This window comes from Delphinus delphis, chromosome 3 (genome assembly GCF_949987515.2).
Source record: "Delphinus delphis chromosome 3, mDelDel1.2, whole genome shotgun sequence".
NCBI classification, from domain to species: Eukaryota; Metazoa; Chordata; class Mammalia; order Artiodactyla; family Delphinidae; genus Delphinus; species Delphinus delphis.
The window spans coordinates 9,796,157-9,857,104 of NC_082685.1; the positions used below are offsets into that span (position 1 = coordinate 9,796,157).

The 60,948-nt window shown below is 43.4% G+C and overlaps 2 protein-coding genes across 6 annotated transcripts; one reads left to right on the top strand and one right to left on the bottom strand.

Annotated features, from left to right (window-relative positions):
- The first annotated feature begins 1,745 nt into the window (after window positions 1-1,745).
- LOC132421666 (adhesion G protein-coupled receptor E2-like) lies at window positions 1,746-30,170 on the top strand. Its single transcript, XM_069540504.1, is given in 11 exon segments — window positions 1,746-1,875; window positions 14,717-14,824; window positions 15,014-15,111; window positions 15,113-15,254; window positions 15,432-15,607; window positions 18,286-18,483; window positions 18,758-18,999; window positions 28,107-28,173; window positions 28,537-28,613; window positions 29,595-29,763; window positions 29,847-30,170. Coding segments are annotated over 11 exon segments (1,554 nt in total). The 3' UTR covers window positions 29,994-30,170.
- A 6,009-nt stretch (window positions 30,171-36,179) lies between these two features.
- On the bottom strand, window positions 36,180-59,737 carry ZNF333 (zinc finger protein 333). 5 transcript variants are annotated; one of them, XM_060007789.1, is made up of 12 exons: window positions 59,414-59,737; window positions 56,572-56,615; window positions 55,399-55,522; window positions 54,879-54,977; window positions 51,453-51,535; window positions 48,291-48,407; window positions 47,002-47,089; window positions 39,949-40,034; window positions 39,223-39,349; window positions 38,711-38,806; window positions 38,134-38,210; window positions 36,182-37,631 (listed from the first exon to the last, which is right to left on the bottom strand). In XM_060007789.1, exons 1-12 carry the CDS (start codon window positions 59,475-59,477, stop codon window positions 36,534-36,536), a joined length of 2,103 nt encoding a protein of 700 aa, XP_059863772.1. In that variant the 5' UTR covers window positions 59,478-59,737; the 3' UTR covers window positions 36,182-36,533. The 5 variants fall into 5 exon arrangements, with proteins under 5 accessions (XP_059863775.1, XP_059863772.1, XP_059863774.1 ...); XM_060007791.1 differs by having other exon boundaries at window positions 36,183-37,550; XM_060007790.2 differs by having other exon boundaries at window positions 36,187-37,631; window positions 54,879-54,974.
- Between the last annotated feature and the right edge of the window lie 1,211 nt (window positions 59,738-60,948).

The window sequence follows — 60,948 nt, forward strand, 5'->3', positions numbered from 1 at the left end:
CACATTCAGAAAGTTAAACACATTCCCAAGCTTGGGGTCTAGATACCAGGTTGAGATACAGCCCCTAAGGTGGGTCAGTCCCTGGTGAAGGAGGGTAGGGACACCTGAGCAGTCACTGGAGAGAGCTCTCCTCACATTCTCACGTGAGGAAACTCTCAGGCAGATTCAGTTTAATATCCGACTCAAACTCCCAAATTCATAAACTTTTTGTCCAGGAGACAGAACTCCTGACCACAGGCTTTTTTTTAATACACAAAATACACTCCGGGTGCACCTATATCATGGATGCAGAACTCAAACATAAAACATCTAGGCCAAAGAAACCGCCCCCCCCCTCACTGCCAGCTCCAGATGGGAACTTTAGTTTGGAGTCACTGGCCTCAGGCTTCTGCTCCAGTCACAATACTTTGGATCACCACTGATAATTTAAATGACATAAACCCAGTGTTTCAATAATCCAGAAAAATCACTCAACCCAGTGTTTATGTGTCAAGGAAGAGAGAAGACTGTAAGGCAATTTTATTTTTTAAACAGGAAAATCCCAAAACATCTATTCCTGTCGGAAAATGAAGATGTCAATGACTTATTTCCAAAAAGAGAAACTGATTTGTAAACAATCATATTGGAACACTTCTAGATTTTGCAAGTCTAAGTCCTGATATGCTATTGGAAATCACCCAAAGGACCTCAGAATATTACTACATCCGCTCAGGGTGGGGAAAAAAAGGGGGAAACAAAAATTTTCATACACAGAATGTAATAATGAAATATTTTTCCAAAATTCACCTTTCTTGCCTCTTTGGAAAAAATTTATACTGTCTCCCCAGGTCTACTGAATAAATAAAATTTACATTTATTGAAAAACTGAGTCTCAAATAAGTGAATAAATCTTTTCAAAGAGAGAAACTCAGGAACGGAGGCAGTGCTGAAAAAAGATCACCCAGGAAAGTTTCTCAAGAGGACCCTCCACCCAAAGGTCTTCCCATAGGATGTCCGTGACCAAGGAAGATTTTGAGAGGAGAGGCACAAGCATTCCATATAACATATTCCAGGTGGTGGTTCTCTGCTTTCCTCTCAAGTAAAATAGGCATAAAAATAAATCTTTAAATTAAAGAGCCATCCATGGCTCTGTTGATAAATGATTAAACAATTAAAATACTGCATCGGTTTGAAACGCACCACGGAGAAAAACAGTTACTAGTGATACTATGAACTGCCGAGGGGAAGATGGCATTTGGGAATGCGGGGAAACATCTGTAAATTTAGGGATTTATTGCCAGCCCTAGGAAGAGCTAGGCTGGGGGGACAGGGTCGTGGATTTGAGATCCTGTTCCTCAAACATTTTAAGAAGTGAGAGTAAAATGATTCCCCTGGAGAGAAAGGGGGAACCGGACACCCCCAGACCACAGCTGCTCCCACACGTGTACCCCAGAGACCGAGTCACGATTGCCCCGAGTCCCTCCCTATGGCCACCGCGCCGTGTGGGGGAGACTCGGGTTCGCAGGGACAGGACAGGACACCCGGGGGTCCCGGCTGTCGACCCAGCCCCTAGGCTGTGTGGCGTGCCACCGCTGACTCGGGTCCACAGACTCTGGAGTTGGCCGCGCAGGAGGCCCGGTTCCATCAGTCCCACCGCCTCCCTCTCCCAACACCCGACCCCGCACACTCACCATTTTTCGGTTTCTGGAGTTTCCGGTTGTCCACCCCATGACCGCCGCGGCAAGTGCCGGTCACAGCGACACAGAATGCGGCATAACCACCTGGAGCCTTTAAGGGCAGCAGGAGCTGATACGGCCACTGTCAGAACAAGTGGCACTGAGCACGCAATCCACGCCTCCGCCGCCATCGGAACAGCACCGCCCCATAGAATAATTGGTAACTCCCCTGTTTGGACAGTTCACAGGGCCCCGCCCTCCCGTGCCTGAGTGACAGGAGGTCGGAGGTCGCGTCTTTGAGCCGACCTTGTCCTGCCAGTGGGTGGGAAATGTTCTCTCCAAGGACACATCGTCAAACCGTAAGGCCACTAAGGCCTGGCACAGAACTGTGACCCTTCACAAACATGGACACTTTTGTACCCTCACTATTCACTAATAATGAGGCTGTTCCAGGAATTCCCTGGCCGTCCAGTGGTTAGGGCTCCGTGCTTCCACTGCAGGGGGCACGGGTTGGATCCCTGGTCTGGAAACCAAGGTCCCACAAGCCCCGCAGAGCAGCTCTCCCACTCCCCCCTCCTCCAAAAAAAAAGACTGTTCCGTTCTACTTTCATCTTTCACCATTTCCTTTAGGAGAATTCTGTCCCTCCCTCCCCATCCCCACTCATTTGGTACTTTAAGTCCCCTGGCCTCAGGGGCACTTGGCTCCGGTGGGAGGATGAATCCCACAGTCCTAGACCAGCCCTGAAGCCTCAAACACTAGCATGTGTGAAACACAGGCAGAGAAACCACCGGAAAACCTTTTCAGTGGAATTCCATTAATACTCGATTGTCGAAAGGTCAAAGCAGGTAAAACTGAAAGAACACTGCTGAGTGAAAAATAATATTTAGATGGTAAGGGTATGTAGATAAACAAAAAATCAGGACAGTGGTCATGAATGGGGCAGGATGGAGATAAGTCAGGGATGGGAACATCAGGACACTCTCACCACTGCCCACAGGCCATTTAAGAATCTTCATGATGATTCCAAGGATGTGTATATTATTACTAAATCTTACCACAAAACATTTTGTACATTTTTCCCTGAATATATTTTATGATAAAAAATTTTAAGAAGAAATTCAGTTTGGAAAGTAACATAATTTGTATATGTTTGTTTGCCCTGTCAGGTGGCAATCTGAGTTTTCATTCATGGTTTTGGCATCAAAAATTAGTAATATCGACTGAAAAAATGCACAAGATAAAAGTTGAGAATTATGTTTTATTTGGCGGACTTTCTGAGGACTCAAGCTTGGGAGGCCGTCTCTCAGGTAGCTCTGAGGGACTGCTCCAAAGACATAAGGGAGAAGCCAGGATATACAGGAGTTTTGCCATAGGTAGTGGAACATCAAAAGATTACTGTTAATTAAAGAAAACCAGATATCTCAAGTTAGTGAATTAGCGCTTTTCTACCTGTGGGAAGATGTGAGAGTCTGGGCTCACTGAAAACATTCTTTTGATATGCACTTTCACTATCTAGGGCCAGTATCCTTTTTTCTACCCTGAATCCCCTCAGGGTGCACAGTTGGGGATGGCTTGATGGCTGATGACTTGATGGCTGCAACATCCTTTGTTTATCAATATGGCAGGCAGCATTTTTCATCCACAGTAACAAGCCATGTATCTATCGGGTTGGTCAAAAAGTTCGTTTGGGTTTTTCCGCATTATGGTCCACCTTACGGAAAAACCCAAACGAACATTTTGGCCAACCCAATATTTAGAAAAAATGGATTACATAAATTCATCATCATTTGTACCTTTTAAAAATAAAGGGTGGCGTGCACTGATACGTAAAAATCTGGAGTTTTTATCAATAGAACAATTAAGCAAAGTGTACTGATAAAGATACTGAGAAATAAAATATTGCCTGCCATATCAGTAAGCAAAGGATGTCACAGTCATCAGCGATTGCAGCGCTGAAAAGGTGAGCTGGTGAGCCAGGAGGAAGCTCAGGATGTGAAAACACAGGATACTGGCCCCAGATAGCTGAGGTGCATACCAAAAGAATGATTTCAGTGAGCCCAGACTCTTGCATCTTCCCAAACATAGAAAAGCGCTAAATTCCTTAACTTGAGATACAGTAAGTCCCTGCAAACGACCCTTCAAGTTGCGAACTTTCAAAGATGCAAATGAGCGTTCCATCAACGTTAGGCTTGAGTGAAACTGCAGCTTGCCCTCCGTCTCCTATGGCTGAAGATCCTTCAGCTCTACCATCTCCCACCTCCTCCCTCTCCTCCAGTCAGTCACTCTTCTTGCCTGTTCACTCGATGCCAGCCCCTGTATGCCAGCTGTTGTACTGTACTACTGTACTTTTCAAGGGACTGTACTGTAAGATTTAAAATGTTTTATTTATTCTTTGTTTTTTATGTATTATTTGTGTGAAAAGTATTATAAACCTATTACAGTACAGTACCATATAGCCGATGGTGTTAGCTGGGTACCTAGACTAACTTTGTTGGACTTACAAACAAATCGGACTGATGAGAGTGCTCTCAGAATCAGAACTCATTCTTATGTAGGGGACTTACTGCACCTAGTTTTCTTTTATTAACAGTAACCTTTTGTTCCTACTACCTGCCCTTTGTTGCAAAACTCCTATATATCCTAGTTCCCCCCTCGCCTCCTCAGAGTTGCTTAAGATGCTGCCTCCCAAACTTGAACTCCTCAGTATGTCCACTGAAGAAAACATAACTCTCAACTTTCAGGTTGTGAATATTTTTTTTCAGTTGACAATACCTTACCCCTTCTATAACTGTTATGGTAACCTACTGTGTTAGGGGGGTCCGTACCCTAGGTTTGATTGACAACACATTACTGCCAGGAACGTATGAAAGAGTTTATTACTTCCATAATGGAAGTGTCTGGGGAGGGCAGGGAAGGCCTCTTAAGCAGGTGGGAAGTGCCTTGACAGAACAAGGCGAGGAGCCTGGCCTGAGTTTTTTGTTTTTTTAATTTTTTTTGGAATATAGTTGATTTACAATGTTGTGTTAGTTTCTGCTGTACAGCAAAGTGAATCAATTATACATAAACATATATCCACTCTTTTTTAGCTTCTTTTCCCATAGAGGTCATTACAGAGTCCTGAGTAGGGCTCCCTGTGCTATACAGTAGGTCCCTATTAGTTATCTATTTTATTTATTTTAATTAAAAAAAAATTTTTGGCCACACCATGCAGCACATGGGTCTAGTTTCCAGACCAGGGATTGAACCTGTGCCTCCTGCATTGGAAGTGGAGAGTCTTAACCACTGGACCACCAGGGAAATCCCTCTATTGTATATATGTTAGTGTGTATATGTCAATCCCAATCTCCCAATTTAACCTTCCCCACCCCCTTTTCCCCCCAGTAACCATGTTTATTTTTCACATCTGTGACTCTATTTCTGTTTTGCAAATAAGTTCATTTGTGCCATTTTTTTTAGATTCCACATATAAGCAATATATTTGTCTTTCTCTGTCCAACTTACTTCACTCAGTATGAGAATCTCTAGGTCCATCCATGTTGCTGCAAATTTTGGCCTGAGGTTTTTGTTTGTTTGTTTGTTTGAATTGAGATTAGGAGGTGGACTAGTGTGAGATTTTGCACATAAAGGCAGAGGCTACCAAGGATTTCATCTCTTACCAGCACCAAAGAAGTAAGCACCCAGGGCTTCTTGTCATCTTGTACAGATGTGGGGCACCAGGAGAAGGAAGGATGAGACTTTAAAAGTTGTCAGCAGTCAAACACAAAAAAATGGAGTCAGACTTCTAGATTCTCATCTGGCATGTGAAGAGCATGGAAGGGGACAGTCCTATAATCCTCACCAGAAAAAAGCAAACAAACCTCAAATTAACGACTCGGATCTATCAAACCATTAATCACAGGGCCGACTGCTGTCTCCAAAATTGGAGAGACAGTAAAATAGAAAATTTGAAATACGCCCACAATATTCTGCTCTTAACAATGCCTGTCCTCAAAAGAGTCTGTTTAGCCAGTGCCTAACTGACGTGGTGGGAGGGTGAAGTAGGAGATGGATGGGCCCCTGGGCCAGACAGCTGGTGTTTGTCAAGTGGAGCAAAACTGAAGTTTTGTCCTCAGCCAGACAAGAATGATGCCCGTTTCCCTTCCTCCACTGATATGGAGGGAATGAACCAGCAGTGGGGAGTTTGTTGCAGCAAAAATAGAAATGAAGTTTTTCCTCTCCTGAGAACAAGGAAAGTTAAGGGAACAGTGATCAGGCTAGTGAAGAAACCAACAGGTCTGAAAGAGTTAATCACTTCTAGCTATATTTTAACTGGTACTAATCTGTAGTGTCTGTAACTAGATTAGTCCTTCACAAAGCTAACCTATCACTACCTGACACTATGTGAATTACATCCTGCACCTATCACTCCCTAACTCTGTGTGATGTAAATTACATCCTGCACCTGGTGTTTAAGCTCCCTGCACTCCCTTGTTACAAGTCACCCCTTGTCGCTTTTTGCATTTCAGAAAGAAGGTCACAGGCCAATAAACCAGAGACAAACAGGCCCAGTTACAGGGATGGGCTGCCTGACTCCAGCTGTGACTGTTTTGAAATAATGCAAGAAGAAGAAAAATGCAAGACCTTCATGATTTGATCCTTATCATACACCCCCGAACTTCGAGCCCCACCTATAAGATCTCCTCTGACTCCTCAGGAAGTGAGGGCACAGTTCTTGAGGTGCTAGCCTGCTGTGTTTTCCCCTTTGCCTGGCAAAGAATTAAAAGCTATCTTTCTTTTCCTCCAAAAACCCTGTCTCCATATTCCTGTTCAATATCAGTGCACAGAGAGCCAAGTTTTTCTGGCAACAGGGAAAATTGCTAACTTGAGTCTCCTTTAGCCTTTCTGCCTAACCTAAGTTGAGGGGACCTCAGAAAGACTTGTGAGGTTGAGAGTTTTGTTTTGTTTTGTTTAAACCCCAACAGCAAATACGTGGTGTGTTTTCCGAAACCACTTCACCAGCTCTCCAGTTCCAACTGGGTGTCTTACAACTCAATTCTAACACTAACCAAAGTTAACATCAGATTCCATAGTTGAAGGGCCAAGTCCTGTTGTTGGGGGAACCTCTGACCGTAACTGCCCACCCTGGCCAGACACGATAGTAACCGCTTGCAATGAGTTATCTTACAACAGGAGGTTCTGGTAAGGAATGAACTAACAGCTACCACCAACCGTAAGAATTCGGGAAAGGTCAAAAGGAGAGAAGAGATGCCAGTCCGTGTATCTTACCAACCTCCCAGAATCCTTCTCACTGGAATCCATCTTGGCTGAGCGATGGGCATGCCACCAGGAAGGACCCTGAGTCAGAATGATTGGCCAGAGACAACCCAGAAACGAACCCCATTACTATAAAACGTGAGACTTTGAGCCATGTGGCAGAGCAGTTCTTCTGGGTTCCCCTACCCTGCTGCTCTCCACCCGGGCGCCCCTTCCCAGTGAAATCTCTCGCTTTGTCAGCATGTGTGTCTCCTTGGACAATTCATTTCTGAGTGTTAGACAAGAGCCCATTCTCAGGCCCAGGAAGGGGTTCCCCTTCCTGCAACACCACAAGACGGCCCCCGTGTCAGATGCCAGCTGAAAATGCAAGGCCCAGGCCACACACGTTTCTGGATGGCTGACTACAAATTCGGAAGTTCCCTATAACCCCTCATGTCTGTTAATTTGATAGAATATTAGAACTAAGAAAAATGCTTTACTTATTATTATCAGTTTATTTGAAAAGATACAAGTCAGGAACAGCCGAATGGAAAGGGTGCACAGGGCAAAGTAGGGGAACAGGGGCAGGAAGGTTCCATGCCCTCCCCTGGCATGACAGCCTCCCAGCACAGTGATGTGTTCACCAACTCAGATTTCTCTGAATCCCGAAGTTTAGGGGTTTTGATGGAGTTTTCAACACTGGGGGCTTGAGGGTGGGCTGGGCTGAAAGTTCTAAGCCTCTAATCATAGCTTTGTTCTTCCTGGTAACCATCCCCTATCATGAAATTATCTATGGGTCTGGAAACAGTTGCCTCATTAGAACATAAGATGCTACTATCACCCTTATCACATGGGAAATTCCAAGGGCTTTAGGAGGTCTTTGCTAAGAACCATGGACAAAGACCAAATATCCTTCTTATACCACAGAAGGGTCACAGTCCATGGTCACATACTGAGACCCAATCATGCGACTATAAAGCATTTCCTTTCCACCCTCAACATACCACCACATCAAGAAGACACCTAGTAACAGTATAAAACACTGACAGAACCGTATGTTTCAGAACTCATTTACAAGTCTCTATAGTACTCCTAAAGATGACATGGGAGACAAAAGCAAGGACACCTGAAGATATTTTAGCCTCTGACAGCCACGGCAAATAATAAGTCCAAACCCTAGTCAGATAAACCTAAAATCTCATACTACAGGCCTAAAAACCTCAGTTCCTTTTCATGGTACGTCATGTCTGGTATTCAACAAAAGATTAAAAGGCACAATAAAAGACTTAAAAAACACATCTCCTAAAAAAATAACAAAAAGTGGGGAGAGAGAAAAAAAACCACCCCAACACATCTCTGGGATTAGGACAAGCAAAAGAACCTGATTCGGATATAGCAGATATGCTGGAATTATCAGACCAGTAATTTAAAGCAACCATGATTCATATGCTAAGTGCGCTAATGGAAATAATGGATGACCTGCAAGAACAGATAGGTAACATGTGCAGAGCTGGAAACTCTAAAAAAGAACCAAAGGGAAATCAAAGAAATTTTTTTTAAAAAAGCAAAAGAACAGAACAAAAGTAAAGAATTCCTTTTTGGGGGGACCTTATCATTACAGTGGAAATGTGTGAGAAAAAAGAATCGGCAACCTTGAGGAGCTGTCACTAGAACCTTCTGAACTGAAATGCAAAGATAAGAAAAGGGTAAAAAGACAGAACAGAAATCCAAGAGCTTTGGGACAATTAAAAAAGGTGTAACATATACAACATGGGAATACATGAAGGAGAAGAAATAAACAGGATACATAAAATAATGAGATTTTCCCCCAAATTAATAATGGATACCAAAATACAGATGTAGGCAGCTCAGAGGTCACCAAACAGGATAAAAACCCTAAAAATGCACACCTAGAAATATATATTCAAACTCAAGAAAAATCAAAAACAAAAAAAACCTTGAAAGAAGTCAGGGAAAAAAAAAACCTTAGCTACAGAGAAACAAGGATAAGAAGTAAATTGGACTTTTCAGAAACCATGCAAGCAGAAAGACAGTTTTGTGAAACACAGAGTTGAAAGAGAAACCACCCAACTAGAATTTTGTGTCAAGCAAATTATCTTTCAAGTGAGGGAGAAATAAAGACTTCCAAAAAAATGGAGGGAATTTGTCACCAATATCCCTGCTTTGCAAAAAAAAAAAAGTTAAAAGAAATTCATCAGGAAGAAGGTAAATGATAAAGGTTAAGTGTTAGAGAAGGAAAAAATGAAGGTAATAATAAAATCATTTGTTTTTGTTATTCTTAATTAATCTGACATTTTGTTGATAATAATAATAGCAGCAACATATTCAGTAATTATAGCTTTTGGATGAGTGAAATGAATGACAGAAATGTTACAAGGGGCAAGGGAGAGAATTTTCACATCCAGTGAAATGCTATGGTGTTACTTCAGAGAGGAGTTGGATTAGTTGTAAATGTATACTACAAACTCAAGGGCAATGACCAAAAATGTAAAAAAAAAAAAAAATTATAATGATATGTTAAGAGAAGAGAAAAAATGGAATCAAGTAAAATATCCCCTAAAAGGTAGAGAAGACAGAAGAGAAGTGGAAGACAAAAAAGAAACAAAGAACAAGGGCAACAAATAAAAAATGTTAAAATATGGTAGATATTAATCCAGCTATATCAATAATCACTTTAAACATCAGTGATCTAAATACAATAAGTGAAACCAAAAAAACCTGTCACAGTAGATTAAAAAACAAAACAAAACTGGGCTTCCCTGGTGGCGCAGTGGTTAAGAATCCGCCTGCCAATGCAGGGGACATGGGTTCGAGCCCTGGTCCGGGAAGATCCTACAAGTCATGGAGCAGCTAAGCCCATGCGCCAGAACTACTAAGCCTGCACTCTAGAGCCCGTGAGCCACAACTGCTGAAGTCCACGTGCCCTAGAGCCAGTGCTCCGCAGCAAGAGAAGCCACCGCAATGAGAAGCTCATGCACTGCAACTAAGAGTAGCCCTCACTCACCGCAACTAGAGAAAGCCCGCATGCAGCAAAGAAGACCCAACACAGTCAAAAATAAATAAATAAATAAATAAGAATACTAAGGGGGTCAGCATGGATGAGTGGCTGGAAGGCTGGTACCAGGAAGTCATGAGGACTCACACCAACCAGGGCTTGGAAGTCCAAAAAAGGGCTGCACACCCTACTAATTGCTCACTGAATCCATCAGGAGCCTTGCACACCAGCTGCTTGGGATACTCTGCCTGCAGACACTTCCAACTGGCCATGGGCACACCCAATGCTCCATATACGTCAACCCCCACCCTATGTCTGGCTCCTCACATGACCCCCAGGTGAGGAGCGCAAGACTGCACAGTAAGCACACACATGTAGCTCATAAGCACACACATGACTAGGTGGGATTGGGAAGACATACAGACTTGAGCATTTCAGGGGAAGCAAACACAGCATCCAGCCTGGATGTGAGGGATCAAGGAAAGGCATAGAATCTTAAGAATTCTGTCCAAAAGAGGGAACAAGAGGCATGAAGTGGGCATCCACAGAAAAAGCCTGAGAGAAGCTCAGAATATCCATCTGGGTTGAATGGTGAGGGTGTTTCTCTCCCAAAGCCAGTCAGTAAAAACTGGAGGAGGTGACTGTTTCTTCAAATGCAAAGACAGCAACACAACACTTCATGAAAAATGAAGAAGGAAAAAAAAAATGAAGATTGTAAGGCATTCTGCCAGCTCAACAAGAAAAGCCACGAGTATCTATTGACTCCAGAAAATAATGATGCTGGTTATTATTTCCATGACAAGAAACTTTTGTAAACAATCATACTTGAGCACTTCTGCTCTGCAAGCCTAAGCCCTGGAATTACTGATACATTCGAAAGCACCCAAAAGTAAGCAAAAGACTTCAGAAACACCCGCTAAGGGCAGGAAGAAAGGGAAACAAATTTTAACACAGGCAATGTACTAATGTTATGTTATACTTTTCTGCAATTCACCTCTTTCTTTAGTTTACAATTACTGTAAAACGGTGACTAAAAAGTGAATAAAACTTTTTAGGGTGACAAACCCATGGAGGAGCAGGAACATTTCTCAGGGGGTAGCTACACCCTCGGGCTTCCCATAGGATACAGGATGTCTGCGCCCAGGAAAGACTCTGGGGGGAGACACCCAAGGGTTTCACACAGCCTAGATACAGGTGATTATTCTCTGCTTTCCTCTCATGGTAAAGAGAGGAAAACCAAAAACTACACCTTTAAACATGAGCCACTCATTGGCTGTGGGAAAATGACAAAATTCTGCATCCCCCTCTGCCAAAGAGGGGCTGTGGGACCCTGTGTAAGGATTTAACTTCTTGGATCCTTCAATGTTTGCTTCTAAAAAGTGAGCTTAATATTTATTGCATGTTAGGATTAAATGAGATCTGTGTAAGGTGTTTGCACAGTCCCTGATATATGGTGAGCATTAAATAATTTTTATTTCCATTAATAATACTATTGATTTTATTATTTTGTTTTGTTTGTTTGTTTTGCGGTACGCGGGCCTCTCACTGTTGTGGCCTCTCCCGTTGCGGAGCAACAGGCTCCAGACGCGCAGGTTCAGCGGCCATGGCTCACGGGCGCAGCCGCTCCGCGGCATGGGGGATCTTCCCAGACCGGGGCACGAACCCGCGTCCCCTGCATCGGCAGGCGGACTCCCAACCACTGCGCCACCAGGGAAGCCCTGATTTTATTATTAAATAAATGAACACATAAATTTTCTGCCCTGGAAAGAAAAATACGGCGTCTGTTTGACATGCACCACGGAGGACAAATAGTTGATAATGATACTGTGAATTAGAGACGCAGTTGGCTTTGGGAAGGCGGGGAGGGACCTGGAATTTATGGATTTAATGCCAGCCCTAGGAAGAGCTAGGCTGGGGCGACAGGTTCGTGGATTTGAGACTCTGCTTCCCCAAACATTTGGAAAACTCAGGAGAAAACGGGTCCTCTTGGGGAGAAAACTGGAACGGGGGTCCCCACAGACAAAAGCTCCACCCACACTTAAAGACCAGACACAGAGTCTGAAGACTCTACCCGAGGTCAATGTACAATCTGAGGAGAGACGGGTTGCGGGTGCAGAGCTGCCCAGAGAGGCTCCGGGGCCAAAGTCACCACGCACAGTGATAGGACAGGACGCCCGAAGTCTCGGCTGCTGGCCCAGCCCCCGCGCTGAGAGCTGGAGGGGGCTTAGGTCTGAGCTGAGCCCCGGGCGGACTTCGGTCTGCAGACTCCGGAGTTGACCGCAGCAGGGTCCGGGTCCCACAGTGGCAGGTTCCGACTCAACCCCTCCTCCCTGTCCTGGGACACCTGGCCCCTCAACTCACCATTTCCTGGCTTCTGGGGTCCCCCTGGGGTCCTCCGTTCCACTCCTGCCGCCTCTGTAGTTCACAGCATCATATACGCTACAGAGACACACCTGGCACCCGGGAGAGCAGATGAAACTTGACGCTGAGCACCTACAGGAGCCTTTAAGTGGTCGGCTAAGTGTTGCCCCACCCACCTTCTCGTGCTGCGCCCCTGATTGGACAGTTCATGAGAACCCACCCCCTTTCCCTGAGTGACAACAGGGCAGAAGGTCACGTGGTTGAACATAATGAGTTTCAGCCAGTGGGCTGGAACTTGCCCCCTCCAGGGAAGTTTGCTTTTAAACAAGATTTTTTCATAGGTGTTCCTAACCAATATTGTGCATAATCACACAGTGAAAGCCACAGGGCTTATGGGAAAAATGGGATTGGGTGGGGTTCAACTCTCAAAACTTGTCACTGACATTTAAAAAAAAAGGAATCTAATAAAACAGCATCTTACATATATTGAATGATTAAGAAATACAAAAGCACTACAAGAAACAGAGCACTTTACCTTGAAAGAGGCCTGTCCTTTGCTTGTAGAAGTGATCATCAGAAGGATTGACACTTGTGAGTTATATTGAAGAGGAGGAGGGAGAGTTACCTAAAATTAGACAGAAAGTCAGAACCCAGATGGATATTGGGATCCTTCATAACACCTGAGAGGCACTGAATGAGCTGGCAGTGTCTTGAGCTGTGCGCATGTGTTTTGTGTATTTCTGAGCAGCTAGGTTCACCTGGGTGCAGTTTTCTGCAGTTAACTCCTGTTTCTCTTGTGTGCCTTGCTGATGAAATTGCACATAAGCAAACATGAAATTTACATTATGTTCAAATTGTTTCCAAATTTATCAATACCCAGAAAAATATCATGTTTTCAAACAAGCATTATAGCAGAACTGACTGCATGTAGATGTATAATTTTTTTCTGAACCATTTGAAAGTTGAAAATATCATGACACTTCACCATTAAATATTTCAGCATGAATCATCCAGAATCAGGACATTGTCCCGTGTAACCATAATACCAATACCACGCTTCAAAAGTTGAGACTATTTTGGTATCATCTAATATTCAGTCCATATCAAACCAAGCAGAACCCGTGGGGACTTTACAGGGGAAAGACCCCTGTATCCCCCACCTGATGTTTATATTGTAGAAAATCTTTAGCCTCCTAGGCCTTCCCGGAGTTCCAAAGAGCAAATTTAATAAGAGAAGGGGGAGAATGCTGAAAGAAAGGAAAAGGGTCAAGCAAGACAAAATAATAATAGTTTAGCCAGAAAACAAAGCCAAGGACTTGAGTTCCTCCTCAAGGGTATATATAATAATCTGAGCTGTATCTTTGAGTTGTTTTCCTGATAATAAAACTCCCACCAGGTGGAAGAAGTTAACTGTATGCTGACCACAAACACATGGACCCCAGAGTGGCTGGAACATAGGTTGGTAGTAAGTTTTGAAATGAGGAATTGTAACTCCTCCGAATTTGTTTTTCATTTTCAAGATTGCTTTGCATAGCCAGGCCACTCGTAATTCCCTATGAATTTTAGGATGAGCTTTCCATTTCTCCCAAAAAATTAATTTAATGATGTCAGAATTTTGATATGGCTTGCACTGAATCTGTAGACCACTTTGGGGACTACTGCCATCTTAACAATATGAACCTTAACAATATGAACTCTCCAGTCTATGAACATAGGATGTCTTATGATATATTTAGGGTTTCTAATTTCTTTCAACAATCTTTTGTAGTTTTCAATATGTGTCTTGAGTTTCCTTGGATAAAATTTTTCCTAATATTTTATTGACTATTTGTGTATCCATGTTCATAATGGATATTGCTCTATGGGGTTTTTGTGATGTCTTTATCTTATTTTATTTATAGGGTAATGATGGTCTCATAGAATATTTAGGTAGTGTTCCTTTCTCTTCTATTCTATGGAGAGGTTTACAAAGGATTAGTGTTAATTCTTCCATGAATGGCTGGGAGAATTCAACATAGAAGCCATCTGTTCTGTTCTTTTCTTTGGGGGAAGTTTTGGATACTGATTCAACCTGCTTACCTGTTACCAGATCATTCTGATTTTCCATTTTCTTAAGTCACTTTTGGTATTTTGTGTGTCTCTAGGAATTTCTCCTTTTCATCTAGGTTGCCTAACTTGTTGTGGAATAAATTTCTTATAGTGTTCTATTGTAATCCTTTGTAGGTTCAAAAGATATACAGATATACCATTATTATGTGTACCAAATGTTATTACTTATAACAAATAATACCATTATATATAATATATGTTATGTAATATATAAAGTATTTACATATTTATATAATATAGTAAAACATTTATTTTCTTATATATACAAATAATAGTATTATGTTTACCACTGTAGGCACAATTGCTAATCTAACTTCCTTGTATAACCCCCACAACTCTTAGAACTGTCCCTGAAGGTGTTGGAGGAAGAAGACAGGAATATCACCTTGATTCAGAGTCAGACACAGATGATGCTGACCTGGGATACAGTGCACGAATCTAATGACTCAGGTAATGGTTGAGGCAGGGAAACGGTCCCTGAGGATTCACAGTGGGAAAAGATACACGAAGAAGTGACAAACAGAAAACTAAACTTTAAAGGGAATTGCGGGTTATGGTGGGGCCACAAGGAAAGAGTCCATCTAAAGGAGGGTTCATGTTGGGCACCCCCAAGATGTCAACCTTGCTCTTATCCTGCAGGTACTATTGTGGTGGGCCTTGTCTCCACCCCAGGGATAGGGAAGTTGTTGGATAAAGTCCCCCTGGTCCAGGATACTGAAGAACAGGCAGTTCTGCATGGGTTGTGCAGCAAAACACAAGGGTTTGCTGCAAGAAATCTCCCACATCCTGCTGTCAGATGTTGTATCCACCTTTATCACCAGCAATAACACCCAGAACCTCAGCTCCCCAGTCACCTTTGTCTTCCAACATGTGAGTCCAGGTGGGATGGACCTGTGGGGTGGAAGACCCCTGTGTCCTGGGCACAGCCTTGGGCTTCAGGGGGCTCCCCCATGGGTGCATAATATCCCCAGGAAAGCCCTTCATGAGCCAGATTTGGGTCAGCATTTCTGAGTTACAGAACCACCATCTCACACCTATTTCCTGTTCCTAAAGTCAGTGATCCCTGGGCCAAGGGAGAAGATATGCTGTGTTTTCTGGGAGTGTGGCCAGAATGGAATTGGTCATTGGGCCGCCAAAGGCTGCAGGATGGCCAGCACCAGAGACAACAGCACCATCTTCCAATGCACCCACCTCAGCAGCTTTGCTGTCCTCATGGCCCAATACGATGTGCAGGTGAGAGCCCTGAGAAGGGCTGCATTCAATGTCAACCACTGTGTAACAAATTCCCACATATGTAAAACCTGAAAAAATTATTATCTCACAGTTATTGCTGGTCAGCAATCTGGCATGGTATAGCTAGGTTGTCTGCTCAGGTTCTTACAAGGCTGAAATCATTCTGTCAGCCTGGACTGCATTCTCATCTGAGGCTTGGGGTCCTCCTCTAACCCTCTGATTCTGGGTACAATTCAGTTCCTTGTGATGGTAGGACTGAGGTCTCCTTGTCTCCTATCTGTCAGCAGGGGTCCAGGTTTAGCTCTCAGGGGCTACCTGCATTCCTTCTCATGTGGACCTCTCCTGGGCCCTCTCACAGTGTATCAATGTTCCTATCTGGAGGCCAGCAAGAGAAGATTCCTCACATCAAAACTCTCTCAAACTTTGGATCTTTTCTCCAATAAAAGCTCACATGATTAAGGCAAGCCCATGCAGGATAAACTTTCTTAACATCACTTAATGTGGGACATGAATTCCATTTGCAAATCCCTTCACAGCAGAACCTACACTGGCATTTGACTTCAAACCTGGAAGTGGTTATGTGTACCTCAGGGGATGGGATATGATTGCCAATTAGAATTCTGCTTACCACAGGGGTCTTCAGACCAGGGACGCACAGGGGCTGCATAAAGGAAGATTTGGTGATAGCAGACGGGGCCAAGGGAGCCAGTGAGTACAGGTGGGTCAGGAGAAATCTTTGCCTCCTCACCTGGCCAGGTGAGCTGCTTACTTTCTCTGGTTCACCAAAACCAAATACTCTCTGGTGATCTCAAGTAATGGGGAATTTACTGAAATAAAGGTGGCACTCACATGAAAGTAAGCATGGAAATGATCACAGCACCATGGTCAGACCTCATAGGAGCCCCCAGAAGTTTGAACGATACTCCGAGTCCATGTTTCCTACAGCCATGTCCCTAAATACCACAATATTCATACTTTTACTTATATACTGCTTCCTGTTTATTGAAGAGTTCAGATAGTTGAGTTTTGAATTCCAACGGAACAAGAGAGGAAACACTGGAGATTCTCCATCTCAATCTTAGCTCCAGACACTTAGTTCCTCTTGCTTCAACAACCAAAGTTGTTAATTTCTCCTGCAAATTTCAATAGATATTTTACACATATAAATATAGTATATGTATTTCTTCTTTGGCTCTCCTTTTTTCACACAGCTGATAGATTATTCTCTTGAGTTGTCAAAGGATTCTTCATTATTTTCTGGCCAAATACATTCTGTTGTGTGAATGTGCTGTAAATTCTATATCAAGGCCTCTCATAATGGGCGTTTTTATTAGATCACTTACTAATACAAATAATGTTGCAACTGTTTACACTTACCTCATTGATCTCATGTTTGAATATGCAGTTAGAATGGATACTGGGTCAAATTCATAATTGCATGTTGGTAGATATTTCCGTATTTCAACATCTTGAGGTCGCACCTGTGGACACTGACACAGGTATTATGTAAAAGTTTGTGATTCCTCACACTATTACCACAAGTTTACTAGCAAATTTTTGGATGTTTACCCATCTAAGATGTAAATATCGTATCTAGGAAAAACTGTGTGTGTTTTTTATTATTAATGGACTGTAACATCTTCATTTAGGAGCTATTAGTATTTCTGTCTCTGGAAACAATTTGTTCACATCCTTGGTATATTTTTCCACTGTCTTGTTGATAAATTTCTTATGGATTTGGGGGAGCTCTTAATACAGTAGGAAAATTAGTTTTATTCAATAAACCAAATATTCTCAAAATTTATAGTTCATCAAAATCATCTGGTGGCCTCATTATTTATTTTTAAACATTTTATTCCTAAACAAAATCAAACATAGAGATATGTTGCAAAATAAAATTTGTGCTAAAAATACTCAATTGCTCTTTATCCAGATGCACCTACTTTGAATGTTTTAATCTTCATTTTCTCCTTCATCCTTTCCTCTCTTTGTCTCTCTCTCTCCACCTCTCTCCATCTCTCGATCTCTCTCCTTCCCTGACTTACACTAAAAGGGAATTGGTGAGGGTTTTTTTCCTTGTCCTCAGGGATTTTAGGATGTATTCCAAAAAGTGGCAGAAAAATATGAATTTTAACCCACAACTGTCAACAAAATGTATCAGTTTTCCTCTTTTAACCAAGGATTTAATTCTAAATCTGTAAGGATTTGTGACGAGTCAGGAACAATTATTACAGGATGAGGTGTGTGGAGTTCAGGGTCAGGGTTTATACCTGGACATCATGACTCCAGGTACAGACTATGTCACACACCATCACATGATGGGGATGGAGGCTTGCTCAATATGGAACTACATGCCTATGTGAACCTCTTGTGGTGACCCATAAGCTTAGTCATGCCCAAAAGTCTAAAGGAAAATAAACCCTTGTGAGTTCCAGGGCTTGGTCTTGACTAAGGACTCTCCTGTCCCTCAATCCTTCCAGAGACAGAATTAATCATATCAGATCCCACAAAATTCTAACATTCTGAACCTGTAGAAAGTTAGCCATAAACATCACATATCTACTTGGCTCCTCCATTCCTGGTTTTTATATGCCTAAAAATAAAAACAAAAATGGTGGAAGCATCATTACCCCAGAGCAGGAAAGGGTGACTGTGATGTCCTCTCTGATGTGTCCCAGGAGAAGGATCCCACGCTGACTGTGATCACCTACGTGGGGCTGAGCCTGTCTCTGCTGTGCCTCCTCCTGGCAGCCCTCACCTTCCTGCTGTGCAAAGCCATCCAGAACACAAGCACTTCGCTCCACCTGCAGCTCTCACTCTGCCTCTTCCTGGCCCACCTGCTCTTCCTAATAGCCATCAACAGAACCGAGATCAAGGTGCTTAAATTGTCCCAAAATACCCCTGCTCTGCCCCAGGGGATGCTGAGTTCATGAAGCCATGCTGCCTTGGACTCCTTAATAAAATGGCATTCCAGGTAAAGTTAGATATGTAAGTAGCCGATTTCACACTGATTGGCACAATTAGAAGACACTCCATTGACAACTCCTCCATATACGTCAGAGTTCTCCCCAGTGATGAAGTATAGAAGAGGTCCTGGGGTCATGCTACACCCTGACACTCCCTCCTGGTTACACCTTCCTCCTTCCCCAGGTGCTATGTGCCATCATTGCAGGTGCCTTGCACTATCTCTACCTGGCCTCCTTCACCTGGATGCTGCTGGAGGGCCTGCACCTCTTCCTCACTGCACACAACCTGACAGTGGTCAACTACTCCAGTGTCAACAAGTTCATGAAGAAACTTACATTCCCAGTGGGCTACAGAGTCCCGGCTGTGATTGTGGTCATTTCTGCAGCATCCAGGCCCCATCTTTATGGAACACCCACCCGGGTAAGGCCAGAAACTATCAAACTCTTAGAGGAAAACATAGGCAGGACACTCTATGACATAAATGACAGCAGGATCCTCTTTGACCCACCTCCTAGAGAAATGGAAATAAAAACAAAAATAAACAAATGGGACCTCATTAGAGAAATGCAAATCAAAACTACAATGAGATACCATCTCACACCAGTCAGAATAGCCATCATCAAAAAATCTAGAAACAATAAATGCTGGAGAGGGTATGGAGAAAAGGGAACCCTCTTGCACTGTTGGTGGGAATGTAAATTGATACAGCCACTGTGGAGAACAGTATGGAGGTTCCTTAAAAAACTACAAATAGAACTACCATATGACTCAGCAATCCCACTACTGGGCATATACCCTGAGAAAACCATAATTCAAAAAGAGTCATGTACCAAAATGTTCATTGCAGCTCTATTTACAATAGCCCAGAGATGGAAACAACCTAAGTGCCCATCGTCGGATGAATGGATAAAGAAGATGTGGCACATATATACAATGGAATATTACTCAGCCATAAAAAGAAACGAAATTGAGCTATTTGTAATGAGGTGGATAGACATAGAGTCTGTCATACAGAGTGAAGTAAGTCAGAAAGAGAGAGACAAATACCGTATGCTAACACATATATATGGAATTTAAGAAAAAAAATGTCATGAAGAACCTAGGGGTAAGGCAGGAATAAAGACACAGACCTACTAGAGAATGGACTTGAGGATATGGGGAGGGGGAAGGGTAAGCTGTGACAAAGCGAGAGAGAGGCATGGACATATATACACTAACAAACGTAAGGTAGATAGCTAGTGGGAAGCAACCGCATAGCACAGGGAGATCAGCTCGGTGCTTTGTGACCGCCTGGAGGGGTGGGATAGGGAGGGTGGGAGGGAGGGAGACGCAAGAGGGAAGAGATATGGGAACATATGTATATGTATAACTGATTCATTTTGTTGTAAAGCAGAAACTAACACACCATTGTAAAGCAATTATACTCCAATAAAGATGTTTAAAAAAAAAAAAAGCAAATCTCCACTGTACTTATCTTCTCCAGCATGACCATGGCCATCATAGAACCAACATAGCACTTTAGTTTTTTAAGATATATTTTTTATTGAAGTAACATTGTTTTGTAACACTATATACGTTTCATGTATACAACTTTATATTTCTACTTCTGTATACCCACAACTTGCTCACCACCAGAAATTGAGTTTCCATCCATCACCATAAAGTTGACCCACTTTACCCATTTTGCCTCCCCTCAACCATGCCCCTTCCCCTGTGACAGCCAGTACTCTGTTTTCTGTATCTACAGGGGGAGGAGGCTTGTTTGGTTTGGTTTGTTCATTTCTTTTGTTTGTTTATAGTTTGTTGTATTCCACATATGTACGAAATCAGACTGTATTTGTCTTTCTCCACCTGACTTATTTCACTTAGCACAATACCCCCAATGTCCATCCATGTTGTCACAAATGGCAAGATTTCATCAGTTTTATGGCTGGGTAGTACTCCATGGCTGGTGTGGCTGTGTGTGTGTGTGTGTGTGTGTGTGTGTGTGTGTGTGTGTGTGTGTGTTTGTGTGTGTGTATCATGCCTTCTTTATCCGTTGATGGGCACTTAGGTTGCTTCCATATCTTATCTATTGTAAATAATGCTGCAGTGAACATAAATGTCCATATATCATTTTGAGTTAGTGTTTTTGTAGTCTTTGGATAAGTATCTAGACGTGAGATACCTGGATCAGATGGCAGTTCTATTCTTAATTTTTTTTTTTGAGGATCTCCATACTGTCTTCCATAGTGACTGCACCAATTTGCATCCCTACCAACAGTAATATAAGGGTTCCCTTTTCTCCACATCCTCACTGTTATTTCATGCCTTTTTGATAAGAGCCATTCTGACAGCTGTGCTGGGACATCTCATTGTGGTTTTGATTTACATTTCCCTAACATTAGTGATGTTGAACATTCTTTCATGTGCCTGCTGGCCATCTCTGTGTCTTCTTTGGAAAACGTCTATTCAGCTCTCCTGCCATTTTTAGATCAGGTTATCGGTAGCAGAGATGTGAGCAAGTGCAGACTGTCACCCACAACAAAGTCCTATGCTGATAAAAATTAATGTTAACCTGCATCAGATGGGCCCTGGCATGCCGGCCTTCCTAGATATCTTAGCAAAAAAGTCAGCAAACTTTCTCTGTGAAAGGCAAGATAGTATATATTTTGGCTTTGTGGGTCATATGGTCTCTGTTGTGACGACTCACCTCTATCCTTGTAGCTCAAAAGCAGCCACAGAAAAGCTATAAGAAATGAATGTGACTGTGACTCAGTAAAACACATTTCCAAAATCAGACAGCAGCCCAACGTGGACCACAGGCTGCAGTTTGCTAACTCCTGCCTTAGTAGCTCTCTCTTAGGTTCTTCCTGGTGGATCCAGCTAACCCTCTCCATGGTCCTCACACCTCCCAAGTCATTCACAATTCCCTACTTGGGATGAAACACCAACTTGATCATTTCTATCAGTGTGAACTTCAGTTACTGACTTTGTATCCTTATGCCTCAGATGTCTGACCTGTGATCATTTGATTACCTCTGTTGTCATGAAGAATAAATTACATAATGCACATGAACCCTGCCATAGCAGTGTCAGGTTTACTGTTGTTTCTGTCTCTCATACTCTCTCGCTCTCTCTCTCCTTGGCTGTCCCAATTTTTTTTTATCCTATCTACACCTACTCATCATCCACATCTCAGCATAAACACAATTCAATTCTCTCAGGGAATCCTTCCCAATATCTGAATCTCCTATAACCCTGACTAGGTTATAGATCCAGCTACATGTTCAGACAGCTCCTCATATTTGATTGTAAACTTCATCATTTTGATAGTTTCTATTTTCTGATTGTTGATGTGCCCACCCAGCTAGGAACTCCCTGATGACAGACATCACTCTATCTTAACAAGAACTGGGCCTTCAAAACCAAGTACAAATCCTTATACAGGAGGAGACACTCAATATTGCTCCAATAAACCATAAATTAATTTCTCTATTCATTTTTTCTTTAAAACATGTATATTTTTCTGCCAGTGTATCTGAAGACCAAAACTTAAAACACGTTTTTAAAAAATTTTTTCTTTTTTTAAAACCACTTTTTAACTTTGCTGTACATGTAAAAAGCTGCACATAATTCATGTATACAGCCTGATAAATTGGGAATAAGTATACAGCCATGTCCCTTACCAAAATAAAGGGCATACACAAACTTTCAATTCTGCAAAATAATAACTTCAGGAGCTCTAATACAGAGCATAGTGCCTATAGCTAATAATACTGTGTTGTATATTTTAAATTTGCTAAGGGTGTAGCTCTTATGAGAAATATTCTTACCAAAAAAAGCAATAATAATATTTATTATTATTATTAATAACGGAGGCAGAAAAATACTTTGGAGGATGAGGGATATGTTTATTTATCGATTCTTTACCCACAAAGGCCAATATATTCTTTTATTTTTAACATCTTTATTACAGTAAAATTGCTTTACAATGTTGTGTTAGTTTCTGCTGTATAACAAAGTGAATCAGCTATATGTATACATATATCCCCATATCCCCTCCCTCTTGGGTCTCCCTCCCATCCTCCATATCCCACCCCTCTCCGTGGGCACAAAGCACTGAGCTGATCACCCTATGCTATGCGGCTGCTTCCCAGTAGCTATCTATTTTACATTTGGTAGTGTGTATATGTCAGCGCTACTCTCTAACTTACTCCCAACTTACATTTCCCACACCCCATGTCCTCAAGTCCATTCTCTACGTCTGTATCGTTATTCCTGTCCTGCACCTAGGTTTGTCAAAACCATTATTTTTTCTTCTTTAGATTCCATATATATATGTTAGCATATGGTATTTGTTTTTCTCTTTCTGACTTACTTCACTCTCTATGACAGACTCAAGGTCCATCCACCTCACTAAAAATAACTCATTTTTGTTTCTTTTTATGGTTGAGTAATATTCCATTGTATATATGTGCCACATCTTTTTCATCCTGTCATCTGTCGATGGACACTTAGGTTGCTTCCATGTCCTGGCTATTGTAAATAGAGCTGCAATGAACATTGTGGTACATTAGTCTTTTTGAATTATGGTTTTCTCAGGGTATATGGCCAAGAGTGGGATTGCTGGGTCGTATGGTAGTTCTATTTTTAGATTTTTAAGGAACCTCCGTACTGTTCTCCATAGTGGCTGTATCAATTTACATTCCCACCAAGAGTGCGAGAGGGTTCCCTTTTCACCACACCCTCTCCAGCATTTATTGTTTGTAGATTTTTTGATGATGGCCATTCTGACCGGTGTGAGATGATATCTCAATGTAGTTTTGATTTGCATTTCTCTAATGATTAATGATATTGAACAGTCTTTCATGTGCTTGTTGGAAATCTGTATGTCTTCTTTGGAGAAATGTCTATTTAGGTCTTCTGCCCATTTTTGGATTGGGTTGTTTGTTTTTTTGATATTGAGCTGCATGAGCTGCTTGTAAATTTTGGAGATTAATCATTTCTCACTTGTTTCATTTGCAAATATTTTCTCCCATTCTGAGGGTTGTCTTTTCACCTTGTATATGGCTTCCTTTGCTGTGCAAAGCTCTTAACTTTCATTAGGTCCCATTTGTTTATTTTTGTTTTTATTTCCATTTCTCTATGAGGTGGGTCAAAAAGGATCTTGCTGTAATGTATGTCATAGACTGTTCTGCCTATGTTTTCCTCTAAGAGTTTGACAGTGTCTGATCTTACATTTAGGTCTTTAATCCATTTTGAGTTTATGTTTGTGTATGGTGTTAGGGAGTGTTCTAATTTCATTCTTTTACATGTAGATGTCCAGTTTTCACAGCACCACTTATTGAAGAAGCTGTCTTTTCTCCACTGTATATTCTTGCCTCCCTTGTCAAAGATAAGGTGACCATATGTGTGTGGGTTTATCTCTGGGCTTTCTATCCTGTTCCATTGATTTATATTTCTGTTTTTGTGCCAGAACCATATTGTCTTGATTACTGTAGCTTTGTAGTATAGTCTGAAGTCAGGGAGCCTGATTCCTCCAGCTCCGTTTTGCTTTCTCAAGATTGTTTTGGCTATTCGGGGTATTTTGTGTTTCCATACAAATTGTGAAATTTTTTGTTCTAGTTCTGTGAAAAATGCCAGTGGTAGTTTGATAGGGATTGCATTGAATGTGTAGATTGCTTTGGGTAGTAGAGTCATTTTCACAATGTTGATTTTCCGATCCAAGAACATGGTATATCTCTCCATCTGTTTGTATCATCTTTAATTTCTTTCATCAGTGTCTTTTAATTTTCTGTATACAGGTATTTTATCTCCTTCAGTAGGTTTATTCCTAGGTATTTTATTCTTTTTGTTGCAATGGTAAAAGGGAGTGATTTCTTAATTTCACTTTCATATTTTTCATCATTAGTGTATAGGAATGCCAGAGATTTCTGTGCATTAGTTTTGTATCCTGCTACTTTACCAAATTCATTGATTAGCTCTGGTAGTTTTCTAGTAGCATCTTTAGGATTCTATATCTATAGTATCATGTCATCTGCAAACAGTGACAGCTTTACTTCTTCTTTTCTTGTTTGGATTCCTTTTATTTCTTTTTCTTCTTTGATTGCTGTGGCTAAAACTTCCAAAACTATGTTGAATAATAGTGGTGAGAGTGGGCAACCTTGTCTTGTTCCTGGTCTTAGTGGAAATGGTTTCAGTTTTTCACCATTGAGGATGATGTTGGCTGTGGGTTTGTCATATATGGTCTTTATTATGTGGAGATAAGTCCCCTCTATGCCTACTTTCTGGAGGGGTTTTATCATAAGTGGGTGTTGAATTTTTTCGAAAGCTTTCTCTGCATCTATTGAGATGACCATATGCTTTTATCCTTAATTTTGTTAATATGGTGTATCACATTGATTGATTTCCGTATATAGAAAAATCCTTGCATTCCTGGGATAAACCCCACGTGATCATGGTGTACAATCCTTTTAATGGGCTGTTGGATTCTGTTTGCTAGTATTTTGTTGAGGATTTTTCCGTCTATGTTCATCAGTGATATTGGCCTGTAGAGTCCTTTCTTTGTGACACCTTTGTCTGGTTTTGGTATCAGGGTGATGGTGGCCTCGTAGAATGAGTTTGGGTGTGTTCCTCCCTCTGCTATATTTTGGAAGAGTTTGAGAAAGATAGGTGTTAGCTCTTCTCTAAATGTTTGATAGAATTCGCCTGTGAAGCCTTCTGTTCTTGGACTTTTGTTTGTTGGAAGATTTTAAATCACAGTTTCAATTTCAGTGCTTGTGATTGGTCTGTTCATATTTTCTATTTATTCCTGGTTCAGTCTCGGAGGGTTGTGCATTTCTAAGAATTTGTCCATTCCTTCCAGTTTGTCCATTTTATTGGCATATAGTTGCTTGTAGTAATCTCTCATGATCCTTTGTATTTCTGCAGTGTCAGTTGTTACCTCTCCTTTTTCATTTCTAATGCTATTGATTTCAGTCTTCTTCCTTTTTTTCTTGATGAGTCTGGCAATGCTTGATCAATTTTCTTTATCTTCTTAAAGAACAAGCTGTTAGTTTTATTGATCTTTGCTATTTTGGGTTTTTTTTTTGTTCTATTTCTTTTATTTCTGCTCTGATCTTTATGATTTCTTTCCTTCTGCTAACTTTGGGTTTTGTTTGTTCTTCTTTCTCTAATTGCTTTAGGTGTAAGTTTAGTTTGTTTATTTGAGATTTTTCTTGTTTCTTGAGGTAGGATTGTATTGCTATAAACTTCCCTCTTAGAACTGCTTTTGCTGCATCCTTTAGGTTTTGGGTCGTCATGTTTTCATTGTCATTTTTTTCTACGTATTTTTGATGTCCTGTTTGATTTCTTCAGTGATATCTTGGTTATTTAGTAGCATATATATATATACATATATATATGTATATATATATATATACATATATATATGTATATATATATATATACATATATATATTATTATTTTTTTTTTTTTGCGGTACATGGGCCTCTCACTGTTGTGGCCTCTCCCGTTGCGGAGCACAGGCTCCAGATGCACAGGATCAGCGGCCATGCCTCATGGGCCCAGCCACTCCGTGGCATGTGGGATCTTCCTGGACCGGGGCACAGACCCGTGTCCCCTGCATTGGCAGGCGGACTCTCAACCACTGCACCACCAGGGAAGCCCCAGCATATTTTTTAGCATCCATTGTGTTTCGATTTTTTACATTTTTTTCCCCCTCTAATTGATATCTAGTCTCATAGCATTGTGGTCGGAAAACATAGTTGAAACGATTTCAATTTTCTTAAATTTACCAAGGTTTATTTGTGACCCAAGATGTGATCTGTCCTATAGAATGTTCCATGAGCACTTGAGAAGAAAGTGTACTCTGCTGTTTTTGGGTGGAATGTCTATAAATATCAATTAAGTTCATCTTGTTTAAGGTGTCATTTAAAGCTTGTGTTTCCTTATTATTTTCATTTTGGATGATCTCTATTGGTTAAAGTGGGGTTTAAAGTCCACTAATATGATTGTGTTACTGTCGATTTCTCCTTTTATGGCTGTGAGCATTTGCCTTATGTATTGACGTGTTCTGGTGTTGGGTGCATAAATATTTACAATTGTTATATCTTCTTCATGGACTGATCCCTTGATCATTATGTAGTGTCCATCTTTGTCTGTTGTAATAGTTTTTATTTTAAAGTCAATTTTGTCTGATGTGAGAATTGCTACTCCAGCTTTCTTTTGATTTCCATTTGCATGGAATATCTATTTCCATCCCCTCACTTTCAGTCTGTATGTGTCCCTAAGTCTGAAGCAGGTCTCTGTGGATAGCATATATACAGGCCTTGTTTTTGTAACCATTCAGCCAGTCTATGTCTTTTGGTTGGAGCATTTATTTTATATATGTTTAAGGTAATTATCGATATGTGTGTTCCTATTACCATTTTCTTAATTGTTTTGGGTTTGTTTTCGTAGGTCTTTTCCTTCTCTTGTGTTTCCTGCCTGGAGAAGTTCCTTTAGCAGCTGTTGTAAAGCTGCTTTGGTGATGCTGAATTCTCTTAGCTTTTGCTTGTCTGGAAAGGTTTTAATATCTCCGTCTAATCTGAATGAGTTCCTTGCTGGGTAGAGTAATCTTGGTTGTAGGTTTTTCCCGTTCATCACTTTAAATATGTCCTGCCACTCCCTTCTGGCTTGCAGAGTTTCTGCTGAAAGATCAGCTGTTAACCTTATGGGGATTCCCTTGTTTTTTTATCTATTGCTTTTCCCTTTCTGCTTTTCATAATTTTTCTTTGTATTTAATTTTTGATAGTTTGATTAATATGTGTCTTGGTGTGTTTCTCCTTGGATTTTTCCTGTATGGGACCCTCTGCACTTCCTGGACTTGACTGACTCTTTTCTTTTCCATGTTAGGGAAGTTTTCAACTATAATCTGCTCAAATATTTTCTCAGCCCCTTTCTTTTTCTCTTCTGCTTCTGGGACCCCTATAATTCGAATGTTGGTGCGTTTAATGTTGTCCCGGAAGTCTCTGAGACTGTCCTCAGTTCTTTTCATTCTTTTTTCTTTATTCTGCTCTGCAGTAGTTATTTCCACTATTTAATCTCCAGGTCACTTATCCATTCTTCTGCCTCAGTTATTCTGCTATCGTTCCTTCTAGAGAAGTTTAATTATTGTGTTGTTCACCATTGTTTGTTTGCTCTTTACTTCTTCTAAGTCCTTTTTAAACGTTTCTTGTATTTTCTCCATTCAATTTCCAAGATTTTGGATCATCTTTAGTATCATGATTCTGAATTCTTTTTCAGGTAGACTGCCTATTTCCTCTTCTTTTGTTTGCTCTGGTGGGTTTTCACCCTGTCCCTTCATCTGCTGCATATTTCTGTCTTCTCATTTTGTTTAACTTACTGTGTTTGGCGTCTCCTTTTTGCAGGCTGCAGGTTTGTAGTTCCCATTGTTTTTGCTGTCTGCCCCCAGTGGGTAATGTTGGTTCAGTGGCTTGTGTAGACTTCCTGGTGGAGGGGACTGGTAAGGCCAATATATTCTTGAATCTCCTTCCACCTCTCTCATAGATGCTGGCTCCACACAGACAAAGGATTTATATGGACCTTTCTTGGCCCTGTCTGCACCATCTTCTCTGTGAGTAATGGATGACATCAGAGCATCCTTCCTATCTGGTTGAGCATGAATCAAAAGCAGAGGTGTAAAGAGGAGTATAGGCAGAGTGACCAGTTTTTCCAGTTTGTTCAGGAATGAGTGGACGCCCAGGATGCAGAAATTTCCACTTTAAAACCAAGAAGGATTGTTTCCTTAGACACGGGACTTTCAGTGTTTAAAGATGTAAATTCCCATGCAAACTGAGTTACTGGGTGTTGGGTCTGGTGTTCTATGACTGTAGTGAAATAAAAAACCTTCCTACCTGCTGGTTTAGGTGTTGGATGAGCCAGGAGGAACATTTAGCAGGTGTGGATGTATTCAATATGCCTTATGGTGTTTCTGCAGATTAATTTCCTGATAACCTTCTGGATTGTGAAAAACAAGCTCTCAACACTGATGATGTCCACTCTCTGGATCACTAGGTGAGATGGGTCAGAGGTACACATTGCTCCTCATAAAAAGCATGACCCGGGAGTGAGGCCATACGGTTCCAAGCTCCTGATGTACATTCACAGGAATTCTAAGCAGACTTGAGGGAAGATGTACAGCCACACACCTTGGAAGTTCAGATACAGTGTTCTTCTGCTGACACCCAAGCCGGAAACATTCCATTCGTCTATAACCCAAAAATGAAACTACCTCAGCTACAAAGAGAATTCACTTTGTTCTGAAAAACAGGGATTACTACCATGACTCTATGAGAAAGGTCCTGAGAACATTTACATCCTTATAAACCACTTAGGAAATTACATACCTGACCCAGAACCCAGGATGCCCTTTCCTGCCCATACCTTTATTTAAGCTCCTCCTGCTACCCTCAACCACACTGCGCTACCTGATGAAATCAGGTTCATTAGCCACATATCACATCTTCTAAGAGGCTAGGGATGTGCTTTGCTTTCCTCAAGTTTACAAAGAATGAATCATCTGGGCAAAGCATGCTCTGGGTCAGTTCATAGAGAGGAAAAGGATAGGAACAGCATTGGAGGGACCAAGGACAGAGGTACCTAATATTCACAAATTAATCATTGACCATTTGTGTTTGGCTTTCCAGTAGACTGTAAGGTTTGTGAAAACAAAAATCTTGCCCTTGTTATTTTTAATGCACAGGGTCCAACACACAGCCAGGTGTACAGAACATCCACAGTAATATCGGTTGATTGAAACTGGGGATATTCATGCAACATCATATTACTGAAACCCACATTATGAAGTGTCACTACGAACTTCAGTCCAAGTCTAAATGCCATCCAGGATCGAAAAAGCATTTCTTTTCAAGAATCATTGACAGTAAATATCAGAGTGGCCACAACTCAGTCAGAGGCATCCATGGTGTAGAAAAGAAATGGCTTTGATTGTTTTGCTCAGGGTGCATCACGAGCCTCCTTTCGCTTCCTACCCAGGATGATGACATTTAAAGCCACAGCTCAGCTCTTCCTCTTGGGATGCACATGGTGTCTGGGAATCCTGCAGGTGGGACCGGCTGCCCACATCATGGCCTACCTCTTCACCATCATCAACAGCCTGCTGGGTGTCTTCATCTTCCTGGTGTACTGCCTCCTAAGCCATCAGGTATCACTGTCTGACTCCCACTCAAAACTCTTCCCATCCTCATTCCTCTCTGTTCTGACCCAGACCACGTTTTGCATCTACAGGTCAAAGAGCAGTACAGGACATGGTTCAAAAGGATGAAGAAAACCAAAGCCGAGTCTGAGGAGTACACACTCTCCAGCAAGACCTTGTCGGATCCCTCTAAACACAGTGTGGTAAGATCATGTACTGCTCCCAGAGCACTTCACTAAAAGATCCATTGAGCAGCACATGCTTATCATGCTGAATAATTGGGTATAAAGCAGGTGATACCCTATGATAGCTCACAGTGGTTTACATCTAGACTCACCCAAGACATTCATCTATCAAGAAAGAAAGTTTATAGGACATTCCTACCTAAAACAGCAGATTACACTTTCTTCTCAAGTGTGCACAGAACATTCTCCAAGATAGATCACATCTTGGGTCACAGATCAAGCCTCAGTAAATTTAAGAAAACTGAAATCATACCAAGCATCTTTTCTGTCCACAACGCTATGAGATTAGAAATGAGTAACAGGGAACAAAACGTAAAAAACACACACACACATGGAGGCTAAACAATACGTTACTAAATAACCAGGAGATCACTGAAGAAATCAAAGAGGAAATCAAAAAATACCTAGAGACAAATGACAATGAAAACACGACAATCCAAAACCTATGGGATGCAGCAAAAGCAGTTCTAAGAGGGAAGTTTATAGCTATACAAGTCTACCTCAAGAAACAAGAAAAATCTCAAATAAACAATCTAACCTTACACCTAAAGCAATTAGAGAAAGAAGAACACACAAAACCCAAAGTTAGCAGAAGGAAAGAAATCATAAAGATCAGATCAGAAATAAATGAAATAGAAGCAAAGAAAACAATAGCAAAGATGAATAAAACTAAAAGCTGGTTCTTTGAGAAGATAAACAAAATTGATAAACCATTAGCCAGACTCATCAAGAAAAAGAGGGAGAGGACTCAAATCAATAAAATTAGAAATGAAAAAGGAGAAGTTACAACAGACCCCGCAGAAATACAAAGCATCCTAAGATACTACTACAAGCAACTTTATGCCAATAAAATGGACAACCTGGAAGAAATGGACAAATTCTTAGAAAGGTATAACCTTCCAAGACTGAACCAGGAAGAAATGGAATATATGAACAGACCAATCACAAGTAATGAAATTGAAACTGTGATTAAAATCTTCCAACAAACCAAAGCCCAGAACCATATGGCTTCACAGGCGAATTCAATCAAACATTTAGAGAAGAGTTAACACCTATCCTTCTCAAACTCTTCCAAAAATAGCAGAGGGAGGAACATTCCCAAACTCATTCTATGAGGCCACCATCACCCTGATACCAAAACCAGATAAAGATTTAACGAAAAAAAGAAAACTACAGGACAATATCACTGATGAACATAGATGCAAAAATCTTCAACAAAATACTAGCAAACAGAATCCAACAGCACATTAAAAGGATTGTACACCATGATCAAGTGGGGTTTATCCCAGGAATGCAAGGATTCTTCAATATACGCAAATCAATCTATGTGATACACCATATTATCAAATTGATGAATAAAAACCATATGATCATCTCAGTAGGTGCAGAAAAAGCTTTTGACAAAATCCAACACCCATTTATGATAAAAACTCTACAGAAAGTAGGCATAGAGGGAACCTACTTCAACAGATAAAAGCCATATATGACAAACCCATAGCCAACATTGTTCTCAATGGTGAAAGACTGAAACCATTTCCTCTAAGATCAGGAACAAGGCAAGCTTGCCCACTGTCACTACTATTATTCAACACAGTTTTGGAGGTTTTAGCCACAGCAATCAGAGAGGAAAAAGAAACAAAAGGAATCCAAATTGGAAAAGAAGTAAAGCTGTCACTGTTTGCAGTAACATGATACTATACACAGAGAATCCTAAAGATGCCACCAGAAAACTGCTAGAGCTAATCAATGAATTTGGTAAAGTAGCAGGATACAAAATTAATGTACAGAAATCTCTTGCATTCATATACACTAATGATGAAAAATCTGAAAGAGAAATTAAGGAAACACTTCCATTTACCACTGCAACAAAAAGAATAAAATACCTAAGGATAAACCTACCTAAGGAGGCAAAAGACCTGTATGCAGAAAACTATAAGACACTGAAGAAAGAAATTAAGGATGATACAAACAGATGGAGAGATATACCATGTTCTTGGATTGGAAGAATCAACATTGTGAAGATGACTATACACCCAAAGCAATCTACAGATTCAATGCAATCCCTATCAAACTACCAATGGCATTTTCCCCAGAACTAGAACAAAAAGCTTCACAATTTGTATGGAGACACAAAAGACCCCAAATAGCCAAAGCAATCTTGAGGGAAAGGAAAAAAAAACGGAGCTGGCAGAATCAGCGCCCTGACATCAGACTCTACTACAAAGCCCCAGTAATTAAGATAATATGGTACTAGCACAGAAACAGAAATATAGATCAGTGTAAAAGGATAGCAACCCCAGAGATAAACCCACGCACATATGGTCACCTTACCTTTGGTAAAGGAGGCAAGAATATACAATGGAGAAAAGACAGCCTCTTCAATATGTGGTACTGGAAAAACTGGACAGCTACAGGTAAAAGTATGAAATTAGAACGCTCCCTAACACCATATACAAAAATAAACTCAAAATGGATTAAAGACCTGAAATGTAAGGGCAGACACTCTAAAACTTTTAGAGGAAAACATAGGCAGAACAATCAATGACATAAATCACAGCAAGATCCTTTTTGACCCACCTCCTAAAGAAATGGAAATAAAAACAAACAAATAGGACCTAATGAAACTTAAAATCTCTTGCACAGCAAAGGAAACCATAAACAAGTCGAAGAGACAACCTCAGAATGGGAGAAAATATTTGCAAATGAAGCAACAGACAAAGGATTAATCTCCAAAATATACAAGCAGGTCATGCAGCTCAATATCAAAAAAACAAACAACCCAATCCAAAAAATGGGCAGAAAACCTAAATAGACATTTCTCCAAGAAGATATACAGATTGCCAATAAACACATGAAAGGATGCTCAACATCACTAATCATTAGAGAAATGCAAATCAAAACTGCAATGAGGTATCACCTCACACCGGTCAGACTGGCCATTATCAAAAAATCTACAAACAATAAATGTTAGAGAGGGTGTGAAGAAAAGGGAACCCTCTGTTGGAGGCAATGTAAATTGATACAGCCACTATGAGAACAGTATGGAGGTTCCTTAAAAAACTATAAATAGAACTACTATACGACCCAGCAATCCCACTCCTGGGCATATACCCCAAGAAAACCATAATTCAAAAAGAGACATGTACCACAATGTTCATTGCAGTACTGTTTACAATAGCCAGGACATGGAAGCAACCTAAGTGTTGATTAACAGATGAATGGATAAAGAAGATGTGGCACACATGCACAATGGAATTTTACTCAGCCGTAAAAAGAAATGAAATTGAGTTATTTTTAGTGAGGGGGATGGATCTACAGTCTGTCATACAGAATGAAGTAAGTCAGAAAAAGCAAACAAATACTGTATGGTAACACATACATATGGAATCTAAAAAGAAAAAAAAAAAAGGTTCTGATGAACCTAGGAGCAGGACAGGAATAAAGACACAGATGTAGAGAATGGACTTGTGGACACAGGGAGGGGGAAGCATAAGCTGGGACGAAGTGAGAGCGTAGCATTGACATATATATACTACCAAATGTTAAATAGATAGCTAGTGGGAAGCAGCTGCATAGCACAGGGAGATCAGCTGGGTGCTTTGTGACCACCTAGAGGGGTGGGATAGGGAGGTTGGGAGGGAGACGTAAGCGAGAGGGGATATGGGGATATATGTATACATATAGCTGATTCACTTTGTTATACAGTAGAATCTAACACAACATTGTAAAGCAATTATACTCCAATATAGATGTAAAAAAAATAAAATTTAATTAAAAAAAGAATAAACTGCTGATAATGTGACAAAGATAAATTTCATGGGCACTATATTAAGTGAAAACACCAGACACCAGGCACCAGACACAAGAAATAGAACCACATACTGTGTGGTTCTATTTCTCTGAACAGGAAAAACAGATTTATGGTGATAGAAGTCAGAATACTGGTTACCTCTGATGATGGGGCTTATTGACTGGGGTAGGGCCCAAGGGAAACTTCTGGGGAGATAAAATATTTTATATTTGATGTGGGTGGTATAGACATATATAAAATTCATTAAGGTATACACTAAAACTTATGAAATTTTACCTAATTTATGCCTCAATTAAAGAACTTTAAAACACAAAAATAGAATCATGTGAGTACAGGTTAAAATGGAGAATGGCCCCCTGGGGTGAAGCTCTGTAGAAAGAGCCAGACTCTGTCACTTACTACCTTACATACCTCTGTAAACTCACCTCAACTTTCCAGGCCTCAGTTTCCTCATCTGTGAATTGGGGATAATAACCAGTACCTTCCTGAAAGTCTGTGAGGACTAAATAACCTAAAAGATACGAAGTTTAGGGTAGTAGCTACTATCTAGTAATAATAAGCACTAAATAATTATTTGCTAGTATGATGATGAATGGTTGAATATTCATTGCTAGGGAGAAAGATGGTCACTATAAGAATAAAAGGAACAATTATCTGGAAACTTATAAAATGTCAAAAATATTTTCATTTAATTCCATTTCTTCAAAATATATGAAACTTAAAATTGACAGAATTACAAGACTTATTCAGTAATCCATACTTATGGTGGGAGAGTATCATATACTGAGAGGCTTCTCAGTATATGATAGATCAGAAACTGCTAAGGACTGTATGTTTGTGCTCCCCAAAATTCACATGCTGAAGCCTCAGCCCCAAGAGGATGGTATTAAGAGGTGGGGCCCTTGGGATGTAACTAGGTCATGGGGATGTAGCCTTCATGAATGGGATCAGTGCCCTTATTTATACAGAGACCCCAGAGAGCTCTCTTGCTCCCCTTCTGCCACATGAGGACACAGCGAGAGTATGGCCATCTATGAACCAGAAAGTGGGCCCTCACCAGATGTCAAATCTACCAGCCTTGATCTTGGACTTCCAGCCTCCAGGACTGTGAGAAATAAATTTCTGTTGTTTATTAGTTACCCAGTCAACAGTATTTTTGTTATAGCAGCCTGAGCTAAGACAGAGACCAATATTTTAAAATGTGTAAAAGACTTTTAAACACAAATTATATGCTCCATCTAGTGAATATATGTAGAATACATTGATTTCAACTACCCACGAAGCATTTATAAAAATTGACCATATACTAAGTGCACCAGTTAGAGACTGCATTCAGCCATAATAAACCCATCCCTGCCTTCCCCCAGCCTCCCCCCAAAAAAGACAATGTCATGTACCAGCAAGAGGTACATCTTATTCGTGTAACAGAATGTCCAGAAATAAACAATCCAGGGCTGGTACAGCCATACAAGGACACCAACTGGGGAACCAGGATGGTTGTGACTTCTGGCCACACTCTCTTTAGCCTGTGGCTTTCACCCTCATGGTCACAGGATGGCTCCTCTAGCCCTGGACACGGTGTCTGCTTGTACAGAAGAAGGAGAGGGATCTGGCTAAATGAAACCACTCCTTTGCAACATCTTTCCCAGGACTCACACCCAGCGATGTCTCATACTGGCCAGGACTGGAGGATGTGGCCTCGCCTGGCAGCAAGGACAGGAAGATGGAGGTGTTTTAATAGTGCACATTCCCTGATGGTGTTGTGGTTTGAATGATGCCCCCACAAAAGATATGTCCACCTGGAAACTATGGATGTGATCTGATTTGGAAAATGTAATTAAAGATCTCGAGATGAGACCATCCTGGATATCTGGGTGGACCCTAAATCCAATGACAAGTGTCCTTATAAGAGACAGAAGAGGAGAAGACACAGACACACAGAGGAGAAGTCCATTTGAAAATGGAGGCAGAGATGGGAGAGATGCTGCCACAAGACAAGGAACACCTGGAGCCATCAAAAGTTGGAAGAGGCAAGGAAGGAACCTCCCCTAGAGCATTTAGAGGGAGTGTGGTCCTGCAGACACCTTGATTTCAACTTCTGCCCTCCAGAACTCTGAGAGAATAAAATTCTGTTGTTTTAAGCCACACACACACACACAAAAATAGTGCACAGACCCAATCTGAACAAAAAAAAAACCTAAGTGCTTTGGTAAGCAAGAAGGGGCAATTTTGGTAGGCAATTAACAGGACGCACCACACTAGACCTAAAAGCAAATCTCCACAAATACTTAACGTTCAACAACATAAAGACCACACACCCTGCTAAGAGTGTAATTAAATTAGAAACCAACAACAAAAAGGCAACTAAAAAGAAACACCCATATATATGCAGGAACTTTCCAGGACGACAGAAACAGTCTATATCCTGAATGGAGTATTGATTACATACGAGTATACATCTGTCAAACTCATCCAACTGTACACTTAAGATTTATGAATTTCACTACAATTATGCCTCTATAAAAATATACCCATGTACTTTTATTTAAAAACCTAATTCCATTTAACTCGTGTGTCAAAGAAAAAGTGGTAAAAGAAACTAAGACAATATGGAGAATTAAACTGAAATGAAAATATTATACATCAAAACATGGGATGTCGCTTAACGAGTACTATGAGAGATGATCACAGCCTTGGATGTTTATGTTTTTACAAATTGGAAGTTAATCAGCATGGGGCCCACCGTATGCAAGAGACACTGATAAAGGCAGGCCGCCAGTCCTGACGTTTTCTCTCCTGGCATGAGTCCTTTTATGCACGGTAAGTGAAGAGCTGTGCCTGAAGGCTTTCTCACACTGATTACATTCGTAGGGTCTCCCTGCAGTGTGGGTTCTCACATGTACGATAAGGTGTGAAGACTGGCCGAAGGCTCGCCCACACTCCTGACATGCGTAGGGCTTCTTGCCGGTGTGGGTCCTCAAGTGTTTCCTGAGGGATGAGGGCTCACTGAAGGCTCGCCCACACTCCTGACATGCGTAGGGCTTCTCTCCCGTGTGGGTCCGCATGTGACTCTTAAGGGTCGAGAGACGACTCAAGACCTGCCCGCAGGTGGCGCACTCATAAAGCTTCTCCCCTGTGTGGATCCTCTTATGTACGTTCAGGTGAGTGCTCGTCCGGAAGGGCTTCCCACACTGGTTACATTCGTACGGTTTCTCTCTGGTGTGGGTCCGCAGGTGTGTCTTCAGTGATGAGTGTTCCCTGAAGGCTTTCCCGCACTGGCCACATTCAAAAGGCTTCTCTCCGGTGTGAGTTCTCACGTGGCTCCTCAGAGAGGACGGCTGGTTGAAAGCTTTCCCACAGTCCTTACATTCGTAGGGCTTCTCGCCCGTGTGGTTTCTCTGGTGCAAGATCAGGTTAAAGTTCCTCGTGAAGGTTTTCCCACACTGACTGCACTCGAAGGGTTTCTCTCCAGTGTGAGTTCTCATGTGCCGCCGCAGATTTGAGGAATACTTGAAGGCCTGCCTGCACTCCTGACACTCGAAGCACTTCTCCGCAGTGTGAGTCTTCTCGTGCCTGATGAGATCGGAGCTGTATCTGAACGATTTTTCACATTTGTTACATGCATAGGTTTTATCCCCGCTATGGATTTTCTCAGACACGATTAGGTGAGCAGTCTGGAAGAAGGGTTTTCCACTCTCTCGGCATTCACAGGGGTTCCCTCCTGCAGGAATTCTCTGGTACTGAAAAAGTGGTTTGATGCTGTTAATAGGTTTCCCTAGTACATTGCATTTATAGAGTTTTTCTCCAGTCTGAGGTCGCTCCTGTCAATTGAGGAAAATGGGAAGACCAGAGGCTTTATTGCATTCACAGATATTCTCCCCCAAGTGAACTGAGTGTAGGAAAGAGACATTCCTATAGCTGAAGATTTTACCATTTTAGCGTATCTATACCATTTCTACCCTGAGTTCCTTCAAGCAGATACTCTGCCACAAAGAGCTATCATTTTCATTACTTTCATGGGACTTCTTAGATGTAGACTTTTTCTGTATTATGTAAGGCTAAATTAAGTTTTAAATGCTCTACATCTGTGTCAAATTTACGAAAATGGTTAGCTTTGGGAACTCTGTAAAGCCACAACTTGATCTACGTTTAGAGTTTTCCCCCAATTCATGACATTCACAGACTCTCTCCCAAGAAACTGCTTTCTCCTAGGTGAGTATCACTTGCCTTGAATCTCTCTCTGGGTTTCTTGTGTTTCTAACCTACAGCAATCCCAGACATTTCCTACTGTAGAGGAACAAGAATAACCCCTTTATGCCTTACCCTTTTTGTGCCAATGGATGAAATCTCTGCAAAAATATCTTGGTTAGGAATTGAGTCTTGTGGTTGAAGTTGAGGTTCTGGAATGAATTAAGGGGAAGAAATATTAAGCACACAGAGAAGGAAACTGTGGGATCAAGATGACAAAAAAAGCTAGGCATGTGCAGATTTTTTTTAATACTGATCCTAAATATGGGAAGAAACTATGAATAAGAGGAATGTATCAGAGGGTAAAGGAAAATTTTAAGGTGTTTGGCTACGTGAGGAGTCACGTAATCATAGGAACAAGGAATGGAAATAGTAGATAATTTACTAAGAAGGGATTCTATGAAGATTGGGACTGATGTTGAGAGGAAGTATTAGTAAGAACATACAGTGGGGAGGAACTGGATGAAATATACACATGGACGTGCTAAATGTGAAAAGGAGGTAGGATAAATCTTTCTATGAAGCCAAAGTAAAGCATTAGAGATAAAAAGGAAAGAGAAAGAGGAAAGAAAGTGGAATTTACTGAGGGAGCTCAACCCAACAGCCTTCCCCATCAAGGGCACTAAGCACCCCTCATCTGCCTGGTGCTCACCTAAATGGGTTCCTGGGAAGATCCCTCTCTCAGTGACACACAGCTCTTCTCTTTGCTCCAAATGGGAAAATGTACTGGCTTTGCAGAGTTGATCTCCTGCTCATGCGAAAAGATGCAGGGTATGAGCAACTGTGCCTGCCATGCAACGGGAGCCGATATTCTGAAGTCTTTAGGGTCACTGGAGATAGGAATAGCAAAATGGACACACCTATATTCTGATGGCACCGCTGAGCTCTTTCACTAAGGAACCAAAGTACAAGCTCCCTCACTGGGTCCCAAAGGACAGTGGGACTCTCCAGTCCCCAAAACCCGGCGCCTGGCTCAGGGACAAACTTGAGAAGACCAGAAACAATGGACAGATCTTCATTTCCAAGAAGAAACCACTAGACTATAAGCACAATGAAGGCAGGACCTTCCTGTCTCTTCACCTCTCGATTTCCGAAACTAGCACAGTTCCGGGAAACCATAGTAGCTGCGCAAGTGTGTGGATGAAGCAGCGAGGCCAGCCTTACCCACAGAGGTCAGGTTCCTATAGTTCTCCAGCATCACGTCTCTGTACAGGCTTCTCTGAGCAGAGTCTAGAAACAGCCATTCTTCCGGTGTGAACAGCACGGCCACATCCGCAAAGGTGACTGGTTCCTAAAACGCACACCCGTCCCTGCTCAGCCAGGGGCCACCCCGACCAATACTCAAGAGGACAGTGTGGGGCTTGCAGGCCTGGGAAAGGGACACTTACATGTAGAAGATGTTCAGACACAGTCTGAGGTCTCTCTGCTCAGGCCTCAGAACTAGAACTCTTCTCCATCTACTCTTCCCTCCCTAAATGACTGCATCCCAAGGGGTGGCAGAAAAGGACCTAAACTTCATGACAGGACTTAGTTATTAACAACTAGCTGGGAAGTCCTTCCCCTCTAGCCCCAGGGTCCAGCAGACCTGATCGCGTTACAGGCAAGAGAAAAATGTTTGGTAAATGACAACTGTTTGCTCTTGGGAGACCATGATGACTATAAGACAAGGACAGCTCACGTCCTCGCCCTGCTTTCCCTCCTGACATTCAGCTGAACATGGCCCTTGATAACCGGGGGAAGCCCTGAATGAGGGAGTGGGGTCACTGCCCACCCACCACTAGAGGCCCAGTGCCTGGAAGCCTGGAGACCAGTCCTCTGGGGTCAAGAAACTCCCAGACAGGGGAAGGGGACAAGGAGGCAAAGCAAGAAGAACAAGTATTTGTTACTTACCTGCAGACAAGTGTTCAGTGTCCCAGGAGCCACGGCTTCTTCCTCTGTGCTCTCCTCCCGGAGCCAGGTGGGGTCCTGAGCAGGCACTGCTGGAGGAGAAGAGGGGAGCCGTTAGGGTCTGGGCCTGGCCCAGTGACCCCACTTGCAGGGCCAAGGGCTGCCCACCCTGTGAATGACCCCATGTGCACACACATATGCACACACTCCCAGGGACACACACATGTAATGTACACAGAGAGATGCACGCACATATGCTTGCACACACTCCCAGCTGCTTGGGCACACATGTACACTCACACACACCAGTACACACGCATGCATACACTCACACAAATGTTTACATACACACCACGCATACACAGTATGCACATACCCACACTGACAAGCACAAACACACAGAAATATACAGACACACAGACACACATGCATGCACACACGCATGCACACACACACACGTTTCCTCTGTTCCAAATCTCTGGAGCCACAGTCTCAAGTCACCAACAGACTCTGAAGTTTCTGGGGCACCCCCTTTCTCCCCCTTGATTCAGCCCTGGGTCAGCTGTCCTGCCTTAGCTGCTGGGCCCCTTCCTCTGCCCCAACTCTGCAGGGCCGATAGCACCCCAGGACTTACCACAAGTAGGGGACAGAGAAACCGCCACCTCCCTGTGAGTGTGCCTGAGAAGGAAGCATCCTTCCTTTCCTGCCTTCAAATCAATAACATCCCTCATCCGCACCAGGCCTCCTCACTCTGGCCTGTTACAGAGGAGCAAGTGATTCCCCAGCCAACCCTTGTCTCCCTGCACCCTCACCTCCCCTCTCGATGGGACCTTTCCCCTTGGTAATTAAACCTGAATCACATCCAATCCCTGACCCCATGTCATTAGCTTCCCGGGGCTGCTGTAAAAAAGTACCACAACTGGGCGGCTTAAAGCAACAGAAATGTATTCTCTCAGAGTTCTGGAGGCCAGAAGCCCAAAATCAAGGTGTGGGCAGGGTCACACTCTCTCTGAGACTCTGGGTAGAGTCCTTCCTTGCCTCTTCTTGGCTTCTGGTGGTGAAGGTCAATCCTGGGCTTGTAACTGCGTGTCCCTCCAATCTCTGCCTCTGTCATCACATGGCTGTCCTCCCCCCGTGTGTTCCTGTCTTCACATGGCATTTTCCCCTTCTTACGAGGGCACCATTCATATTAGATTAGGGCCCACCATCATGACCTCATCTTAACTTGATGGCATTTACAAAGACCCTATTTCCAAATAAGGTCACATTCACAGGTACTGAGGGTTAGGACTTCAATATAGCTTTTTTGGGGGTGGTCACAATTCAAGCTATAATACTCCACACTTCCCTCTAGCTACTGTTCTATCTCTCTGTTCCCCATCGTGGGCAATCTCTGTATCCATTTTCTCACCTCCTACTCACTTCCCAACATCACCATTCCAAGGACCAGCACCTCACTAGGATCACCTGTGACCTCCATCCAGAGTGGGGATCTAGTTGACATGTTCAGTCATCCAATCCCTCCATCTTAAAACCCACCCACCTGGGCTTCAGTGCCCACCCCTACCCCACAGCCTCCCTCCCGGTTTCCTGTATAGGCTCCTCCTCCATCACTTGCTGGTGTCCCCAAGGTGCACACCTTCCTCTTCTCACCTTGTAGTCTCTGCCTCGGAAGGCACCGTCCCCGGCTCTGGGCGTCAATTCCCAACTACCTGACAAGGCCCAAATCTCCAGGCTGACTCTCACATCTGCACTCCAGACCCATATACACAACCATTGGCTCCAATATCTCCACTCATCTACCTGGGGGAATACAAATGAAACATCCAAAATGAGCTATATGGGGTGAGCTGTTGCCCCAGGAGGCGGAGGACAGAGATTCAAGCCACAGAGGATCATTCTCAGGCTTTGAACTTGCCCTGCTGGGTTTCAAACGTACGTGAGACCCGGGACCCTTGTTTCCTCTCCCTTTGGGAATGGGAATGTCTATCCAATGCCTGCCCCATCATTGTATTTTGGAAGCAGAGAACCTGTTTTCTGGTTCTACCAATTTACAAATGGAGAGGAATTATGCCCCCAGGATGGATCACACCCCCAGTCTCACCATACCTGATTTAGATTATTTAGATGACAAGATCTGGGATATTCTGGGTCAATATCTAGATGAGATTTTAGACAGAGTTGATGCTGGAATGGGTAAAAACTTTGGGGATGTTGGGATCATGTGACTGTATTTTGCATGTAAGGAGGATATGAATTTGGGGGGTCCAGAGAGCAGACTTTATGAGTTGAACTGTGTCCCCCCAAAAAATAACAAGTCCTAACCCCCAGCACCTCAGAATATGACCTTGCTTGGAAATAGGGTTTTTGCAGATGTTAAGATAAAGTTATGGTGGAGTAGAGGGCCCTTAATCCAATACAAATGGTGTCCTTGTAAGAGGAGAAGAGATACCGAATGAGGGGAGAAAGCCACGTGGCAAGGCAGGCAGAGATGGGAACGATGCATCCACAAGCCAAGGAATACTGAGGCTTACAGCAACCACCAGAAGCTAGGAAGAGGCAAGAAAGATTATTTCCCTACAGGTTTCACAGGAAGCATGGCCTTGCCGACACCTTGATTTCAGACTTCTGACCTCTAACTGAGATAGAAATTTCTGTTGTTTCACCCACTCCATCCAAAAAAAAAAACAACAAATACACTTATCACCTTCTTCTCAAAGCCTGTCCTTCTTCCAGTGTCCCTGATCTCAGATGAGCAATCCCTCCCCCTCTGACCCCAACGATCAGTCAAAAAAAAAAAAATCAGTGATGACATTTCTACACCCACCTCCCCACCTCCACCCACCCCATTCCCCTTCCTCCCACCCTGTCCCTGCTATGGGGAATGCCTATATCATACCTTCTCATTTGGACCCACTTAAATGTCACTCCTTTGGAGAGTCTCTCCTCCCCAATACCCTTCTTTTCTCTAAAAAGACCCTCTCCTTTCTTCACAGCCCTTACCTATCTATAACCAGCTACTTTTTTTTTTTTTTGCTTCCTTAGGTGATTATCTTCCATCTCCCCCAATGGACTGGCAGCTTCGGAAGAACAAGCCTGGGGTCCTTTTCCTTTTGCTACACCCTCACCCCCCAACTGTGCTTGGCATATAAAAATGCCCTGGGGAGGGGGAAGGGTAAGCTGTGACAAAGCAAGAGTGGCATGGACATATATACACTACCAAACGTAAGGTAGATAGCTAGTGGGAAGCAGTCGCATAGCACACGGAGATCAGATCGGTGCCTGGAGGGGTGGGATAGCGAGGGTGGGAGGGAGGGAGACGCAAGAGGGAAGAGATATGGGAACATATGTATATGTATAACTGATTCATTTTGTTGTAAAGCAGAAACTAACACACCATTGTAAAGCAATTATACTGCAATAAAGATGTAAAAAAAAAAAAAGCCCTGGAATGTCTGGTAAACGAATGCACACATGACTCACCAAACATCTCAACTCGACCTCCTGTGTACATCTTACATGGTTCCTAGCTTACCTGGTGTGCAGACAAGAGTTAACACAGCAGGCCTGACTGCTCTCCTCAGCAAGGCCTGCCAGCAAGGTTGACCCTTAGCTGGCCTCTGGGAACTTGGATTTCGAGAGGGTTCCCACCACCCTAACTGATAAGAGGGGCTCACTCTCTGCTTAAACTGTTTGTACAAACAGTGTGGTTTATGCTGAATGCCTGTTTTCCTTCTGGAAGTCTGGAATTTAGGTATGTGCTGGGCAGAGGGTGCCTACATGACCAGCCCCCAGGGAAAACCCTGGGCTCTGAGTCTCTAAGGAACTTCCCTGTAGATAATACTGCACACGTGTTGTCACAGCTTGTCGCTGGGGGAATTAAGCGTGTCCCATGCGACTCCCTTGGGAGAGGACTCCAGAAACTTGTGCCTGAATTCCTCCAGACTTCACCCCATGAGGCTTTTCCCTTTGCTGACTTTGCTTTGCATCCCTTCAATGGAATAAATCATAGCCATGAGTACAACTGTAAGCTAAGTCCTGAGTCCTCCTAGCAAATCGTCAAACCTGGGAGTGGTCTTAGGGACCCCTGACACACCTACTCCACACTCACCCCCAAGTCTAGGCCACCACCATCCTTTTCCTAACTGCCTCCACCCACCACTCATACCCTCCCGAGGCCCATCCTCCTCCCAGGTGCTGAAAGGCCAGGCTCTTCTTCCCCGGTGCCCAGTGGATTTTACAGATGCCATTCCTAGGCCTGAACTCCTCTCCCCAAACCTCCAAACAGACCAACACTTAAACGATACAGTAATTATTATGGTCTTAAGCCACCCCTGTCCCCAGAGGTCAGGTGGCAGTGTCTAGTATCTTAGCTCGGGCAGCTGTAACGAAATACCACAGACTGGGTGGCTTAAACAACAGAAACTTATTTTCTCACAGTTCTGGAGGCTGGAAGTCTGCGACCAGGGTGCCAGCATGGTCCGGCTCTGGTGAGAATGCTCTTCCTGGCTAGCAGACATCTGCCTTCTCACTGTGTCCTCACATGGTGGAGAACTCTGCTTTTTCTCTTCCTGTTCTTATAAGGACACCAATTCTATGGGATCAGGGCTCCACCCTTAAGACCTCATTTAACCCTAACAACCTCCTTAAAGGGCCTGTCTCCGATACAGCCACATGGGAGGTTACAGCATCAACATATGCATTAGAGGGGGACAATCCAGAGCACCTGAAGATGTCTTTGGTCGTCATGACTAGGGTGTTATGGGCTGAACTATGTCCCTCCAAAGATTCATATGTTGAAGTCCTAACCCCTAGAATCTCCGACTATAACTGTATTTGGACATAGGGTCTTTTCAGAGGTCATTAAATTAAAATGAGGTCAGTAGGACGGGTCCTAATCCAATGTAATTGGTGGAAATTTGGACACGGACACATACAGAGGGAAAATGCAGGAAGAAGATGGACATCAACAAGCCAAAGAACAGATCACGGCCCTCTTGATCTTGGACCTCTGTCCTCCAAAACTGTGAGAAAACAAAGTTCTGTTGTTTAAGCCACCCAGCCTGTGGTACTTTGTTATGGGAGCCCTAGCAAACTAATACAGGGGGAGGTGGTACTGCCAGCTAGGGAGTGGTGGCCAGGGATGCTGCTAAACATCCTACAACATGCAGGACGGCCCCCACCACAGAGATCCAGCCCCTGTATCAGCAGTGCTGCAGTTCAGAAACTTGGTCTAAACTTAAATTTCCCAGAGCTCCTCCCTGCCCCCCAAGATAAAGCCCACCTGTTACATGCTTCCACTGCATTCCAGTCTCCATTGAAAAATCTGACCACCAAGCCAGACTGTGAACTCCATGGGGGAGGGCCTCAGGGTTTGGTCTGCAATTGTTTCCCAGTGCCCATCTCACCACAGGATGACAGCGGTGAGTACTTCAAGAGTACCTTCCAGAGTACTTCAAAAGCACAGAGCACACCAAGTACTTCAACAGTACTTTATGGCACAGATGGCCAAAAAGCACATGAAAAGATGCTCAACATCACTAATTATTAGAGAAATGTAAATCAAAACTACAATGAGGTATCACTTCACACAGGTCAGAATGGCCATCATTAAAATGTCTACAAACGATAAACGCTGGAAAGGGTGTGGAGAAAAGGGAACCCTCGTACACTGCTGGTGAGAATGTAAATTGGTACAGCTGCTATGGAGAACAGTATGGAGGTTCCTTAAAAAGCTAAAAATAGAGCTACCATATGATCCTGCAATCCTGCTCCTGGGCATATACCCGAAGAAAACTATAATTTGAAAAGATACATGCACCCCAATGTTCACTGCAGCACTATTTACAATAGCCAGGACATGGAAGCAATCTAAATATCCATCAACAGAGGAATGGATAAAGAAGATGTGGTACACGTATACAATGGAATATTACTCGGCCATAAAAAAGAATGAAATAATGCCATTTGCAGCAACATGGATGGACCTAGGGATTGTCATACTGAGTGAAATAAGTCAGACAGAGAAGGACAAATATCATATGATATCACTTATATGTGGAATCTAAAAAGACGGTACAAATGAAGTTATTGACAAAACAGAAATAGAGTCACAGATGTAGAAAACAATCTTATGGTTACCAGGAGGGAAAGGGGGGGAGGGATAAATTGGGAGACTGGGATTGACATATACACACTACTATATATAAAACAGATAACTAATAAGGACCTACTGTATAGCACAGGGAACTCTATTCAATACTCTGTAATGACCTAAAAGGGAAAAGAATCTAAAAAAAAGTGGATATATGGATATATGTAACTGATTCACTTTTCTGTACAGCAGAAAGTAACACAACATTGTAAATCAACTATACGCTAATAAAAATTTAAAAAATAAATAAATAAAACGAGTACATTATGGCAGAGCCTGGCCCAGAAGGCGTACCAAAAATATATAGAACAACAACATATAACCCAAATCTAAGCATTACTTCCTGTCAGTGGCATAATACAGATTCCAAATGCAAGACTGGATGATATGATTAATAATCAAAATTTATTATTCTTACAATAAATTAAGATGGAAGGAAACAAACGCCTTGCAGTACAAGCTACAATGTTATTTGTCCTCCAGAATTAATTTTTTCCCCCACTTCTCAGGAGATGTGGCTTTTAGCCTCATTTTTTAAAAGCTCAGTTCAAACATGTGCCACTTATAGTAAATTCAACTGTAACCTTCAGCATCGACATGCTTGCGCAGTGGAGAATTTAACCGTGCCCCAAAAGAGGTCTGGCCTTTGCCATAGTTGAGTGGGGACTGCTCTTCCATAACAGAAAGATCTGAGACCAAAAAAAACAAAAAAAGAATCCCAGCCCACAATCCCTAGAAAGTGCCTTTCCCCTTGCGTATGTAAATAATGAGAGATTGCTTCATACATTCTCTCCCTGTGGCAACGACTGCAGTCAGAGGAAAAGGCGGCGGATGCAAGTTCCCAGACACAACGCAGCAAAGCGGGGCCCTCTGGCTGTCAATTCCACCCAGCTCTCACTCACCAGAATCCTCAGCCCCCAACAGGTTGAGGAGGCGCAGCGCAGGCTCCGGCGTGGCCACCCTCTGAATCTGCACAGCCACCTTCAGCCCCTGGACAGAGTGACAGGAACATATTAGTCACACAGTCGGTGGGATCCACTCACACCTGCTCACCCAGACTGAATTGGCATGACTGGCCCTGCTTTGGGGAAACACACTGAACATACAGGGACAGGCCCTGTTCCCTTGTCCAGGTTTACAATTCTTCAGTATAAAGTTAGCCACTGTCGTGGAATTTCAACTCCAAGATGGGATAGAGAGAGGGGGCCTGGGTAAGGGAGGCCTCCTCTGAGCAGCCTCTGGTAGTGGGGGAAATGCTGGAGCAGAGAGGGGCAGTGGATGGCCAGCAGATTGAGGGGTAGAGGGAGGATGCAGAGGTGGATCCCTGCAAATGAGGGGACATTAGTAAACTATTCCGGAGGGGAAGCCCTGCTGTGGGAGAAAGGACCTGAACTCTCCTCTACCGCCAGCCACTCCCTTGGGAAGGGTACTTGAACTGACTTGCATTTCTAAGGGATGCCTCTGGCCTCGGTGTCCAGGGTGATGCCCAGTGGCAGCAGGAGCCTGTCAGGAGCAGTTCCCGGGGGTCCAGGAGAAATAACGGTGGCTCTGGGCAGGGTGGTGGCACCAGGAACAGAAGGAGCAGTCAGAGGTAGGTTTATATTTTGGAGGAAAAGTTTGTAGGACTTGGTGGTGGATGGGAAGTAAATGTGGCAGGTCCCTCAGGGCAGGTGATGGGCAGGGACAGGTGAGAGGAGGCCCCTCCTCCTCAGCGCGGGGCTCATAGCACACCTTAAAGTGTCCTTCTCGGTAACTCTGTCCACCTCAGTACCAAAACACAAGGCCCTGAGCCAAGTGCTTGGTTACCGGCCTGGACACTCTTCACACAGCCCTGGGACCCACTCATTCCTGTAGGTTTCCTGGCCATGGACAGGGTGGGAATGAGGGTAGAAGGACTGGACGAAGAGAGGCAGGGCCTGAACCCTAGGTGCTAGCCCCTCCCCTAGGACTGCTCTGGGCCTGACATCACACTAGGGATATTTACATTCAACGCAGAAATGCCACGGCATGTCCAGCAGTTCCTACCAGGAGGTAAGCCTGGGCCTCCAGCATGTTCCCAATTCCCCCAACAGTTGGCAGTTGGCCCTAGATTCATCCCTCCCTCCTGCCTCCCCACCTAACAAAACTCCTGAACCCTAGGCTTTCCTGGATGGGGCTGGGGCCCTCCCAGCAAACCACTTCCCAGGCTTACTGTGTCCTCAGAAGACCAAGGTGACTCCTGGAGAGCTGACCGGTCCCCTGGAGTCAGAGGTGTCCCCCTCTCTCCCATCATGGGCTTGATCTGCATCCTCAGGTCCAGCCCCAGCCCCTGGGAAAAGGCATGGAGGGTGCTGAGCAGGACAGAGGCGGTATGGAGGCTGTTCTCACCCTCAGAGACCCTAAGTTTGGGGCTCGTGCCATCAGAATTTGGGGAGCGTGGGCCTGGTAGTTTCAGACCTCGTGACTCCCCCTATTGCACTGTGGGTCCCTGCCACCAACGAGGACTGATCATGCCAGAGACTTGGAGACAGACCTGACCCCTTTCTGGTTCTGGAGAGGCCCTGTCTGGAGGTCAGGCCACAAGCCCTTGGAGGCGCTACAAGATATTTTACTAGAAAGGTTGCTATAGAAAGGCTGGGAGCCCTTGGCTCTGAATATGAACTTCATTCTGTTTTCTTAGATTCCACATTTGAGGATGCCCCTGGCATCCGTCAATCACAGGGCCAAACTGATGGCCACAGCTGTTTACATCTCCCCTGTGATCCACAGCTCGTACTCCGAACCACCTCCTTTATCTAGTTCTCACGCACCAAGCCAACATTCCCCCTGCCCTAAATCACCAAGGCCAGGTACCAGACAACTGGGGACAGCCCCTGCGCCTCAAGATCCCCCAGAATTATTACTCAAACTCACCAATCCTAAGATGTTTACCCTGCCCTGCCTCGCCTTTCCTACAGAAAACCAATGAAGGCTCTGGCCTAGAGTCTCCCCTCACTCCTGTCAGCCTCCTGACTGATGCTGGTGCTTCCTCGTGTAGCCCTGTGTGGCGTGGCCAGCCCCCTCCTCTCAAGAAATGTTAAGTCACTGTCACTGGCCTCTCCATGTCATCACTCAGTCACCTCCGTAAATTGAAATCCCGGGGGTACCATTTTGAGACACATGTTTTCATCAGAATAATTCTGACACAGATCACTCTTCTTGAAGGTTTTTAGGAGTTCCGCCTATTTGCTCAACACGTACTTATTGAGCACTGCTAGTACAGGCACTGTGGATCCAGCAGAAAACAGAAGAGGTGAAACCACAGCCTTGAGGAGCTGGGTGTTGTGCAGGAGAGGTGGCGTGGGTGGCCCTGGGACAGTAGGAAGGCTGAGCCTGGAGATGCCCTTCTTTGGGCCTACAGGGCCTTGGTCTGTCCCTGGCCACCAGCACTTATTCACACGTGACCTCAGAGCTGCCATAAGGGGCCCCAGTGATTGCGACAAGGCTCAGTGACACCCACATGGCCTAGAAGGGATAACCAAAGGTTCAGCCACATCGACCAAGTATCAGGATGTGCGATCCTCAAGCAGAAGACCCTGGTGGCTAAGACGGCGGTCTCTAGAGACAGGCCTGGATTGGACTCCCGACCTCACATATGCTGGACCACTCAGGGGCATATTCAGGGGTGAGCTGCTTGATTCCTCTACACAGAAGGAACTGTAGGGCGATTCCTCTATATAGAAGGAAGTGGATCACTTATGCCCACTCACAACATTCTGTGACTGCCTGTGTTTCCAGATACAGCAGAAGCCCCTCCTCTCCCACACTCAGTACTCACTACTGAGCTGGCAGTGAAGTTCTGTGGAAAGTGCTGGAACCCCATACTGAGAGGAAAGAGCCCACAGAAACCACAGAGGACACCCGTCCCTCATGGCCCGTACTCCCGCCCTCACACAGTCCATCTGCTGATTGAGGCATGGTGCCGGTAGGGGCCTGGAGCCGTCTTTACCAGCACCCATCTGTTCACTCCTTCATTCAACAGGCATCAATCGAGAGCTCTATAATGGCGCACAGAACACTCTATAATGGGGTTACTGCAACAACAACAGCAGATGAGGCCCCTGGGATCCAGCAGCTCCAGTAAGACATTTGCAGATCCTAAGGTCTCAAAAGCCAGCGCCCTTTCCCAAGCAGCTAGTGGAGGACGTTCTCTTCCAAAACAAGAGTGTAAACCAAGGACAAGGAGGATCTGGGCACTAAGGAGAGGGCTCGGCTGGCCTGGGGTCTGATGCCAGCCATGCAGGGGCGAGAGTTTCAGCTGCCTGGCAGCCCACTCCTCACGAGGCTGTGCAGGGTTGAGGCTCCGCGTGCTCAGGGCACAGGAATGGAAAAGGGGTCTCTACTACCCCGGCCTCACCACCCCATGCACTGTGCCAGTGTCTCTGACACTCTGAGGCTGACACCATCCGTGATAGAGGTGGAGAGGAAGGGAAGCTAGATACCTCATTGGCTCTGGGCCTGGGGGTGAAGATGGGCTCTGTATGTCCCTCTATCCAAATCTTAGCCCTAACCCTAAGCTTCAAAACCCCAAGAATGGGAACTCAAACTTGGAGGCTCGGTAGTTTAGGAAGGCAGGAATTCAGGGTCAAAGGGGGGATGGCAGGACTCTGCATTTTCTCACGCACCATACTGTGCAAGCTGGTTCTGAATGATTTTCCACTCTTTGACAAGGGCTTCCTTCCAGTGTGGGGTCTCAACTTGTCTCCCTAGGGGTGTGGGACCCCTGACAACTTTCCCACATTCTTTACAATCAGAGTGGCCCTCTCCTGCAGGTCCTCTTGTTCAGATCCAAGTTATAATTCCTCCAGGAGCCTTTCTCACCACGGTTAAATCAGCAGGTGGCTTCTCTCCAGGAGGAGTTTGCTCCTGATGAGCGGTGGATGATGACAAAAAGGTCACCCAGGGATGCTCCTTGTCAGGGGCACGTTTTCAGCATTTTCAAAGGTGCGCCTTGTTCAGACAGGTCGAGTTCTTCCAGGATGTGGCAGGTTCCACCACTAGGCTTTCTCACATCCTGAACTTACATGGGGCATCTCTAACAGACAGCGTGTTTCTGATCACTGTTGAAGAGTAAATCACACTGCATACAATCAATGTCTGACTCTCACTGATGGAAATGTTTACTCAGGGGAACTTTCTAAGAAGAAAGAATCTTAAGTGATAGGTGGGATTTGCCCAAATTCATGGGTCATGGATGCTCCCTCCAGACACTTCATGTCCTTGAGGAAAAGCCCTGGCTCAAATATCTGCCTGGTGCTGGTGTGTGTGTCCAACTCACGTATTCCTCAACTTCTTCTATGAGAGGGAGTAAAGAATCATCACCCGTGAATCTTACCATTTGCAAATCATGGGATGAATTTTCCTCCAAAATATCCTGCAGAGGCGTAGACTCTTTGGGTTTAAGTTGAGATTCCCAGTCTAAAATGAATTGGAAAAAAAAAATTACCTTCTTTCAGAAAGAAGTAGTGGCATGATATTGACACACACAACATGTATTTTTTTTTTTAATATTGACCCTAAACTTGGGTCAGTACTGAAATGGAAGAAGCTATCAGTGAGAAAGTGAGGCTCTAAGAGTAGGAATTGGGTAGTGATGGGAATGAGGTGGATATGAGAGACTTTTTTCCCAGCAAAGGAATCCGTGGAGATTGAAAGTGACGTTATCAGACAGTGTTATCAGGCAAACAAGTAAGAAGCAATTAGAAAAGGAACACACAAAGAAATGTTTGGTTTAAAGAGGAATTGGACAATAATTGTTTGTATGATATGGAGAAATTGGAACCCTCATGCACCGCTGGTTGGAAGGTAAAATAGTGTGACTATTCTAGAAAGCAGTTTGGCGGTTCTTCAAAAAGTTTAAAAAATGACCCAGCAATTCCACACCTAAGTATATACTCAAGAGAAATGAAAACATATCCACATAAATTCGTTTTTTTTTAATTTTTGAACTTTATTTTATTTTTTCATACAGCAGGTTCTTATTAGTCACCAATTTTATACACATCAGGGTATACATGTCAATCCCAATCGCCCAATTCAGTACACCACCACCACCACCCCTCCGTGGCTTTCCCCCCTTGGTGTCCATACGTTTGCTCTCTACATCTGTGTCTCAACTTCTGCCCTGCAAACCGGTTCATCTGTACCATTTTTCGAGGTTCCACATACATGAGTTAATATACGATATTTGTTTTTCTCTTTCTGACTTACTTCACTCTGTATGAGTCTCTAGATCCATCCACATCTCAACAAATGACTGAATTTCATTCCTTTTATGGCTGAGTAATATTCCATTGTATATATGTACCACATCTTCTTTATCCATTCTTCTGTCGACAGGCATTTAGGTTGCTACCATGACCTGGCTATTGTAAATAGTGCTTCAATGAACATTGGGGTGCATGTGCCTTTTTGAATTATGGTTTTCTCTGGGTATATGCCCAGTAGTGGGATTGCTGGATCATACAGTAATTCTATTTTTAGTTCTTTAAGGAACCTCCATACTGTTCTCCATAGTGGCTGTATCAATTTACATTCCCACCAACAGTGCAAGAGGGTTCCCTTTTCTCCACACCCTCTCCAGCATTTGCTGTTCGTAGATTTTCTGATGATGTCCATTCTAACTGGTGTGAGGTGATACCTCATTGTAGTTTTGATTTTCGTTTCTCTAATAATTAGTGATGTTGCACAGCTTTTCATGTGCTTCTTGACCATCTGTATGTCTTCTTTGGAGAAATGTCTATTTAGGTCTTCTGCCCAATTTTGGACTGGGTTTTTTGTTTCTTTAACATTGAGCTGCATAAGCTGTTTATATATTTTGGAGATTAATCCTTTGTCTGTTGATTTGTTTGCAAATATTTTCTCCCATTCTGAGGGTTGTCTTTTTGTCTTGTTTATGGTTTCCTTTGCTGTGTAAAAGCTTTGAAGTTTCATTAGGTCCCATTTGTTTATTTTTGTTTTTATTTCCATTACTCTAGGAGGTGGATCAAAAAAGATCTTGCTGTGATTTATGTCAAAGAGTGTTCTTCCTGTTTTCCTCTAAGAGTTTTATAGTGTCCGGTCTTACATTTAGGTCTTGAATCCATTTTGAGTTTATTTTTGTGTATGGTGTTAGGGAGTGTTCTGATTTCATTCTTTTACATGTAGCTGTCCAGTTTTCCCAGCACCAGCACCACTTATTGAAGAGACTGTCTTTTCTCCATTGTATATCCTTGCCTCCTTTGTCATAGATTAGTTGACCATAGGTTTGTGGGTTTATCTCTGGGCTTTCTATATTGTTCCATTGATCTCTGTTTCTGTTTTGTGCCAGTACCATATTGTTCTGATTACTATAGCTTTGTAGTATAGTCTGAAGTCAGGGAGTTTGATTCCTCCAGCTCCATTTTTTTCCCTCACGACTGCTTTGGCTATTCGGGGTCTTTTGTGTCTCCGTACAAATTTTAAGATTTTTTGTTCTAGTTCCGTAAAAAATGTCATCGGTAATTTGATAGGGATTGCATTGAGTCTGTAGATTGCTTTGGGTAGTATAGTCATTTTCACAACATTGATTCTTCCAATCCAAGAACATGGTATATCTCTCCATCTGTTGGTATCATCTTTAATTTCTTTCATCAGTGTCTTATAGTTTTCTACATACAGGTCTTTTGTCTCCCTAGGTAGGTTTATTCCTAGGTATTTTATTCTTTTTGTTGCAGTGGTAAATGGGAGTGTTTCCTTAATTTCTCTTTCAGATTTTTCATCATTAGTGTATAGGAATGCAAGAGATTTCTGTGCATTAATTTTGTATCCTGCAACTTTACCACATTCATTGATTAGCTCTAGTAGTTTTCTGGTGGCATCTTTAGGATTCTCTATGTATAGTATCATGTCATCTGCAAACAGTGACCGTTTTACTTCTTCTTTTCCAATTTGTATTCCTTTTATTTCTTTTTCTTCTCTGATTGCCATGGCTAGGACTTCCAAAACCATGTTGAATAATAGTGGTGAGAGTGGACATCCTTGTCTTCTTCCTGATCTTAGAGGAAATACTTTCAGTTTTTCACCATTGCGAATGATGTTTGCTCCACATAAATTCTTATACATGAATGTTCAGAGTAGTACTACTCCCAATCACCAAAAAGTGGAAACAAGACAGATGGCCATTATCTGATGAATGGATGAACAGAATGTGGTGCATCCACACAATGGAATATCACTCAGCCTTAAAAAGGAATGAAGCATTTCATGCTACTATATGGAAGAACCTCAAAAACATGATGCTGAGTGAAAGAAGACAGACACAGACGTATGATTCCATTTATATGAGATGTCCAGAACAGGCAAATCCACAGAGACAGAAAGTGAGTTAGTGGTTGCTGGGGGCTGCAGGAAGGGGGATGGGGGGGACTGCTAATAAGTACAGGGTTTCTTTTGGAGGTGATAGAAATGTTCTGGAAATAGATAGTGGTGATGGTTGCACAACTCTGTGAATATACTAAAAACCTCTGAATTGTACACTTTAAAAGGGTGAATTTTACAGTATGTATCTCAAATTTTTTTTTAAAAAAAGAGAAATTGGAACAGATCTTTTTCTGAAACCAACAAAAAGTAAGAGAGTTAAAAAGTGAAAAAAGAAGAGCTAAAGGAACTCACCCCAAACAACCTTATTTCCCCTCAAAATAAAGAACCTTCAAAATGCCCTCAGACTGACACTTCCCAGCAGCACCCACCCTCAAACCCCGGTCTGGATGGGTCACAATGTGCTACGCCCCCTGGTACTCACCCACACCCATGGCACAGAGAATGCCTCGTTCTGCTGTCATCAGCTCTTCTCTTGGCCCCACCTGGGAGACCAGACAGGTTTTGCAGGATGGAGTCCCTGCTGGTGGAGAAAAACATACATGCTGAGAGAAGGGAGGGCTTGCAGAGGAAAATAAATGCTTCCCCTGCCTGCCCACCCGCCACCTGGACCTCAGCTCCTGACCCCGAGCAAATACATGGGGTACCTAAGTGATCACATCCAGTTTTTAATGAACTCAGTGAGGTTCTTTCACAAGGGCCCAAACTACAAACGCTCCCTCTCTGCCCCATGGAACTGAGGTTCTCTAAGTCCCAAAGCCCAAGCTCAAGGTCAGTGAGACCCACACGAGTGACTATGGAGAGAATTAAGTAAAAGCAATGCATGGAGCTGTTATCCTGTGGAAGCCCATGAACTGGAAACCCACACTACATCACTATGGTCACGTGGCAGGCACTTAAAAAGCATTTGCATACAGGAAGGACCGGAGTAGCACCAGCCTTACCCCGGGGGGCCAGGGTCCTGCAGTTGTCCAGCAGCGCGTATCTGCACAGATTCCTCCGAGCGTCATCCAGCAACGCCCACTCCTGGATGAGTCCCACTGCCACATCCTCCAAGGTGACTGATTCCTAAGACAGTACACATATTCCGGCTCAGCAAGGACCACCCTCACCATTCTGCAGGACGAGGGGTTATCCCTGGGGAAGGTAGACCCAATGCAAGAACATTCAGAGAGTGTTCTCTCCAAAGCAGGGCTTAGCAAACCCGGCCTGCCTCCTGTTTGTCTGAATAAAGTTTTACTGGCAAACAGCCACACCCCTTTGTTTATCTCTATGGCAGTTTTTGTGCTACAAGGGCAGAACTGAGGAGTTGCTGGGACCCAGCAGAAAATACTGACTTTCTTTTAACGTTTGGACAGATCCAAAAGTATAAACTTTGGCTCTCTGTCACTCCACTAACCAGTGATGGCGGAGCCTGTTCTTCTCAGCTTTACAGAGCTTTTCCTAAACTCCTTATTTAAGACATCAAAAGTTTGGGTTTGATCTTTTAGTTTTCATGAAGTCCCTAGGACGCCGCCCAAGACATAGATAAGCATTTAGTCATTTTTTATGCTTGTTAAAATAGGACTTTCATTGCATCTGAGAAACTTGATGGCCTTTTAATCTCAGAATTCTCTACAACAGCACTGACTGGTAAAGCTCAATGGGAATGTTCTATGTCTGCACTTTCCAAAAAGGCAGCCACTGGCACGTGTGGCTACTAAGCATTTGAGAAATGTACTTTGGGTGACTGAGTAACTGAGGTTTTAATTTTGTTGGATTTTAATCAATTTTAATTTTACCGTATAGAGCCATGTGCTTTTGGTAGGTCTCACGAGCGATGGCAGGGATGGCCCTGGAGCTCTGCTGCTGCCGGCTCTAAATGAGCCCCGCACTGCAGTCAGACTCTGGAATTAGGCACAGAACCCCAGGGTCGCTTTGGGAACCCTCCACCCAAACCAGTTCCCTCCGGAGGTCATGTACTGAAAGAGGTTGCCAGGTCCTGGGGACGGGGCTAAAGATGCTCCACACTTCCCTCTTCTTTCTTCCTCAGTTGGGAGGCAGGCAGAGAGGAGACAGGGCCCAGAGTACATAATTATTCCCCCTCCATCCATCCTAACCACCTCCTTCCCCCTCACCATGACACCAGCGCCAGGGTTTAAAGTTTCAGTAGGTGTCCTTCCTGCAATAAGAGAGACAGAGGTAAAAGAAGAAATGAGAGTGGAAGCAGAACACCAAGCAGGGGTTTGGCCCAGATAATTCCATTTCTGTGGACCAGCAGGGTGGCCAAGCGAAACATGCTTACCCGGAAATTATCTCAATAAGGAACATATTGGGCCCTGAGCCACCTTTCACACCACAGGCCCTGACCGTTTCTACTGGCTCCAGTCACCTAATACAAGGATCATTTCTCCTCTTATCCTCCCTCAAAACACCTCTAACATCCTCTACATTTCCTCCACTGCCCTTATCAAGTTGCGATTTTTTAATATGTATTTGTATAGGTAAGTTTGCCTCTCTCTCTCCAACCACGATGTAAACTCTCGAGGTATAGACCTGTGTCCACTTTTTTCAGGACTCCAAATCCTGCCACCAGAACCGCACTTGATAAGTACTAAGTACTTTACGTACTAGGGGTTGGCAAACTTTCTGTAAAGGGCCAGACAGTAAATATCTTAAAATTTGTGGGCCACATGTATGGCAACTATTTAACTGTGGTTATAGCACAGAAACAGCCACAGGGAACACATAAACACGTGTTCCAATAAAACCTTATTAATAGAAACCAGCACTGGGGCAGATTTGCCCACAGGCCACAGTTTGCCAAGCCCTACTCTATATCATGTGGTAGAGAGAATACATCGAGCACCAAATTCTCTCAGTTCTACCTCTTATGCATCGCAAACATTCCAACTTTTTCAATTCCACGATCACCACCAAGCCCCAACTTTTCCAACTCCACAATTGTCTGAGTCCTGAACTAACCCAAGCTGCTATATGTGTGGACTTTGCATTCATTCTTGTCCATCCTAAACACCATGCTCAACCCAGGAGTTGGTGGTTTGTTTAAATCACAAACAAAATCATATTACTCCCTACTTAAAACTCTGATTCAGTGGCTTCCCACTGGCCTTAGAACAAGGTCCAAAGTTTACCATGGCCTTCAGGGCCCTGCCCTCCTCTCCTCCCGGCTTTTCCATTCGGTACTTTGTCTTCTGTGTTTTAGCTTTCCCTATCTTTTCTCAGCTCCTGGAATACACCAGGCTTTGTACTGCCTGAGGGATTACGCATACACCGTTCTTTCAAATCTCCTCCCCACTCCGACTCCACAGCCTGACCCCTGTCTAGTTACATAAAACTCATCTTTTAATTTCAAACATTTGTCCCATTTAAGATATTTTTGCTGATCTCCTCCTCAAGTTCCCCTGTTCTGTGTTTCTACATCACCCTTGTCATTATTAATTTAAAATCTGTCTTCCCAGCTAGAACAAAACCTCCACAGGGGCAAGCACTAAATCTATTTCAGTCACATTGTTTCCCCTGTACAGGGCCTGGCTCATTGAGGGCACCCCCGATGAAAACTGCCAAACAATCAACACCCCTCAAGAATAATTCAATATAGTTAGACTAAGAGGCCATGTGCCCACATGCACACTCACATACACACACACAAACACATAAGACAACACCACAAGTCAAAAATAAAAATGACTTAAAATGCCTGTTCATATAACAAAAATCACAACACTAGATTTCAGCTGTCTTTAAGAAACGTTAACTCTTTCTAAAAAGACAAGGTGGGACATGAATCCTCTCTAAAAACAAACACCACACTCATCAAATTGAAATCTGATGCTTAATTTTCCTCCAGAATTAATTTTTTCTCCATTTCTCATTAGAAGTGAGTCTTAACCCTATGATTTAAAAAAGACATCCCGGGCTTCCCTGGTGGCACAGTGGTTGAGAGTCCGCCTGCTGATGCAGGGGACACGGGTTCGTGCCCCGGTCCGGGAAGATCCCACATGCCGCAGAGCAGAGGGGCCCGTGAGCCATGGCCGCTGAGCTTGCGCGTCCGGAGCCTGTGCCCTGCAGCGGGAGAGGCCACAGCAGTGAGAGGCCCGCGTACCGAAAAAAAAAAGACATCCCATTTACTGCCAACTCAATTTCAATTCCCGGTACTAACAAAGCTTATGTTCTTTTTCCTGGAGTCCCATCTTTTTAAGCCTTACGGCGATTTACAGGCTGGAGCCAACTTGGAAAGAACTGAATAGTCTTACTTTTCTTTGATGTTAATAAGACTTGTGACATAAGTGAGAAATAGTTTTTATTAGGACATACTCCCCTTACAGTTAAGAAAACTGATACAAAGTAAAAGTCAGAAGGGAGGGAGGGAGGGAGGGGAAAGGAAAGGAAAAGGAAAAGAAAGCTAAGTTAACAGGTCCTAAGGTAAGCAAGTGCAAATTGTCAGTCACCAACTAATTCATCCCTCGACAGAGGGTACATTCCATTTTTTAAATTCACATGCCAAGTCACTCAAACCAGTTTGCACATGTAGACTCAGACCTAAATTTCCATTTGCAGAGCTAGATAACCTGAAACGTAATATGAAATAAAACGTGATTTATTAATAAACAGTTATCCTGCATATGGGAGATACGGTAGGCCTACAAATCGGGGAAGACGGGTGAGTACTGGGGCCGGCTGGTGTCACCACTTGTTAGCTGCGGGACCTGGGCTGTACTTCGTGACTTCCCCTTCAACAGGCGGATGACAGTCCTGTTGGCCCGAACAAGGAGTACCTGAGAGCGACAGACCGAAAAGGGGGAGCCCGGCTGCAGAGCCGAGCTGTGCGGGCTCCCATCCCGGCCCCGGCGTTACCGCGGGGAGGAAGCACCTCGGCCCGGGCAGCCGTCCTAGGCCCTCCGGCCTCTCCCCGCGCCCGCCGAGCCCTCCCCGCCCTCCCGAGGGGCCTGGCCGCACCTGCAGAACGGCCGGAGACACTCCCACCGCAGCGCGCCGTGCGGCCCCGTACTGCAGCCACCATCCGCCGCCGCTGCGCACTTCTGCTTCCGGTGTCAGGGCCGCCGGGAGCGGAAGTGGTCGGGGCACCGGCCCTCAGGGCCAGAGGACCTCAGGGCATTGGCGGAAAGGTTGACTCCTTCATCCAACCTTGGAGGAAAAATTCTAGTTTCCTTCCCCAGGGCTGCGGGCGAGGTTAAGCTCTGGGGTGGGGTCTGACCGGGCCTAAAGAGTGGGGTTGGAGCGGAGTGTACGCCGACTGGTCGGGGCTAAGGACAGAGCTGAAGCCCGATGGGTGGGGATTGGGAGAGGGCCAGGGCTTGGTGGGCGGAATAGAGGCGGGACCTCGCTGGCTCGTTGGCACGCTTGATGTTCTACTTTCCTCTCCCCCTTCCTTCCCCCCGACCCTGCCCCGCCCTGCCTTCTCCTTTGCCTTAACCCAATGCCCTGCAAAAACATACCCATAAGTAAGATTGTTTTGTTCAGAATTTCTGATTTCTTCTAAAAATAAGATTATATATTCTACTTCTTCTACAATTTGCCTTTCTTACTAAAAATAAAATGTGAAACTCTATTCAAGACAATAGATAGATCTGACTGTTCTTTTTAAAATTATGTATTTGTTATGTCGTACAGATAATACATACATATAGGAAAAGTTCAAATGGGGGATCTCCTTCCATCCCTAAGTTTTCCTCCCCAGAAACAACCACTGTGACCAGTTCCCTGATATCGTTTATATTTCAAGCACTGCGTGTATTATTTTTCTCAATAAGTAACCTACAGAGTATCAGTTGATTGCTACATGCTAAGGTTACAAAGCCCTTTCCTGCAAGGGTGCTACAAGTGGAGGATTGGAGGGAAGATGTGGAGAGAGAGATGAGATTGATCCATTCCAATAAAACTAACTCAACACATTGTCATATGTGGTGTATTAGCATAATTTTTTTAACTGATAAGGATATGTGGAAGAGAAATAAAGAAATTTGGCATAGTTGGTTGAAAGTAGATCTTAAAGGATGAATATCAAGTCATGGAGAATGGTTAGTGCAGTGGGTGAGAAATGTTGCAACTTGGGGATATATTGTGAGCAAAAACACAGAGGCAAGGGGGGAATACATGTTCTGGGAACACTGAATAATGAGTTATGGCTAGAGATTAAAGCTCTTTGTGTGTGTTACTGTCACAGGAATACACAAATAGATCAAAGAAACAATAGCTCAGAAGCAGACTCAGGCATGTATGGACTTTTAGTATGGGTTAGGGGGTAGTATTTCAAATCAATGGGGGAAGGAGGCAGTGGGACAATTGGCTAAAGGATTAAGTTCTTAGATCCCCATTTCACATCATTCACAACAATAAATTCCAGGAAGACTGACTCAAACTTAAAAAAGAACTTTAATATATTAGATGAAAGTATAGGAATAGTATTCCTAACAGATTTTGCTTTATATTTTTCAAAGGTATGGTATCAGTTGCATAGCCCAATGGTTAAG

Coding starts and splice junctions, on each gene's coding strand:
- ZNF333 (XM_060007789.1), bottom strand. CDS start 59,477: ATGGTGGCTGCAGTACGGGGCCGCACGGCGCGCTGCGGTGGGAGTGTC. Junction 54,978..55,398: donor CAGGACCCTGGCCCCCCGGG/GTAAGGCTGGTG, acceptor TTTCTCCACCAG/CAGGGACTCCATCCTGCAAA. Junction 51,536..54,878: donor TCTCTGTGCCATGGGTGTGG/GTGAGTACCAGG, acceptor AATTCATTTTAG/ACTGGGAATCTCAACTTAAA.